This window comes from Oncorhynchus tshawytscha, linkage group LG02 (assembly GCF_018296145.1).
Source record: "Oncorhynchus tshawytscha isolate Ot180627B linkage group LG02, Otsh_v2.0, whole genome shotgun sequence".
In the NCBI taxonomy this organism is placed as follows: domain Eukaryota; kingdom Metazoa; phylum Chordata; class Actinopteri; order Salmoniformes; family Salmonidae; genus Oncorhynchus; species Oncorhynchus tshawytscha.
The window spans coordinates 45385628-45456125 of record NC_056430.1 but is presented as its reverse complement, the minus strand read 5'-3'; the positions used below and the strand labels follow the sequence as shown (position 1 = coordinate 45456125).

At 44.0% G+C, this 70498-nt stretch overlaps 4 protein-coding genes, 1 long non-coding RNA gene and 2 pseudogenes across 12 annotated transcripts in view; 2 read left to right on the top strand and 5 right to left on the bottom strand.

Annotated features, from left to right (window-relative positions):
* The window catches only part of LOC112244879 (transmembrane and coiled-coil domains protein 1), a 20098-nt gene extending 1834 nt beyond the window's left edge, over nucleotides 1-18264 (bottom strand). Inside the window, exons 1-6 of one of the 4 annotated variants that reach the window (XM_024412727.1) lie at nucleotides 18162-18264; nucleotides 15346-15520; nucleotides 10112-10155; nucleotides 7563-8349; nucleotides 3960-4385; nucleotides 2140-2621 (exon numbers count right to left, since the gene is read on the bottom strand). In XM_024412727.1, coding sequence (XP_024268495.1) covers nucleotides 2140-2621; nucleotides 3960-4385; nucleotides 7563-8168 — 1514 coding nt within the window. In that variant the 5' untranslated portion in view covers nucleotides 8169-8349; nucleotides 10112-10155; nucleotides 15346-15520; nucleotides 18162-18264. Of the gene's footprint in view, nucleotides 1-2139; nucleotides 2622-3959; nucleotides 4386-7562; nucleotides 8350-10111; nucleotides 10156-15345; nucleotides 15521-15857; nucleotides 15943-17211; nucleotides 17303-18161 lie in introns of those variants that run through there. The other 3 variants (XM_024412730.2, XM_024412728.2, XM_024412729.2) reach the window with 3 other exon arrangements.
* Nucleotides 18265-29869: 11605 nt separating this feature from the next.
* On the bottom strand, nucleotides 29870-36011 carry LOC112244861 (proline-rich transmembrane protein 3-like). The gene is made up of 4 exons (XM_024412698.2): nucleotides 35528-36011; nucleotides 32389-33411; nucleotides 32168-32269; nucleotides 29870-32041 (listed from the first exon to the last, which is right to left on the bottom strand). Exons 2-4 carry the CDS (start codon nucleotides 33365-33367, stop codon nucleotides 30204-30206), a joined length of 2919 nt encoding a protein of 972 aa, XP_024268466.2. The 5' UTR covers nucleotides 33368-33411; nucleotides 35528-36011; the 3' UTR covers nucleotides 29870-30203.
* Nucleotides 36012-36500: 489 nt separating this feature from the next.
* Nucleotides 36501-37778, bottom strand: LOC121839651 (annotated as a pseudogene).
* A 246-nt stretch (nucleotides 37779-38024) lies between these two features.
* Nucleotides 38025-38945, bottom strand: LOC121839647 (annotated as a pseudogene).
* A 4538-nt stretch (nucleotides 38946-43483) lies between these two features.
* On the top strand, nucleotides 43484-54807 carry LOC112244817 (transcriptional regulator QRICH1). Of its 2 annotated transcripts, none has more exons than XM_024412614.2 (12): nucleotides 43484-43725; nucleotides 45259-45534; nucleotides 45770-45850; nucleotides 46058-46162; nucleotides 46282-47403; nucleotides 47940-48099; nucleotides 48332-48486; nucleotides 50630-50744; nucleotides 50932-51040; nucleotides 52024-52184; nucleotides 52440-52530; nucleotides 52699-54807. In XM_024412614.2, the coding sequence occupies exons 2-12, from the start codon at nucleotides 45289-45291 to the stop codon at nucleotides 52886-52888; spliced, it is 2535 nt and encodes an 844-aa protein (XP_024268382.2). In that variant the 5' UTR covers nucleotides 43484-43725; nucleotides 45259-45288; the 3' UTR covers nucleotides 52889-54807. The 2 variants fall into 2 exon arrangements, with proteins under 2 accessions (XP_024268382.2, XP_024268381.2); XM_024412613.2 differs by lacking the exon at nucleotides 43484-43725 and adding an exon at nucleotides 43829-44161.
* Nucleotides 54808-55447: 640 nt separating this feature from the next.
* On the bottom strand, nucleotides 55448-57936 carry LOC112244868. Of its 2 annotated transcripts, XR_002952652.2 has the most exons (4): nucleotides 57497-57828; nucleotides 57078-57256; nucleotides 56058-56130; nucleotides 55448-55932 (listed from the first exon to the last, which is right to left on the bottom strand). It is a non-coding gene; the product is annotated as an uncharacterized LOC112244868 (long non-coding RNA). The 2 variants fall into 2 exon arrangements; XR_002952651.2 differs by having other exon boundaries at nucleotides 56058-57256; nucleotides 57497-57936.
* Nucleotides 57937-59677: 1741 nt separating this feature from the next.
* On the top strand, nucleotides 59678-67534 carry LOC112244867 (WD repeat-containing protein 82). 3 transcript variants are annotated; one of them, XM_024412707.2, is made up of 9 exons: nucleotides 59678-60011; nucleotides 61132-61232; nucleotides 61622-61688; nucleotides 61775-61874; nucleotides 62002-62118; nucleotides 65888-66043; nucleotides 66356-66425; nucleotides 66689-66831; nucleotides 66953-67534. In XM_024412707.2, the coding sequence occupies exons 1-9, from the start codon at nucleotides 59851-59853 to the stop codon at nucleotides 66980-66982; spliced, it is 945 nt and encodes a 314-aa protein (XP_024268475.1). In that variant the 5' UTR covers nucleotides 59678-59850; the 3' UTR covers nucleotides 66983-67534. The 3 variants fall into 3 exon arrangements, with proteins under 3 accessions (XP_024268475.1, XP_024268476.1, XP_024268477.1); XM_024412708.2 differs by having other exon boundaries at nucleotides 59868-60178; XM_024412709.2 differs by lacking the exon at nucleotides 59678-60011 and adding an exon at nucleotides 60321-60351.
* The last annotated feature ends 2964 nt before the right edge of the window (nucleotides 67535-70498 follow it).

Here is a 70498-nt window from a genome sequence, read left to right as displayed (position 1 = left end):
CTTATTCCACATTTTGTGTTACAGCCTAAATTCAAAATGTATTAAATAGATTGTTCTCATGCATCTATCTATACACAATACCCCATAATGGCAAAGTGAAAACATGTTTAGTTTTTTGCAAATATATTGAAAATTAAATATCTCGATTTACATACGTATTCACACCCCGAAGTCAATACATGTTAGAAGCACCTTTGCCCGCGATTACAGCTGTGAGTCTTTCTGGGTAAGTCTAAGAGCTTTGCACACTTGGATTGTACCATTTTCCCCCATTATTCTTTTCAAAATTCTTCAAGCTCTGTCAAATTGGTTGTTGATCATTGCTAGACAACCATTTTCAGGTTTTGCCATAGATTTTCAAGCAGATTTAAATCCAAACTGTAAAGAACATTCACTGTCTTCTTGGTAAGCAACTCCAGTGTATATATGGCTGATCCAACTTTGATGTAATGTCCTTAAAACAAGTAAAAAATGAGGCTCAGTAGTGTGTGTGGCCTCCACGTGCCTGTATGACCTCCCTACAACGCCTAGGCATGCTCCTGATGAGGTGGCGGATGATCTCCTCCCAGACCTGGACTAAAGCATCCGCCAACTACTGGACAGTCTGTGGTGCAATGTGGTGTTGGTGGATGGAGGGAGACATGATGTCCCAGATGTGCTCAATTGGATTCAGGTCTGGGGAACGGGCGGGCCAGTCCATAGCATCAATGCCTTCCTCTTTCAGGACCTGCTGACACACTCCAGCCACATGAGGTCAAGCATTGTCTTGCATTAGGAGGAACCCAGGGCCAACCGCACCAGCATATGGTCTCACAAGGGGTCTGAGGATCTCATCTCGGTACCTAATGGCAGTCAGGCTACCTCTGGCGAGCACATGGAGGGCTGTGCGGCCCCCCAAAGAAATGCCACCCCACACCATGACTGACCCACCGCCAAACCGGTCATGCTGGAGGATGTTGCAGGCAGCAGAACGTTCTCCAAGGCGTCTCCAGACAGACACGTCTGTCACATGTGCTCAATATGAACCTACTTTCATCTGTGAAGAGCACAGGGTGCCAGTGGAGAATTTGCCAATCTTGGTGTTCTCTGGCAAATGCCAAACGTCCTGCACGGTGTTGGGCTGTAAGCACAACCCCCACATGTGGACGTCGGGCCCTCATACCACCCTCATGGAGTCTGTTTCTGACCGTTTGAGCAGACACATGCACATTTGTGGCCTGCTGGAGGTCATTTTGCAGGGCTCTGGCAGTGCTCCTCCTTGAACAAAGGCGGAAGTAGCGGTCCTGCTGCTGGGTTGTTGCCATCCTACGGCCTCCTCCACGTCTCCTGATGTACTGGCCTGTCTCCTGGTAGCGCCTCCATGCTATGGACACTACGCTGACAGACACAGCAAACCTTCTTGCCACAGCTCGCATTGATGTGCCATCCTGGATGAGCTGCACTACCTGAGCCACTTGTGTGGGTTGTAGACTCCGTCTCATGCTACCACTAGAGTGAAAGCACCGCCAGCATTCAAAAGTGACCAAAACATCAGCCAGGAAGCATAGGAACTGAGAAGTGGTCAGTGGTCACCACCTGCAGAACTACTCCTTTATTGGGGATGTCTTGCTAAATGTCTATAATTTCCACCTGTTGTCTATTCCATTTGAACAACAGCATGTTAAATTTATTGTCAATCAGTGTTGCTTCCTATGTGGACAGTTTGATTTCACAGAAGTGTGATTGACTTGCAGTTACATTGTGTTGTTTAAGTGTTCCCTTTATTTTTTTGAGGAGTATATATATATATATATATATATAAGCACAAGGCTTTATCATTTTTACATTTGAGTCATTTAGCAGACATTCTTTTACAGAGCGACTAACAGCAGCAATTAGGATTAAATGTCTTGCTCAAGGGCACATCAACAGATGTTTCAACAAGTCGGCTCTGGGATGCAAACCCGTGACCTTTCAGTTACTGGCCTTACCCTTTTAACCGCTAGGCTACCTGCCACCCAGGTAGCCTTTTCTACAGAAATGTTTAATCAACTAAAAATGCCTTGAAGGTCGCCCAGTCAATCGACCCGTTGGTAACCACTGGTCTAGTCTATTTAATACCAGTTGCGTTGTCGTTTGTGTGTGGCATGCAGTGGCTACCTGTATCTCTCCTCCTGCAGGGCCTGCATGATCATGGTGTAGTCTCTCTGGTAATGGCTTTTCAGGCTGTCAAACGACTCATCCAGCCGACCTTGGCTGTCCCGGAGCTCCTGGACCTCGTGGAGCAGCGTATCCAAGCCCAAGCTCTGGCCGTGCTCCAGTGTGTTCAAGCCCTTAGAGCTGGGCGGGCCCCCGGGGGCCCCTGTGATGCTGTTGGCCCCAGCCGAGCCGGAGGTGGCACTGGAGCAGTCGTCCTCGCTGCCGTACTTGGGGCTAGAAGCCCCCCCCAGGGTCCTGGACCCCCCAGTCCCCAGAACGTGACCATCTTCCTGGGGCTCGTCCAGGGAGTCCTTCAGGGCAGAGATGTTGTCTGCGCTGCCAAACTTGTTGCGGATGAGGGAGGCGATCTCTCGAGGCTTGGACACCACGGCCCCGGCCGCCGAGTGAGTGGCGTGGGAGAAGCTGGAGAGCCCACCGGTGACCTGTTGGGGGAGATGGGTCAGTTACTAACTAGGGAGGGAGGGGGGACTACGGTGGTAGTGAAAACACGTGGGAGAGAGATACCAGACCTGGGTTCAACTTAGGGATGTGACAAATGGACAATTTTGATTAACGTTTCAACTGCCATTTTCTTTTTACGATTTATCAGAATAAATCTGGTCCTAATGCATGACAGCTGGGCCGGGCAATGAAATTAATACTTCTGCAGTCATATACCCTTAAAGGTGCCTCAGCCACGGCATGTTTGTCTGTAAGGGTACGTTTAAGCTTTTGAAAATGTCGACACAAAAACTCTGGAGATAGTTTCGAAGCACGACTGAACGGGCATTTTACTTGTCTGGAAAGGAATACCACTTAAGTGGTACTAACTACCAGAAGTGTCACTCAAATAATCAAGAACTGACTGCGCGCAACTTTAGGTCTAAAATTTGTTAAATACCTTAACAAAACATTTAGTAGAAAGAAAATTTCTTCGATAGGAATCGACTGGTAAGATTTTTTTTTTTTTAATAAAAGTTTTTAAAAAACAGAGGAGACCGATTAGTTGCCATGCTTCGCAAACGCTTGCATCTTTCTTAGCGAGCGACAGAGAGAGAGGGGAGGGGCAGAGTATAGGCAGGTCGGCCACCAGGCAGAACTGTGCACTAGGCCTATCTGTCGGCAATCAGAAGCTGTACCACGCAATGTACTTCGCAATTTCTTAACTTATAATGTCTCAACTTCAGTAAACCAATGAACAGGCTAGGAATTTCTACATGCAAAGACTGAACACACACACGCATCATTAGTGAAGAGAAAGAGCAGGCGAGCCACCTGCACTTTGATTTTCATATTGTGTGTGGGGGAGGAAATACTTTTTCCATTTGGGATTATTCTTAACGTTAGGGATCCCGATTTAGTTGAAAACATTTCACACCCCTAGTTCAAATACCACTTAATCTTTCAAATACTTTTAGCATTTGATTTAGTCTGCCTGGAGTGACTGATGGGTACGGTTTGCGACTCTTCTATAAGTTATTGCACCAGTCAAGCCCAGCTAAAGTATGAAATTATTTTGAATAATATTTAGGAACCCAGGTCTGAGACATACATATTCTACACACAATCTATTGAATTCTGTTCGAAACTGTGTGCTGCTAATTACTCTGAAAAGGACAGGTGGCTAAAACCAGACAAACTAGATTTTGATGGTGGCGGTGGTAGTACTCACATTAACAGTTGCAGTGGCACACTAGTGGTAGAAATAACACTGGTGAAAAATAAGTGGGATGACCTCATAAGGAAAGTACATGTGATGTTAAAATGTTCATAACGCTAACCTTAGCGCCCACGCCCTTGAGGCCTTGGTGCATGTCTCGGAGCACGTCTTTGGGCTGACGGGGGATACCGTTGTGCTCCACCTCTCTCAGTTTGCGGTGGTAGTGCTCCAGCTTCCTCTGCAGCTGCTGGATGGTCTGGGCCGACTTCTGGTTCTTCTTCTCAAACACCTGTTTGATGCGGGCACTCTGCTGCTTGTCCGCGTTGTTGGCCAGCTTCAGGTACTCGGCCACGTTGTCGTCTCTGGCCGTCTGCTCAATCTTGATCTGCTCTGTGAGCTTGAGGATCTTCTGCTGCAGCTGGGCGATGGCCTGTTTTGTGCGCTGGGGGTCAGGGGTGGTGTCGACCGAGTCCAGCCCGTAACCGTCGGCTCCGCAGGAGAGGGCGTTGGGCGATACGGCCGGGCCGGAACCGTCCAGACAATCCAGCTGACTCAGGTAAGACAGAGTAACGAGGAGGAAGAGAAGATAGGAGAGAAGGATAGATCAGAGACTGTCGTGTAAGATTGAGGAAGAGCATTAAAAGTAGCCAAAATGGAGTGGAAAGTAACTAAGGCAAACATGATCAAATCAACCAACACGATATAATCATAATACAGGGTCTCCAATCAAAAACACATTTTGACCAATGTGTAAAATAATGTTAATTGTGTAGATAATCACCCAAGAAAACCCAGTGATCCAAACCTCATGTCTCTATCATAATCCCTTCAAAAGTTAGTTTTTACCCTTGTAGGATGGTCAGACTTAGGGTGACTAAATGACAACCCATTTTTTATATCACACACACAACCGTTCAAAAGTTTGGGGTCACTTAGAAATGTCCTTGTTTTTGAAAGGAAAAATTAGCTTTTGTCCATCAAAATAACATCAAATTGATCAGAAATACAGTGTAGACATTGTTAATGTTGTGAATGACAATTGTAGCTGGAAACAGCGGATTTTTAATGGAATATCTAAATAGGCGTACAGAAGCCCATTATCTGCAACCATCACTCCTGTGTTCCAATAGCACGTTGTGTTAGCCAATCCAAGTTTATCATTTTAAAAGGCTATTTAATCATTAGAAAACCCTTATTCAATTATGTTAGCACAGCTGAAAACTGTTGTTCTGCTTAAATAAGCAATAAAACTGGCCTTCTTTAGACTAGACTCCCTTCACAAAACAGCAAAAACTGGCTCTAACCAGAATATAACGAGTCGGAGGACCTGGTGCACAACTGAGCAAGAGGACAAGTACATTAGTGTGCCTAGTTCGAGAAACAGCTGCCTCCCAAGTCCTCAACTGGGAGCATCATTAAATAGTACCCGTAAAAACACCAGTCTCAACGTCAACAGTGAAGAGGCGACTCCGGGATGCTGGCCTCCTAGGCAAAATGGTTTTCTAATGATCAATTAGCCTTTTAAAATGATAAACTTGGATTAGCTAACACAACGTGCCATTGGAACACAGGAGTGATGGTTGCTGATAATGGACCTCTGTAGATATTCCATAAAATAAAAATCAGTTTCCAGCTACAATAGTCATTTACAACATTAACAATGTCTACACTGCATTTCTGATCAATTTGATGTTTTTTCAATTTTGTCCATTTTAAAATCACAAGGACATTTCTGCGTGACCCCAAACTTTTAAACCGTAGGGTATATCTCTATCGGTCAGCTAGGCTGGATTCTGTGAAAGGAAGACCGTAGCCTTAATTCTGACAGGCTCACTTTCCCATTGAACTAGTCGTCATTCTCGAATCCGCAGGACATAAAACAAGAGGTCAGATGGATATCGATTGAGACATGAAATATACGCTTTTCATATTAAGTCGAAATTCCTCTTTCGAAGATTTCTCATAAAAACAAGCATTGCTCGGTGAAATGGCAATGGATTACTGAGCATGTTCCAAGCTTTTTATTGTCAAAGCCTTTTACATTTAATGACATTTGTGAAATGCTCCTTTTGTGACCCGCGTGAACAACTGACGACAACGACAAAATTGTAAACCCTCAAAAGTTATGAGATGCCTGCACCGCTATATCAACAGAGCTCTGTGCTTATTATCGGATATATTAAGATACAAAACCTGACCTTTTTGGACATAACGTTAATGACACATTAGAGAAAGAACCCACTGAACGATTCAGAACACGAATAATCAGATGTCTTGGCAAAATGTGTTTTATAACATAAGGAAGCTTTGGGTTTGTGGTAGATTTTGCCTATTATAACATACAGAAGTGACATTTCCCCCCTCTGGGCAGTGGCTGGACACCCTACATAATGTTACCTCAGACTGACTTACCACAAAGGAGCATGTTAATAATTTGTAAAAACAGCCAAGTCGTACCTTCCATAAATAATCTCCAGAGGAATCCATGTCTATATACTGAGCAGTAATCCATCAGACAGGGATGCCATACACAGTGTGTGTGTGTGTGGGTGTGTGTGTGTAACTTCCCTACTCACAGTAAATGTGGTGTCTTAACTGAATAAGCTAAAGCTTTATTCTCAAACAAAAAAAATTAAAAGTTATGTTCTCAAATCTATTTTCTACACAGAGGAGGTGGGATTCTAGAATGTCGGTGCTGGAGATCGGACCATAAATCATTCATTCTGGCCTGTTCTGGGGGGTTGGGCCAGGCGGAGGCCACTAACTACAGTGGAGTTGCACTCCCATCCCACCTTCCATCACTGTCAGTTCAGACAGCTTATGTAACAGACAGCCAGTGGGGGTGGACAGGACTTTTGCTTTCTCAAAGACCGACAGACTGTGTCGCTCAACTACAGACACATCCAGATGCTACTGTAGCTAGCCACGAGCCTGTTAGCTGCTCATGTAACACGAGTTAATTACAGTTCACACAGTAGGTCTGCTGTTGGTGGAACAGACTGCTTGGTGGTGTCATCAAGCATTGTGAGGTGACTGCTAGGGTTATGCACTGTGCATGATGGGTATACCTCAGACACAATGATGGGCTAGTTGTACTAGTTGTCTAGGAGTTCAACACTCCCAACAGTGTGAAGGATTTAGAAATGCACTGTCCTGCTACTAAGTCAGTCAGTATTAATTCATTGGCAAAATATTGTTAAATATTGTTAATACAGTGTACTCAATTTCTATGGATTTGAGCAATTCCAGTGAGGACCAGTCTACATCTAAAATGTTGGAGGACAGTGTCAGAGATGTCAGGGAACCATCCGCTTTTCAGCTTGTTTTGGCCTGCAAGTCAAGCCTTCGCTGGCTGACCTGAAGTACTCTTGGAGACAGCCACAGCTAAATATAGAAAGGCTTAGAGCACATAGTGACCAACACACACACACACACACTGACCTGCCAGTAATGACAGTTCCTTTCACTCCTTCATCCAAGAACATCCAGAGGAAGGCAAGTCAGTTAGCCCAATATGATCAATTTCATTTCACAGTAAATCATCATGAATTTCTGACCTTCCAATACTGCGCTTCCATTTAGATATGCGTTTTCTCTAGCAGCAGCTGCTTGTTTATTACATGTTTTGTTTTAAATATAGGTGAAAAGCTTGCAGTGGCCAGTCTGCACCAGTGGGTAGGTTTTACAGGGGACCAACCCCTGCAGGGCTCTAGTTTCAACTCACCCTGTCAGGCTCCTCAGTGGAGTGGTACCCGGAAGTGAGCAGCATGTCGGCCAGGGCGGGGCTGGTGGGCGTGTCCGTGGTGGAGGAGGAGCGCGGGCGGCCAGCCTGCAGCAGCATAACCTCCTGGGTACTCCTCCGGTGGATCTGGGGGCTGCCTTTCTGGGGGGGGTCCCCGGTCCCCCCCGCCTTAGTGCGGCGGCTCTGCAGACTGGTCCCTCGCTTCATTATGGGGGGCGCGCCACGGATTTGCTGCAGAACGCGGCTCAGAGCTGCAGGGGGAGCGGAGGAAGTAGTGTGGGGGTCAGAGTCCGGACCGGGTGCCGAGTGGGCATCCCCAACCTCTGGCCCCCCACCGTCAGGGGGCTCAAGGGCGGGGCCACCTGAGGAGGAGGCGGCGGCGTCGTGCGGGGAGACGGACGAGCGTCGGCGCTGCGGCTGGAAAAGCTGCTTCAGGCCGTGGCCAAGCGCGCCCATGTTCTCCAGTGCATTGTGGGTGATTTTGGACAGACCGTGCTCCGACTCAGATGCCCTTCGGCCCACCTCCTGCTCCGCCCGACCTCCCGCATCCGGCTCCTCAGGACTCTGCTCACTACTAGCCTGATCCATCAAGGGGCGCCAGGCTGATGCTCAGCCACAGGGTTAACTCTGGGGGTGCGGGGGTCTAGCTACGCCCCAACACCACACCCCCTTTGAGAGGCAGCTTCAAAAGTCGGGAAGTAAGGAGTATGGCGCTCACTCACTCAGGCCCTGTGCGCGTGCATGCGGATTGGCTCAAAGACATGCTTGTCTAACACAAAAAGGAAAATAAAATGGATTATGACATGCAACAGTGAGTGGATGGGACAAAAGAAAGCACCAGAATTAAAACAATGATTACAAAAAGCAGCAGAGTTTGAACTCGTGTCAGCTTTGAGACATTGAGGCTTGAGTTAAGTTGACTCGATATAGATATATATTTGTATGTTCAAATATTCTTTTTTATTACAATATTACACTGAACAAAAATATAAAAACGCAGCATGTAAAGTTTTGGTTCCATGTTTCATGAGCTGAAATATAAGATCCCAGAAATGTTCCATATGCACAAAAAGCTTCTCTCAAATTGTGTGCACAAATTAGTTTACGTCCCTGTTAGTGAGCATTTCTCCTTTGACAAGACAATCCATCCACCTGACAGATTTGGCATATCAAGAAGCTGATTAAACAGGATGATCATTACACCGGTGCACCTTGTGCTGGGACAATAAAAGCCCACTCAAAACCGTGCAGTTGTCACAATACAATGCCACAGATGTCTCAAGTTGAGGCAGCGTGCAATTAGCATGCTGACTGCAGGAATGTCCAGCAGAGCGGTCACCAGAGAAGGCAATGTTAATTTCTCTACCATAAGCCGCCTCCTGCCAAATTCTCTCAAAATTACGTTGTAGGTCCAACCAGCCTCACAACCACACGTGTATGGCCTCGTGTGGGCGAGCAGTTTGCTGATGTCAACGTTGTGAAAAGACTGCCCCATGGTGGCTGTGGGGTTATGGTATGGGCAGGAATAAGCTATGGACAACGAACACAATTACATTTTAAATCAATGCCAATTTGAATGCACAAAGACACCATGACGAGATCCTGAGGTGCCCAGCATCTGTATTCCCAGTCATGTGAAATCCATAGAGTCGGGTCTAATGAATAGATTTAAATTGACTGATTACCTTACACGAACTGTAACTAAAATCTTTGAAATTGTTGCATTTATATTTTTGTTCAGTATGGTAAATCCATATGAGCCAAACCACAACGTCTGTGATGTCCAAACCCACTTATAAAACAACTCTACTAAAGAAAGCAGTCTTCTACAGCAATGACGGGTGTCGTGCTAAACAAAATACTTTCCAAAAACAATTTCTGAAATGCTGGGGTTTTATTGTACAGTTTCCATAGATAGTGGCACTTTAGTGTGTCATATTGCAAACACAATTTTAGAGGAAGAAAGCATGTCACAAGACCTGGGTTAACTAGCCTAATCTGACTGTGGTTTCCTTGTCAGAGGTTAACAAACACTGCCTTAATTTGTTATTTACTTAAGACAGTCGTTTGTAGTCTAATATAAGATACACAGCATTTCAGAAACTATTTCTTTACTAAAATGGGTGCCAAAAAAACATCCTTTGAAGATTTCGAATGAGTTTAAAGTAATAGTATGAAAAAGATGAGTAATAATAAACAAAATATAAATTAATATAATGGAATCTTCTGGTGGTTTCTTATCTGGCTGAGGCACCCAGAGTTGCGCCATGATATCCCTGTAGAGAGCCTGGACCTCAAAGACCAGATCAAGCATGGAGCCGTGAGCGGAGATGGCTAAGGCTAAATCCACATCGTCTGAGAGTTGAGCTCGAGGAAAGGACTTTATATAAAGACTTATTTTACTTAGCACAGCATAGAAAGGGGGAAGAGATATGGAAGAAGAGAGCGCGAGGGAAAAGGAGAGAGCAAGAAGAAACAGGTGGCAAGAAAGAGGAAGGGAAAAAAGAAAGAGCCAGGGAGATAGATCTTACCCTCCGTCCAGCTTCTCCTCTTCCGGCTTACAGCTCAGGGTTGGCTGCGGAGGAAGAAGTCAACATCAGAGGGAAATCACTATCAAAATGGAACCAATGACGAGATACAAATAAATGACGCTGGCAACGGCGGCACACGGACCCGTGCTCAAATCAGCCGTGTACAAACTGCACAGAATCAACCAGACCTGTATAAATCACACTTTGAGGGGCTTCAGGGACTCCTCCTAGAATACATTTTGAGAAGTCCTCATCTTAACAGCAAATATCTCCACTGCCCTGTGCACACTCAAAATATGAGACCATGACGTGAAGGTGTGTGGAACACCTCACAGTGATGACTCCATACAGATTACTCAGGAGTAGAGGTCGACCGATTAATCGGAATGGCCGATTAATTAGGGCCGATTTCAAGCTGTCACAATCGGAAATCTGTATTTTTGGGCACCGATTTGCAATTTTTTCTTAATGTAACTAGGCAAGTCAGTTAAGAACACATTCTTATTTTCAATGACGGCCTAGGAACGGTGGGTTAACTGCCTTGTTCAGGGGCAGAACGACAGATTTTCACCTTGTCGGCCCGGGGGATCCAATCTTGCAACCTTACAGTTAACTAGTCCAACGCAATAACGACCTGCCTCTCTCTCGTTGCACTCCACAAGGAGACTGCCTGTTACGCGAATGCAGTAAGCCAAGGTAAGTTGTTAGCTAGCATTAAACTTATCTTATAAAAAAAACAATCACTAGTTAACTACACATGGTTGATGATATTACTAGATATTATCTAGTGTGTCCTGCGTTGCATATAATCTGACTGTGCATACAAGTATCTAAGTATCTGACTAAGAGGTGGTAGGCAGAAGCAGGCGCGTAAACATTCATTCAAACAGCACTTTCGTGCGTTTTGCCAGCAGCTCTTCGTTGTTCGTCAAGCATTGCGCTGTTTATGACTTCAAGCCTATCAACTCCCGAGATGAGGCTGGTGTAACAGAAGTGAAATGTAACAGAAGTGAAATACAGTGCCTTGCGAAAGTATTCTGTCTCCTTGAACTTTGCGACCTTTTGCCACATTTCAGGCTTCAAACAAAGATATAAAACTGTATTTTTTTGTGAAGAATCAACAACAAGTGGGACACAATCATGAAGTGGAACGACATTTATTGGATATTTCAAACTTTTTTAACAAATCAAAAACTGAAAAATTGGGCGTGCAAAATTATTCAGCCCCTTTACTTTCAGTGCAGCAAACTCTCTCCAGAAGTTCAGTGAGGATCTCTGAATGATCAAATGTTGACCTAAATGACTAATGATGATAAATACAATCCACCTGTGTGTAATCAAGTCTCCGTATAAATGCACCTGCACTGTGATAGTCTCAGAGGTCAGTTAAAAGCGCAGAGAGCATCATGAAGAACAAGGAACACACCAGGCAGGTCCGAGATACTGTTGTGAAGAAGTTTAAAGCCGGATTTGGATACAAAAAGATTTCCCAAGCTTTAAACATCCCAAGGAGCACTGTGCAAGCGATAATATTGAAATGGAAGGAGTATCAGACCACTGCAAATCTACCAAGACCTGGCCGTCCCTCTAAACTTTCAGCTCATACACGGAGAAGACTGATCAGAGATGCAGCCAAGAGGCCCATGATCACTCTGGATGAACTGCAGAGATCTACAGCTGAGGTGGGAGACTCTGTCCATAGGACAACAATCAGTCGTATATTGCACAAATCTGGCCTTTATGGAAGAGTGGCAAGAAGAAAGCCATTTCATAAAGATATCCATAAAAAGTGTTGTTTAAAGTTTGCCACAAGCCACCTGGGAGACACACCAAACATGTGGAAGAATGTGCTCTGGTCAGATGAAACCAAAATTGAACTATTTTGGCAACAATGCAAAACGTTATGTTTGGCGTAAAAGCAACACAGCTCATCACCCTGAACACACCATCCCCACTGTCAAACATGGTGGTGGCAGCATCATGGTTTGGGCCTGCTTTTCTTCAGCAGGGACAGGGAAGATGGTTAAAATTGATGGGAAGATGGATGGAGCCAAATACAGGACCATTCTGGAAGAAAACCTGATGGAGTCTGCAAAAGACCTGAGACTGGGACGGAGATTTGTCTTCCAACAAGAGAAAACATAAAGCAAAATCTACAATGGAATGGTTCAAAAATAAACATATCCAGGTGTTAGAATGGCCAAGTCAAAGTCCAGACCTGAATCCAATCGAGAATCTGTGGAAAGAACTGAAAACTGCTGTTCACAAATGCTCTCCATCTAACCTCACTGAGCTCAAGCTGTTTTGCAAGGAGGAATGGGGAAAAATTTCAGTCTCTCGATGTGCAAAACTGATAGAGACATACCCCAAGCGACTTACAGCTGTAATCGCAGCAAAAGGTGGCACTACAAAGTATTAACTTAAGGGGGCTGAATAATTTTGCAGGCCCAATTTTTCAGTTTTTGATTTGTTAAAAAAGTTTGAAATATCCAATAAATGTCGTTCCACTTCATGATTGTGTCCCACTTGTTGTTGATTCTTCACAAAAAAATACAGTTTTATATCTTTGTTTGAAGCCTGAAATGTGGCAAAAGGTCAAAGTTCAAGGGGGCCGAATACTTTAGCAAGGCACTGTAGCTAGTTAGCGCGCGCTAATAGCATTTCAAACGTCACTCGCTCTGAGCCTTTTAGTAGTTGTTCCCCTTGCTCTGCATGGGTAACGCTGCTTCGATGGTGGCTGTTGTCGTTGTGTCCCTGGTTCGAGCCCAGGGAGGAGTGAGGAGAGGGACCGAAACTATACTGTTACACTGGAAATACTAAAGTGCATATAAGAACATCCAATAGTCAAAGGTTAATTATAGAGGGAAATAGTCCTATAATTCCTATAATAACTACAACCTAAAACTTCTTACCTGGGAATATTGAAGACTCATGTTAAAAGGAACCACCAGCTTTCATATGTTCTCATGTTCTGAGCAAGGAACTGAAACGTTAGCTTTCTTACATAGCACATATTGCACTTTTACTTTCTTCTCCAACACTTTGTTTTTGCATTATTTAAACCAAATTGAACATGTTTCATTATTTACTTGAGGCGAAATTGATTTTATTGATGTATTATATTAAGTTAAAATAAGTGTTCAAAGCTTGAGAGACACTGACCAGCAGAGCTCCTTTTGTGCAGTGAGCAAAGAACCTGCTTTTGAGTCAAAGCCTTCATCCCAAATGGAACCAAATCCCCCTACATAGTACACTACTTTTGATGGGCTCTGGTCAAAAAGTAGTGCACTATATATGGGACAGGGTGCCGCTTCGGACAGAGTGAGTGCCTGTCAGTGGAACCCACCAACCACACCAGTCGCCCAATCCGCCAAAACTAAAGGAAGAGGAAAAGGGAAAGAATTCAGTCACCACCAGTTTACTGGCACCAGCAGGACACGAATCCTCCCACACAACTCCCTACCCACTCGCAAATTATGATACATCACCAGAATTTCCCCTCACATCAGCAGATTGGAAGACGCAGAAAGAAACTGCCTGCAAAGCGCAACGGCCAAATACAGCATAGAAAAACACACTACGAATGACAGAGTGAAAGTATCCCAAATGGATAGGATTGAGAGATTGTTTCGTTTGACTAAGTCCCTTCCTCATAGCTAGAACACTAAGCCTGTAACATTAACCCAACACTGAGGTAACACTGAGGTAACACTATGGCTAATCTCGCCCAGAAGCGCTGCACTTAGCCGTAACTAACACTTGATCTCACCAAATAGGCTAAAGTAGATGTCAACAACAGGCATATCTGCATACTCCTCATCTATCAGTGGAAATCCCCTAACGCTCTTACCCGTTCCCCTCCTCATTTCACCCCATGTTTAACTTATTGCAAGCGAGACTGAAAGGTCCGGCTATATATAGGCCCATTTGCAGGCCTGAATTCACTGAGGGGACGCAGTGGTTAACAAGTGAGCAGGTAGGCTACACACAAACGAAACAAAAGCACACACAGTGACATGCATGTTCCACAGAGTGATTAGGGAGTCTAATGGCATTATGAATGCATTATTAAATAGACAGGAGTGACTCCAAGACTAGGCACAGCTATTGTACGTCACTGTCAACAAGCAGGCACCCCAAACCATCTTATGGATAAAACACCCTCTGCCACAATCAGGCTCATAGGCTAATGGAAGTATGGAACACAAGACCTAATGCTGTAATATCAGACTACCTACTGCCACAGATTTAGTCCAAAATGCACATCCACTGCTGCAGTTTCAAACATCCATTTTATTTATCTAGGAAAGTCAGTTAAGGACAAATTCTTATTTACAATGACAGCCTAGGAACAGTGGTTTAATTGCCTTGTTCACGGGCAGAACGACAGATTTTGACCTTGTCGGCTCGGGGATTCGATCTGGAAACCTTTCGGTTACTGGCCCAACGCTCTAACCACTAGGCTACCTGCCGCCCCGATCTACAAGTACATGGACAAGTGTACTAACAGACATTCACACAGTGAAGCACACCATGACACCCCCAGTCTCTTTTCCTCCTTTAGGGTGCTACATTATCTCTGTCTGAAGTGAGTCAGCAAACACTCTCCTATCACTGGGAAGATCTCAATTGCATCCTCCCTCCTTCTCAAAACCCATTGGATGAGAAAGCCAGAGGGCACTTCCCTCTGACCTTCTCCTCCAATGGGTTTTGAGAATGAGATGAGGAGAGGACGCGAGGAGTATGCAATTGAGATCACCCCCCTCTTTCCCTCTGCCGCCTCATGCACTGCAGCCTTCCAAGGTCACACCAGCATGTGTGTAATATGTGTGTCTCTCTATAGTCTATACTGCATGTGCCTACATGGAGAAGATATTTCATGCAAATGTATCTACCACATTTGCAACCATATCTGTACTTGTGTCCATTCACTGTAACTGTCTACTTTCACATGGCATCTACAGCAGGGCCCTTTGTCCAGGAGGACAATGTCTTAATGAGCTGTGTCTGCCTGCATCCATCTTCTCATCTATTTTTACCACTGTTCATCTACCAAAAGCTATTCTTCATTCTGATGAAAGCCAACATGGCTGTAACATTAATGCCACAACTATTTCAGGCTCCATTTTTTAAAGCTCAAAAGCGGCCTTCTTTTTCACAAAAATTGCTCTCGGAAAGGTGCAATTGGCAATTAGTCTAGGATCCCTTTAGTTTGGCTTTACTGGGAAGCATACCTTGAGTTCCGGTCATCAGCAGGCCTATTGGGATTTCACTGCATAGAAAAAGCCTAGGTATTCCAAGGAAATATCCAAAACCCACTTCCTTTGAACACTCTTTCAAAGTACAAGAGCTGGGATGTTCTTTCCTCTTCGGTCAACAGTTTCCACTGATGTTTCGGGATGTCACATGCTGAAAATGAAAGAGGGCAGAAATATGTCAGGGCAGGTTTTCAAACATCTTTACCATTAACCCAATTGAGTCCCACCATATCGCTGGTGCGTTTTGGACTTCTAAACATTGTGTTTGAGCTTCTGGTTTGTACAATTGAATTGGTCTATTTCTTCTGCATCCGTAGATTCCATTAGTCTGTGTGCTTAGTGGGGGCTGAGCTAGAGCGGTGTTTGTGAGACAAGGGCGTAGAGTCCAAAGAGCTCTTCTACATAGAAGATAATTGGAAATCCCAGGACAGAGTCTATAATAAGCTCACAGTTTCTGTCAAACTCCACACAATTAATTCTGTACTTACAGCATTCATCATGGTTTTTGCTTTGGTGGACCTTATTTTATTGACAATGCACCGGTCTTATGACAAATTGTTGTGTTCTACTTGTAATCCTGGTTGTCCTATAAAGAAAATGGTTGTAAACAAAATTGTATTTGTGAAGCTAATGTAAGGGCTGAACATGCAGACAAAAGAAAGTCAGATATATGCTTTTTGCTGGGATCTCAGGACTGATAGGGTTAAGATCATGGTTCATCCATGGCCTACAAATTTACTTAAATATGATCATAATGCTTTTGAGAAACTCCCTAGAGTTCAATTACACATTTCATAACTGTGGTTAAGTATCAAAAGTAAAAGTATAAATTATATATATTATATTAAAGCAAACCAGATGGCACCATTTTCTTGTATTGTTAATTTACAGAAAGCCATGGGCACACTCCAACATTCAGACATAATTTACAAACGAAGCATGTGTGTTTAGTGAGTCCGCCAGATCAGAGGCAGTAGGGATGACCAGGGATGTTCGGTTGACAAGTGCGTGAATTTGACTGTTTTCCTGTCATGCTAAGCATTCAAAATGTAACGACTACTTATGGGTGTCAAGGAAAATGTATGGAGTGAAAAGGTAAATATTTTCTTAAGGAATGTAGTGAAGTAAAAGTAGTCAAAAATATAAATAGTAAAGTAAAGTGCAGATAACCCCCCAAAAAAAACTTAAGTAGTACTTTCAAGTATTTTTACTTAAGTACTTTACACCACTGGACTTAATAGAGTACATTCTCCAGATCCAATTTGCTATTGCACTGCATATGCTTCTGTCTAGTCCAGTGGGCTGTCATAAACACTAAGACAAAACAGGTGCACAGACACTGGCCTGGGATAGGCAAACCAATGCCAACATCTTCAAGGGATGTGATGGGCCTACCTGTCAACGCAAGGCACTAGAATAGCTAGGCCTAATACAATCCTGGCTAAATCGTGTGAGATTAGTTCAACTGCCACAATCAGTCGGCTACCTAGATAGCTAACTTTGCCTCCACTGAGTAGCTTATTTCTGTGAGCTTGCTATTTCTTAGCTAACTGACTGAGATCGATTTTCCAATCAATGAAATAATAGTTGTGTGGGGGTTGTTTTTACAATAGGAGACATTAGCTAGTTGACTACCGAGCTAAACGCAGAGCTGTTAGCGCAATTAATCCGATAAACGTAATCAAACAGATAGCCGTTGATAAATGTGTTTGCTGCAAGATATGTGGAGGTGTTCACGCCCAAAACCGGCCTGTGCGTAATTAGCTAGAGATAAAACACCTAGCTAATTACAATCACACTTCAATCTAACGGCAAGGTATTGCTAAGCAAATGACTACATACCTTAACTACCGAGATTATAAAGTGGAAAAGAACAATTATCCCATCCCATTTCAGAATAGAAAATGACAGCCGCGCAAACGTCACCGTCAGTGGCCAAACACTACCGCCAGCATCATCAATATGAGCATGCTATGAGCATTTAGCTAGCTATTAGCATAGGTGTGGATTGTTTTTTTATCGAGGCTAGCTAATGTTACATCCACTATCGTGGACAGGCCTAATTAAAATGCTAACCCGGCAATAGACAAAACATGAAAAAGATGGTTTGCTTTCAGACACACTTTTGTTGTTGCGTATGGCTAATGATCTCACAGACAGCCTGAAAACATCCACCCACCCGGTGTTTTGTAGGATGTAATGACATAGCTAGCTAACGTTAGCTAGCAGGTTTGTGACCGTGGATTTCCACCGCAGCACGTTACATAGGCTGAGTGGCGTCCATGCTACTCCCTCCCTGACACACACCACACTGAATAACAAGTTACACCTATTTACTAACTTAGCCAATATTAATAGCAAACGTTAGCTAGTTTAATTCAATGACAATGTAGCTAGCGCGCATATGTTTATTGGAAATGTGTGATAGGGCATGGTTGATCATATATGAATGCTGACACACCCCAACACAAACCGTAGTCAGCTCATGCCCAAACAGTAACGACACATTAAAGTAAATCACTTGCACCCACAACTAGCTAACGCTTATCTAGTAAGATAGCTAACGTTACTCCCAACCAACCTGTTCTAACGGTGGCTAGATAGGTTTAGCGATAGCCAGCTAAATCGAGCTAGCCAGCCTGCTACTACACAGCTAGCTTAGCTAACACAAGTTGATAAACAATACACCTCTTTCGAGAATATACAACTACAAAATGAGCAATTCTATACTCGACATTGATATTACAGTTCTCCAATCAAACTATATTGTGTATTTATATATTACAACTTACATGGGCGCTGAGAGGATTGTGTTGATGAACGTTCATTTCTCCCGATGGAACACTCCCACGATGACGTCATAGAGCGTTTTCAACGTAGGTGGTGATAGGGCCACTCATCTGACATTTATTTTGATACGGAGAAGACAAACCGTCTGGTAAAATACTTCAATATTATAATGTAAAAGGTTAAAATCTATATATATATGTATGGGCTCTGGAGCGGCACAGCGGTCTAAGGCAATGTACTACAGTCCCTGGTTCGAATCCAGGCTGTGTCACATCCGGCCTTGATTGGGAGTCTCATAGGACAGCTCATAATTGGCCCAGCGTCGTCCGGGTTTGTCCAGGGTAGGCAGTCTGAAGGCCGCCTTCATTGCAAATAAGAATTTGTTCTTAACTGCCTTGCCTAGTTAAATAAACGTTAAATAAATCAAATGTAAAAAACATGTAGGAAGGGATAAGGAGAAAGTGACTGGTAGTAGGATTAATAATAATATTAATATATAGCAGTGTAAACAGGGCTGAAAAGTGACTGGTAACAGGAATATATAAATACTATGGTAATATACTAATGGTATTTTTTATTTTTTTCCACCTTTATTTAACCAGGTAGGCTAGTTGAGAACAAGCTTTCATTTGCAATTGCGACCTGGCCAAGATAAAGCATAGCAGTGTGAACAGACAACAACACAGAGTTACACATGGAGTAAACAATAAACAATAAACAAGTCAATAAGATAGTAGAAAGAAAATCATCTATATACACTGTGTGCAAAAGGCATGAGGAGGTAGGCAATAAATAGGCATGAGGAGTGAATAATTACAATTTAGCAGATTAACACTGGAGTGATAAATGATCAGATACCGATGGACTATGTACAGCTGCAGCGATCGGTTAGCTGCTCAGATAGCAGATGTTTAAAGTTGGTGAGGGAGATAAAAGTCTCAAACTTCAGAGATTTTTGCAATTCGTTCCAGTCGCAGGCAGCAGAGAACTGGAAGGAAAGGCGGCCAAATGAGGTTTTGGCTTTAGGGATGATCAGTGAGATACACCTGCTGGAGCGCGTGCTATGGGTGGGTGTTGCCATCGTGACCAGTGAACTGAGATAAGGCGATGCTTTACCTAGCATAGACTTGTAGATGACCTGGAGCCAGTGGGTCAGGTGACGAACATGTAATATATAATATATACACTGCATTCAGAAAGCATTCAGACCCCTTGACTTTTTCCAAAAATGTTTGTTACAGCCTTATTCTAAAATCGTATTTTTCCCGTTGATCAATCTAAACACAATACCCCATAATGAAGAAGCAAGAACAGGTTTGTAGACATTTTTGCAAATTTATATGAAATATGACGTTTACATAAATATTCAGACCTGCGTTGTTTTGACTGTGTGCTTAGGGTCATTGTCCTGTTGGAAGGTGAACCTTCGCCCCACTCTTAAAGTCCTGAGTGCTCCAGAGCAGATTTTCATCAAGGATCACTCTGTACTTTGCTCCATTTATCTTTCCCTGTCGCTGAAAAACATCCCCACAGCATGATGCTGCCACCACCATGCTCCACTGTAGGGATGGTGCCAGGTTTCCTCCAGAAGTGACGCTTGTCAGTCCAAAGAGTTCAATCTTGGTTTCATCATCATTTATCATGTTTCTCATTGTCTGGGAGTTATTTAGGTGCCTTTTGGCAAACTCCAAGTGGGCTGTCATGTGCCTTTTACTGAGGAGTGACTTCCGTCTGTCCACTCTACTATAAAGGCCTCAATGGTGGAGTGCTGCAGAGATGATTGTCCTTCTGGAAGGTTCTCCCATCTCCAGAGGAACTCTGGACCTCTGTCAGAGTGACCATCGGGTTCTTGGTCACCTCCCTGACCAAGGCCCTTCTCCCCCGAATGCTCAGTTTGGCCGGGAAGCCAGCACTAGGAAGAATCTTGGTGGTTCCAAACTGCTTCCATTTAAGAATGATGGAGGTCACTGGGTTCTTGGGGACCTTCAATGCTGCAGGAATTTTGTGGTACCCTTCCCCAGATCTGTGCCTTGACACAATCCTGTCTTGGAGCTCTACAAACAATTCCTTTGACCTCATGGCTTGGTTTTACGTCTGACATGCACTGTCAACTGTGGGAGCTTATATAGACAATTGTCGTTGAAATTACCACCAGGGACACCTGAAGTCAATCTTAAATTAATCATTCTTTATTATCAGCAAGCTGGAGAGGTTCCAACAAACTTAATGCACCAAGTAGTACACATCTGTCAGGATCTCCGCCGGGGCAGTCCCATTAGTTCTCTTATATACTGCTTCAACAGACAAGTTATATTTGCATGATTTAGCTTATTCATTATTCATAATTTGGTTTATGTATGTGACCGACCAATACCTCATGAGGCTTCTTCTCTCCAAGCTGAGACCTTTGAAACTGAGACACCATTTTCAGTTCTCAAAACAATGCTCTGGGCGTACTGCCAAATTGCTTATACTGATAGTGAGGATTCCTCCCAAGCACGATCAACCAGTCACATGCATGAACTCAGTCTAATTGGTTATTAGAAAAGCACAAACATAAAATGTTCCTTCACACAGGTGTGTGCCTTTCCAAATCATGCCCAATCATTTGAATTTACCACAGGTGGACTCCAATCAAGTTGTAAAAACATCTCAAGGATGATAAATGGAAACAGGATGCACCTGAGCTCAATTTTGAGTCTCATAGCAAAGGGTCTGAAAACTTGTAAAAAATGCATTTCTGTTTTTCATTTTTAATAAATGTGCAAACATTTCTACTAACCTGTTTTCACTTTGTCATTATGGGGTATTGTGTGTCGATTATTTAATCAATTTTAGAATACGGCTGCAATGTAACAAAATGTGGAAACAGTCAGGGGATCTGAGTACTTTCCGAATGCACTGCACATGTAAACATGAGTAATAGTGACCAGCAGCAGGATAAATCAATATATACTAATTAGCAGAAGCATAGATATGTGCATGTGTGTGGTGTCACTAATGAGTGTGTGAGTGAGGGTGTATGTGATTGTGTGTGTGTGTGTGTGTATGTGGTGTGTGTGTGTGTGTGTGTGTGTGTGTGTGTGTGTGTGTGTGTGTGTGTGTGTGTGTGTGTGTGTGTGTGTGTGTGTGAGTAAGAGTGACAATGAAAGTGTGTGTCTGAGTGGGTAGAGACTTGTGGTTCAGCATAGTCAGTGTGGATAGTCTGTGGGAGAGGGAGAGCATTAGTTGTTAGCCATTTAACAGTCTTATGGCCAGGGGATAGAAGCTGCTTAGGAGTCTGTTGGTCTGAGCCTTGATGTACTGGTACTGCCTGCTGAATGGGGAGCATGGAGAATAGTCCATTTCTTTGGTGGCTGGAGTCTTGGGCAATTTCTCAGGCCTTTCTCAGACACCGCCTGACGTGAATGAGTGTGTTTAGGAGTGGTACTTGTGGTTGGAACTGCAGTTGAAATAGTGGTTGGGGTTGTTGTTGGGACAGAGGGTTGTTGAAGGGGACACTGAGGGAAATGGTATGTCAGGATGTCAGGATGTCAGGAGTCAGGAGCCCTGTCAGCAGGAGAGGATGGAGAGGGAGGGAGTGTAGTAGCTGCAGTGGTGGTTGGTGCAGCGATGGTTTGAGGGTGGCCTGCAGGGCATGAGACTGTGAGCTCCCCATCAACTGAAGGCATAGACCAGCAAACACTCATCATCTTGAGGGGGAAAAAACAGTGGTGTAAAGTAACAAAGTAAAAATAGTTTGAAGTACTACTTAAAAATGTTAAATCGTTTTTGGTGGGTATCTGTACTTTCCTTTACTATTTGTATTTATTTATTTATTTAACTTTTATTTAGTCAGGGGAAACCCATTGAGACCAGGGTCTCATTTTCAAAGGTGCCCTGAGCACAGCAGTACAACAGTACAACAACTTTCAACATTACACCCACACCAATCTCTTCATCGCTGGCATACCGGACACCCCGACGAGCTCTGGGGGCCCATGCATCGGTCATTGCTTTTTTTTGTTTATGTCATAAATAATTTTGACAGTAACGCTCAAAAGTAATTCATTCATAAACCTTTTTAATTTCCATATCTACTAGGAAGCTAAGTGTTTGTTTCTTCGGCTTCAGGAATGTGACTGAAAAAGCGCCCCAGGTCTTTAAAAAAAAAGTTAACTCATTCAAATTATAAAGGGGATATTGGCTTACAAATGCCGTGGTCAAGGCTGAAACGACTCCAATGCAATGAGTGGAGCTTACTTGGGTGTTCAAAAAGCTCTCATCAGACGGAGAGCCTTATGCTTCTTATGTAGTTCTTTATGAGTTTTAGTTTAGAAAACGATCTCTTCGCAGAAACGAAAGTTACAGCTTGATTGTCGATGCAACATCAGGGAATCTGTGCAGAAGGGAGGAGTGCTTCAAATACAGCAGTTCTGCAACATCTTTAATTGAGCCTCTCGTTCTCCTTAATTGCCAGGCTCAACACGTTACAGAAATAGTTTAACTGTATAGGAAGCTCTGGGGACAGGTTGTCTAGATACTGGACAGCCAATAAATTGGCAGATGCAAAACAGATTATAATATTTAGTGGACAATAGTTATTGAGTGCTTGAACAAAAAAAGCGGTTTGCGATTTTCATTCATGCTGGTAAACCGGCGTTTGAGTTGTGTGGTTACAATATCAACAGTCCATTATCTCTGGTATATCTTGGCATGCATCATTCAAGCCTAAGTTTAAAGACAATGTCTCAGGCAAGATTGTCTGGGTTGGCAATACTCAGTATAGAAAACAGTCGGGCATGCAACCTGGACCTACAGACCCGTGGTGAAAACATTTGCACACAAAAAAAGAGGACTTCAGGCGACCAGGAGAGTCTCTCAAGTTGGATTTAATTTGATTCAGGCCTAATTTAATTTACCTTGAATATTGCAGCCCATTTGTGTAGGCTATTAGATAGACAAAACCAGCTGAGTTCAACAATTAATAGAGGTTGAATTTATCCTCAAGCCGACTAGGCTACTTGTTTCCTCATTGTTAGGCTATTTGATATGTACTTTTTATTAAATGTTTATAAATAGCACCTAAATCACAGCTAAAGACGGTATTTAGCTATAGATAGTACGCGGTACAATGAAACAATCCCTAGTGAGCTAGTGTTTTGAGGGTGGGCGGACTGTATTATTTGGCATTAATAGACTGGTTTTAAGCACAATAACTTTCTATCCAAGCTGGGAGGGAGTGCGAGGACGGCTCATGTCATGCAGGTTCAGGTAGCCTATACAGGACAGCTGTATATTGTAAAATATCAGTTAGTAGCTGGTTATTATTCTGGTTAATATTTGACAATGTGCAATGTTTGCATTTTCAACTTTAACTACTGAAAAAAAGTAATTGTGTTAATGCCACCAGTCAGCAGGCTAAAAGTGCAGCATTGCGACACCGTGTATAGCTTCGTAAAATGTTAGGCTTAACATGAGAAAATGACTACCAAATAGCCCTACCAATAAACATTTCTCCATTAGATAAAGCAAATCTATGCCCCGGCACCATAAAAAGCATATCATCGATTCGATAGGCAAACAGCCGCATTGACATTGAATGTCAGCACCATGGACAGCGACCAGTAGTTTACTTTTTGAGTGGCTGTCTGGCTGACACATTCGACTATTATAATACAGTTTTTTCAAACTGCTTACACACGTTTTCAAAACTGTCTCCTTTTTTCAAAACTCTACACACAATTTCCCAAACTGCACACACAAAATGCAAAATGCCTCACATCTCCTTCAAAATGTAACACTGCATTCAAAATGCCATAAACACATGTCAGAATTAAGCATTTGCATCAAATGGCAAACACTGCTTTCATAATAGTACATTTTTGGATATACCATGTAAACACTGTTGTTCTAAATCTAAAGCTCATTGGTCTTTCATAAGCTTATATCTACATTTCAATACAATGTTCTACAGTGAAAGTAATCTGCTGAGAGAGGTAACAAGTACACTGTAAACACCAATGCAATGTAGAAACAGAAAATATTTATTAGGCCAAACATTACTGTTGTATACAGTAGCATACAACAAAACCATAAACATATGTAAACCAAAATTATATTCTTTAGAATACAGTAAAGAACACAATTGTGTGTGTGGGGTCCGGGGGCAGTCCAGGAATTGGTGGGGGGGGGGCAGTCACCAGTGCTAAGCTACGCTTCATCTCTTCTCCGGCCTGGGTCTTGCCACGATACTTCGTCCACATCACAAGATATGTTTTCTCTTGTAAAACAACCTTGGACAGAGGCAACCTCTATGTCCCCACATGCGTCCTCCATTGCCTGGAGAAGCGGCATGCGGGCATAGGGTTGGAGATCATACACTTTCCAGCGCCAGGCTGAGAAGAATTCCTCTATGGGATTTAGAAAGGTGAATATGGGGGTAGGTACAAAACTACAAATTGTGGATGCGTGGCAAACCAGTTTTGGACCAGAACAGCCCAGTGAAAACTAACATTGTCCCATAAAACCACAAATCTAGCAGGCTCCTGATCTGGATCAGGGACAAGCATTGCGTAAATTGCATCCAGAAAAGTGAGCATATGGCCGGTGTTGTACGGACCCAGTGTGGCATTGTGATGGAGGACCCCGTTTTGAGTGATGGCAGCTCACATAGTTATGTTACCCCCACGCTGTCCAGGGACATTGGTAATTGCCCTCTGTCCCTGCCTGGGTTTGGTGAGGTTGAAGCCAACCTCATCCACATAAGTAAATTCATGGCGAATTACATGGGCATCCAGCTCCAATACTCTCTGTAACAGACAAAAGGATATACAGATGAGTAAATATGGTATGTCTGAAGTACTGGAAGTAGTGTTGCATACATACCTCTACAAAGTCATGTTGCATATTCTTGACTCAGTCAGAGTTTCTCTCAAATGGCACCTTGTAAAGTTGTTTCATTGTCACTCGGTGCCGTTGGAGGATGCATTGTATGGTCGACAGGCTTACAGCATTGTCTTTGCCTTTCCACTCTGTACAGAATTCAAACACAGACATACTGTTCAGCATAGTGACTGTAAACAATGTACAAAAAATGTAGTACAGCATGATAACCAACATCATTTATTCAATGCAGTGCAGTAAATGGATGGCTTAGAGTTACAAATGTTTTTGCAATACTATGCAGTCATACGGATTTTACAGTACATTACTGTAATGCTAAAATAGTCATTAGATAGTTGCATACCTGTTCTCATTTCTGAAGGTTTGAATTATGGACGCCACTGTAAATCGACTCAAGTTGGGCTGGACTCTCAGTCCAGCCTCTCTCATGGTCAAACCGTGGTTGATCACATGATCAACAAGTGTTGCCCTAATCTCATCAGAGATGGCTCTCCTTCCTTCTCTTCTTTGCCCTCGTCCTCTTCTTCCTCTCCCTCCTACTCCTCTTGCTCTCTGTCCATTGTAGGCATCCATTGTTCAAAACAGGTCATCTGACCTTTGATCTATGTGTAGGCCTATACTACAGTAAAGCAGTGATTGGTTAGTGATCAGTTAAGCTATTAGTGTTTGCACATGTGAGGAGTGTGTGTGTGACCTGGTGAATAAGTGTAGCATTTTGATTGGTTGTGTTTGGAAAAAGTCACTTCCTGTTAGATTTTTGTGTTTTAGGTAGAGAATTGTGTGTAGTGTTTTGAAAAAAGTGTTTTATGCAATTGACAACGGAGTCAAAGGCTGAGAAATAGCTTATGGTTTTGGATTTTTGGTGTGTAGTTTTGCACTTTGAGTGAGAGGTTTCAAAAATCGTGTGACATGAAAATATTTTGTGTGTAAGCAGTTGGAAAAAACTGTAATCGCCGACCTTGACGGCAACAGGTAATCAAGTTGCAAGGAGTTCTGCAGACTATTCCAAGAATGGCTTGCATCAACACTGAAAGCCGATCTACCTAGATCGGTAGGCTACGGACCAGTGGAACCTGGAGAGTTAACCATCCCTGTGAACGGGTTTGGTGTCTCATATTTGTACATTTTAAAAGTGAAGTGAGGGAGCTTTGTTTGGAGATATGTAAACAAAAGGGAAATAAGGAAGTGATCTACGGTACTTTAGTAGCCGACATTCTGATACAGGATGCAGGGATGAGTATTAAACCTATTCATATTAATATTTTTATTCCACAACATTCCTAAAGAAAATGTGCACTCGTTACATTTCGAATGCTTAGGAAAAAATAGTCAAATTCACCAAGAGAATGCGCTGTGGCGGGCGCTTTATTTAACTAGGCAAGTCAGTTAAGAACAAATTCTTATTTACAATGACGGCCTACCCTGGCCAAACCCGGACGACGCTGGGACAATTGCGCAGCCTGTATCACAACCGGCTATCCAGAAATAAAACAAATAAAATAAAAAAAGACAAAAACGGCCAGTTGTGATACAGGCTGGAATTGAACCAAGGTCTGTAGTGACACCTTTAGCACTGAAATGCAGTGCCTTAGACCACTGCGCCATTCGGGAGCCCCTAAAGACAAAAGATTCATTTGTAAATTATTTCTGAGTGTTAATGTCCCCAGCTATCCAGAAATAAAACAAATAAAATAAAATAAAATACAATCTCGCTGTCTGGCTTTCTTAATATAAGGAACTTTAAATTATATATAGCATTTACTTATGTATATTTTATCAAATACAATTACCTTTGATATATTTACAACCAAATACGTTTAGATTTTTACTCAAGTAGTATTTTACTGGGTGACTTAAATTTTTAATTGAGTCATTTTCGATTAAGGTATCTTTAACCTTACTCAAGTATGCCAATTGGGTACTTTTTCCACCACTGTAAACTGGTGATCATCACTTACTCTTACTCCGGAGAATGGGAGCGTAAAAGCGGATCCCTTTTGTCAAGTCGGTGACCAACATCTTTCGGAGTTTGTTGGACTATGGAGATAAAAATTGTCTGACTTGCGCCTATGTGAACTTTACAACAATCATGGGATCAAAAGGTCATGATGTTTTGACCTGCAGTCGCTCCTCACCAGCTGCAACAAGTGGCCATCGTCTGCATTGTGGGAGGCATTATTTGGCACAACTAATCACTCTAATGTTTTCGTTTGACCCAAGCGAACGGGACCAAAGACATGACTAATCAGGAAGCAACTTTGCCGCGAATAATATGTATACGGTGGCTACAGAAGCAGTGGCAGGACATAGAATAAAGCATTTGAGTGGCATTATGCCAGTCCTGTGAATGTGGTATAATGGCCAATGTGAATAGAGGCTCATTTTTTAAATAAGTAAAAGTTAGTGAGCTTCTGTTGGAGGAAATTATAGTTGAAATGATTAATTCTGTATACATTTAAATTAGAACCATTAATTTTGATACTATTATGTTGTGGTATGAAATGTATGGGTTTTTGGTTAAACTAGGACTGAAAATGTAGGTAAAACGAATTAATTGTCTGTACCTTGTGGATTTAAGCGAGAAGGAGGGTATATCTCTTTAGACAGATAAGAATGTTCTTTGATGTTCCATTAGTGGAGAAGAGTATATCTTTTAGACAGATTGGAATGTTTGCTTTATGAGGGGAGAAGGAGACAATCTCCAGACCTGAAGACACTGCGCTATTGTGTGGATCGGAGAAAGTGTGAGAACTGATGACGTCATTTTGATCTTCTCTTAGCCAAAACCAAATTCACACTATCTATTTCATAATAAGTTGTAAGATTTATCATTTGCATGAAATAGCGAGAGACCAGTCTTAAAAACAAGTTCAGCATTTATTCTTGATGAGTACTGACCCAAAATACAAAGAACATTACATTTTACAAAACATATAGGAATTTAGAATTCCTCTAACAGCTTCCATGGAGGAAACGTCACCTGTTGTGTGACATGGCAGCCTTGGTATGGTACAACAAACATCACATCTCTGCGTGACCTATTCACAGAGAAGCCACAGTGAGTTGGCATCCGGAACAGGGGAAGAACAGGAGACCCATCACCTGCACAAGACAGAAATACCTCAGACTCACCCCCAACTCATTTGGGACTCAGAATTTACCTGCATCAGCTAGATCAGTGTTTAATATAAATATATATATATATATATATATACTCCCCCTTTGACCTTAAAGGTAATTTCTTCGCTGCTGTTACTGATGGCCCCATGCCCTGGAGTTTAGCATCCAACTGGTGCCATTCTGGGAAAGAAAACGAATAAACAGGATCTGTCAAGGCTCAAACGTTTTCCTTCTTTAAAGAGGCAATCTGTGATTCAAACAACAAAGTGTGGCACCTTGCCACTTTCTTGGTAAACAGCTGAGGTATGGCAACGGACCAGTGCTGGATTACCAAACAGGCACATAGGGCACGTGCCGTGGGGCCTCCTGGGCCTGGGTTCCCGACGTCTGAGAGATCCCCAGATAGCATATGAATACATCCGTTGGGGGCCCCCTGGATGTTGGGTCTTAAGCCCTGGCAACAAAATGTGTAGAATTGGAGGAAATTTGCTTTAAACTGCACAATTTTCTCTCTGCTTCATAGCAAAATGTGTATAATACCATGAGATTAGCTATAAAACCACCCATGACAAAATACTGTATGTAGAATTGCAGGAAGTTAATTCCTACCAAGTAAAAAAAAAAATTTAACCAGTTGTGGGTGACACTTCGAAAATACATTTTTCTAATGTTATTTATTTGAAATTTAGCAGGAGAAACTCGAGATGCATCATCTCTTTTTCAAGTGTCCCACATTTAAAACATCTAAATAAAAAATACTTAGTGACAAGAATAATATGGCTGACCATCCATCTAATGACTGACCATCCATGAGATCAAAATGATAGTTCTAACCAGGTGTTGAAGCTTTACAGCATTTTAGTATTAGGCTACATGATTTACAAACAAATCGAGTAAAACAAGCATATATTTTTGGTTCTGATGGGGTCTAAGCTCATGTATCAATTCCAGATTGCCCCTTCATTTGGAACACAATTATTTTTGTGAAAAAAAATGAGGCCTTGTGACTTACCTTGAGATGCAGGTTGGTCGGCCTGATAACCAGCCTCAAATGCAAATGTCAGCGATCCGTTTTGAGTCTTAATGCTGTTAGATTCGTCCGATTCATCGTTGGTGCTACCAAGGCCTACACTTCTCAGTTGGACTTTATTACCAACTGTAAGCCTCCCGGAATGGACATTCAATTTTGGCATCTTTTGGCACGGGAATGCTTGCGTCTTGTGGGTCCGGCTTAGAACAGAGCTCAGTGTCTCTGTCACCATAGAGTACAATAAAGGTTGTCTCCACGACATCCTACTTGTTATCGTTTTTCACATGCTGGCGCACACAAAATTCGGTGTAATTAAGCTAGTTTGTACGAACAGACTGAGGGCTCTGCTAGAAGTTGCCCCACCTTTAAACCGCTTTCCTAATTTATGTTGTTGTGCCCTTGAGCAAGGCACTTAACCCCCCACAAAAACAGCTCCCCGGGAGCCCAGTGTGGCAGACCCCGAACCTCTCCAAAACCTGTATAGTATGTGTTTCCTTCGTAGGGGTTGGGTTAAAAGCAGAAATCAAATTTCGGGTTGGCCTTTGTGTGCAATTGACCAATACAGTGATCTTAATCGTACTCTTTTACTGAAATTCATAATGAGATGGTAAAAACATCACAATGAACATTATAACTTTATAATACAAAAAAAGAGTAATAAGCAGACTTCTTTAACTGAAATATTTATTAAGAGAACATTGAGTTAAAGTACAGTAAGTGAATTTAACATAGAGAGCTGATAAACAACACTGAATATGTTTATATCTTATATATGACTTTATTAAACTTCTGATGAGTGGTGCTGTTCCCTGGCCAAGTGTTCACTGTGGAACCACTCAAGTCCCTTTGTACTGATATGAAGTGACATGGGCATTTGGATGAGGTGATGATGACGTCACGGTCAGCTCATAGATCTGTAACATCATCACTGCAGCCCACACTGGACTAGTCATCCTCCTGAGGGACCCCTGGCTTCTTCACCTTGTTTGGAACAATAGACATGTATATATCATTGTCTGGAACATCCTCCTGGTGTTTCAGGGTTTGGAGATGGCTGAAGGATCTGGTTATCAGAAGCCTCCAGTGGCTGTGGCTGGGGGTCCGGCTGTAGCTGTGGCTGGGGGTCCGGCTGTAGCTGTGGCTGGGGGTCCGGCTGTAGCTGTGGCTGGGGGTCCGGCAGTAGCTGCGGCTGGGGGTCCAGCTGTAGCTGCGGCTGGGGGTCCGGCTGTAGCTGCGGCTGTGGGTCCGGCTGTAGCTGCGGCTGTGGGTCCGGCTGTAGCTGTGGCTCTAACTTAGGCTCTGCCTCAGGCAGTGCCTGCCCGTTGGCTCTGAAATGATCAGAAGTTGCAGGCCTGGAGCCAGCCTCCACCTCCCACCTACAGCCAACATTAGAGGTGGGAGAGGTGGGAGAGGTGGGAGAGGTGAGAGAGGGTGGCTTGATCTCACTGTCCGCCAGTGAGGTGTCAGTGTCAGCACCAGCTTGGTGGGTCCAGGTGGAAGAAGGTGGGGCTGTGAAGAGGCTGCCTACCCCTAGCAAGTGTCCATTGTCATGGTGGAGCGCATTGTCGATGCTGCGGCTGAGGTTGATCGGCGACTGGGGGAGCATGTCAAACTCTATGAGGGAGAGGATGCACTCGCGCTCACCCACCCGCTGCCACAGTAAGTGGGTATCACCGCTGCTGCTGGTAGTGGGTTCTCCACCCTTGTGATGAGATGGTGACATGGTGTCCCTCAAGCTGTGTGTGGTGGGGGGATTGTCATAGACACGTATGGAGTCACTGTCTGCTCCCGAGTGATGCTGCCCCGCCCAGTTTTTCGGTATGAGCTCTGCCCAGTTTTTCTCAAAACTTCTAAAAGGCCCTATCCGCAGGATTTTCCAAAACGATGATCTCTCTGGCATCCCTTGGCCATGGTCGCTCCTGGCACGGCTCCTCCGAGGGGTCCAGAACACCCAAGAGCCCAGCACCAGCATAGAGAAGCCCCAGAACAGCTCCAGCACCCGTGCCCAGAACTGCCCCAGCCACCAACCCCAGCCAAAGCGCCTCCAGTCTCCCAGCAGCCCATAGAGCCAGAGCAGACTGTAGATCTGCAGGCCGGAGCACAGCACCCCCAGGAGGGCACACACTGCCGTCACGCGTCTTGCCCGCTCCTCAATCCTCTGAGGGGCCCCCCACTGGTGTATGGGAGTCTTGGAGAAGGGCTGCAGGTGGGAGAGTGACTGAGTGAGAATGCCCAGGCAGAGAGTCAGGCCCCAGCAGAGAGAGAGGCTCTGTAGAACCAAAGGAAAGGCATGGGACAGTGTTGGGGAGAGCAGGTCGGCTGCCAGCAGCAGGGTACAGTGTAAGATTGCCAGACTTCCCACCACACGAGGGCGCTGCATCGTTGGGGACAGCAGAATCATCGCCAGGGCAACCTGTGCCCACAGCAGCAGCAGCAGAGGCAGATTATAGAGGGCAGTGAGGACCGGCCGAGACAGGATCCGGCGTGTGCCATACGGGTCAGTGAGGAGGAGGACAGCACGCAGAGCCCCGGTCAGCAGCAACAGCCTATTGGCCAGGGTTAGTACATCACAGAGGGGGTGAAGCATATTAGACCGTCCAACCATTCCCAACACAGCCACACAGGACAGCAGCAGGAAGAGTCCAGCAGAGCCATAGACGTGGAGCTCCCAGGCGAAGGCCAGTGTGCGGCTCAGGTCCTCCCAAAGAAGGAGGGTGCCGTTGGTGCCAGTAGGGAACACGCAGCTGCCAAGACCCAGCACACAGGGGCCTCCATTCAGGTTCTGATGTGTTACGGGACCAAACACACCATAGCGGACAGAGGGCACAGGCCAGAGTTGACCCTTAGCTGAGAAAGTGAGGAAGGTGTGTGTGAAAAATAGAATAGTTTATAATCTCATCAAGTAATATAGAAAGCATATTAAGAGAAAGATAAATTGCCTGACTTAGAACAACAACAAAAAGGGCCATTTACTGTTTTCTTCGTGTTGATGGATTATGTGTTTCACGTCAGGTGATGATTGTGCCGGCAACTCAGTTGATTGTATGTCAGGAAAGGATTGAGTTTGTTCCTTTTCTGAAAATAAAAATAATCATACCCATAGAACTTCTAGCAGAGGAAAACCTTGGATATTTTGTGAGTAATTAGAAATATAAACAGAATTAGAAAATAGTCAACTCTTGTGCCACTCTTACCTCTTTGAAACTGTCCTGTCACAATGGGTGCTTGTTTGGGATTGGCTGATGACAGGGTGGAGGAGTGGGACAGTTTTCCCCGAGTGTCTCTGCTTATGGGAACCGCTGAGTCAATCACAAAAATGTATTTTAACACAACCACATCTTCTTCCTCATTCTCCTCCAGTGCTCCAAGCCCTTCTTCTTCTTCTTCGAGAGTGGCCTCTGTAATTGTGTCTTTAGGGGATTGGTGGGAGCTGTGATGAGTTAATGGGTTTGGAGAATTGTTTATTTCTGATGTCGAGTTGACAGTTGGCTCCGATTGTTTTGAGATCTCTACAATAGAATACGCAGGTTCCAGATTGAGTCCACTGTCATCGTCCCCTATGGGTGGCAAAGATAATTTAGACGTAGCTCTAAGTGTAAGATTGGTCAGTGGGCTCTTGGCCGGTGAACGCACATCCTCTGACGTTTGTAAGCCAGCTGGTCCTGCTGTGCTGACGCTGTCTTGGGTCTGTTTTGGGGGTCTGGGAGGGGGGTAGAGAGAAGTAAGGATGGAGGAATGCACTTCAAGTTCCTTCGCTTTCTTCTCCTCATTTCCAGGCGCAGAATTGATAACAAGTGTGCTGGCAGTTGTCTCTTGTTGACTTTCTATTATATCTGTGTCCCCAAGTCCACTATCATCCATAGACTCATCACTGCCATATGATGTGCCAACCAATGTCCCATCTAAGTCCTCCATACTGGTCATCCTGTTTCCTGGCACCTGCATACCGCTGGTGGGCAGAAGGATGTCTGTCCCTGTCTGTTGTGTTGTGGTAAGCTTGGGGGTTGTTGTACCCATGTTGGAGGTGGTGCTGAGGGAGTTAGAGAATAAAGGGAGTGGGACATGGTCAGAGTTGATGGATGAGGGTGAGGTGGAGGTGGCCCTGATAATGTTTCCAGGTGAACAGTGAAACAGTGTGGCCAGCACCAAGGAGAGAGATAAGAGCCACACCATTGCTCAATGTAACCTTGAAGCAGCAATCATACCTTATAGAAGACCTGCAGAACAACAGAAAGGAAAACGTAAGTGAGGTGGTTAGAAGCTATTAGGACATAGCAGCAGGCAGACAGGCATAGCACTCCATTTGGACAAAGTAACTATAATGGATAACATTCACTATCTGTGACACACTGACTATGAGTCTGGGAGTTGTTGTTCATGCTTAGGTAATGCGGTTTTCCAGGGAAATTTGCAGGTAAAGGGGTTAGTAGCATGACGTTTGTCAGGATGAGCAGCAGGGCTGTTAAGTAGCAGCTTGTAAAGGTAAGCTAAGGGTAAAGTGTAAAACAGCTTCCCTCCTGATTATTAATCTGCACTTCCAATCCATTAAGAACCAATAAATCCCCTCTGTAATCCTGTGTGTGTGTGTGTGTGTGTGTGTAACCGATGTGAAATGGCTAGCTAGTTAGCGGTGGTGCGCGCTAATAGCGTTTCAATCGGTGGCATCACTGGCTCTGAGACCTTGAAGTAGTTATTCCCCTTGCTCTACAAGGGCCGCTGCTTTTGCGGCGTCGATGAATAATGATGCTTCGTGGGACGCAGTTGTTGATGTGTGCAGATGGTCCCTGGTTCGAGCCCAGGTAGAGGTGAGGAGGGGGACGGAAGCTATACTGTTACATGTGCCTACAGCTGCAAGTAGTCTGATCTGCTGAAGGTTTGCAGGTGTGTCCTTTTTGTCACATCCTTATTTGTTTTTTGCTTAACCTGTGTGTTTGGTGCACAATATTAGTGTTTCCTTGGTGCAATCTGACACCATCATAAAAATATGATGCCTAATTTCACTGGGATATATATGAGGCATATGCAGACTGTGCATCTCTCAACAGACACACACAACGTCTTACATATCGTCACATAATTTACTATTAGTTCAGCGGTCATCAAATTAAAGTTGAAAAACGTGCCCTTTGAGTTGACAAAATGTAGCTAATCTTACACAGTTGGGTCATTTCACAAATGTTTTGAGAAGTGTAACTTGCTATAAAAAAAAACTTGATTTCATCTAATTCTAACGTTCTGTCATAAAGAGCGCATGTTCAACCTCATTAAAAAAATGTTTTCCCGTTTCAAAAGGTTAAATAAAATAAAGTAGTATAGTAAGTGCCTATTAAGTGCCAAATGAAGTAACAGGGTTGACCGTAACAGGGTAGACCGTAACGAGGTAGACCATAATAGGGTTGACCATAACAGGGTACACCGTAATAGGGTTGACAAATTCTTAAATAAGCCATAAATCCCCTCGTGACAGGGGGAATGGAAGCTTGTTGTGTGCAACAGGGAGGGGTAATTGAATGCAAGCTTCACAAAAATACAAATAAAAGTTACAACATTTCTAGCCTATCTATGGGTAGCAGGGTTGATGTCTTATGCTGCTCCCACTCAGTGTTACACACCACAAAACACCAGAAAATGGCCAGAGAGACTAGAACCACCTGACCTGCTTTTACATTATGACTTGACTACTAGATGTACAACGTTAATTTTGAAAAAAATTAAAAGGAATAGTTTCACCGTATTAAAATGAGAGGTCATGTCACGTAACAGGGTTGACCTTGAAATGAGGGACAGGCGTAAGTGAATCACTAATCACATGAAATAAATAATTATCTTAAGAAATAACTTTGTGAAAGTAACAAAATAACTAGGGCTTTACAATGATGGTGAAAACTTCGATACATTTTCAGGTTAAGTATGTTCAAATCTTCCTAGAAGTCAGAGGGCATGGAGGGCCATGACAAAATGCTGAATTTTGGCACTTTAGCACGTCTTTAGTCATATTTAAGATGTATTGAATTGTCCATGTGGTCTATACTAAAGGGAAGTTCATTGAATTAAAATGCAATGGTGCACAATTTCTACTTAAAATATCAAAGGGACGCACAAATGGCGCACATTTCGTGGATCAACACAGTTGTAACGATTAATGGTACTTCACACACTCTTTTCTTCTCTACACTTGCAGCATCTCTACCTCAATGCATGGTATGCCTGTTCTGTTCTCTGAGAACGTCTAGGCCTCTTTCAGTAACTTTGAGGCACAGTAACAGATGCTTTAATGTGCCAATTGAATTTCCCTCAAAAGCAATAAAAAAAGACAATCCTTTTAAAGCCTACCTGTGATTCTTTAGACCTCTGCTTCACATTTGTTGTGTTGTTGGGCAGCATACTGGCTTGCCCTTTTCTCCTGTTGGTCTCATGGGTCAAGTGTAGCCATTTGTAGTTGTCCTGTTTAGATTTGTTAGAGTGATGCTCAGAGTCTCTTGCTCCTATACAATATCACAGCTGTGTTCTGTAATCTCATTAGTCAAGGATTACATTAAGATCATTAGATTGACACAAAGCTACCAGCAGTGCACGAGGACAGTAGAGAACAAAACACACACAGACACAGGTGCATAAATGTATAGAGAAATAAGGTTAGTTAGATTTGTGTATTATTTACTCTATTTCAGTGTAGTGGGAGGGTTTGGGATAATGTAAGCAGAAGACGGATGTATACACAGTTTACTTCACAGTATATGTAAATATGAGAAAATATAAGAGTGTAGAGTTTATAAGAGTGTAGAGTTTTCCACTAATGTCTAGGTGTGTTTGAGAATGTTTGTATGTACAGTACCAGACAAAAGTTTGGACATGCCTACTCATTCCAGGGTTTTTCTTTATTTTTACTATTTTCGACATTGTAGAATAATAGTGAAGACATCAAAACTATGAAATAACACATATGGAATCATGTAGTAACTAAAAAAGTGTTAAATCAAAATATATTTTATATTTGAGATTGTTCAAAGTAGCCACCCTTTGCTTTGATGACAGCTTTGCACACTCTTGGCATTCTCTCAACCAGCATTATGAGGTAGTCACCTGGAATGCATTTCAATTAACAGATGTGCCTTGTTGAAAGTTAAGTTGTGGAATTTATTTTCTTCTTAATGCTTTTGAGCCAATCAGTTGTGTTGTGACAAGGAATGGGTGGTATACAAAAGATAGCCCTATTTGGTAAAAGACCAAGTCCATAAATAAGTAAAGAAAAACGACAGTCCATCATTACTTTAAGACATGAAGGTCAGTCAATCTGGAAAATTTCAAGAACTTTTCAAGTTTCTTTAAGTGCAGTCGCAAAAACTATCAAGCGCTATGATGAAACTGGCTCTCATGAGAACAGGCACAGGAAAGAAAGACTGAAGGTTACGTATGTAACCATGGTTATGTGAGCTATTTGGATCACTTTGATATATTGGTTTCACTAGGCGACGAACCCCCTTCAAAACCTGGAGACCAAGGGATGGCACCCCACTGGCCTATATCTGCCGCCCCACATGGCAGGCAGATATAGTGGCCAAATACTCTCTCAGTGTAGAGGCTGTCAAGTCCTCTTCCAAGCAAGACTGCAGGTATTAGAGGACATATTGCACCCCACATGACTCGGGCACAACCAAATACCAGTGAACCAAGAGCAGAACAACCGCCAGCGCAACTGTTATACCACGGTTGTAGCCGGCGCCCTTGCGCTCTGCATGGTGTTCATTACACCCTCCTGTAGTCCTAACATGGACCATTGGTGCCGTTCAGTGGCCAAGCCCACAGACTGAGGCGGTGCGGCCTCGGATGCCACAGAGTTCCCCCGGCCTGAGACAGCAGGTCCCGTCTCAGGGGAAGTTGCCAAGGTGTCCCAGACAACAGCGACAGGAGAAGGCTGAACCAGAGTTGTCTGGGCCAGTATGGGGCCACCAGAAGCAGACGATGCTCTGCCAACCTGGTCCTGTCCAGCATAGCCTGGATCAGGGGAAAAGGAGGGAATGCGTAAAGATCCAGCCCTGGCCAATCGTGAGCCAGAGCATCCAAGCCCAGAGGCCCTGGTGGCTCCGACATGGAGTACCACAGGGGGCAGTGCACATTGTCCAGGGAGGCAAACAGGTCCACCTGCGCCCTCCCAAACTTGTCCCACAGGTGCTGCACCACCTGGGGATGTAGGCTCTAGTCCGAAGGTGGCGGGCCCTCCTTTGATAGCATATCCGCTGCCACATTCAGGATGCCAGGTATGTGTGCTACACGTAGAGACAGTAGACATCCCTGAGCCCAGAGAAGGAGCTCCAATAACATAACATGGAGGTGGTGCGACCGCAGTCCACCCTGATGGTTGATGTAAGCCACCACTGTGGTGTTGTCCGTTCTCACCAGGACATGTCTTCCCTTCAGATGTGGAAGGAAAGACTGCAGGGCCAGCAGTATAGCTCAGAGCTCTAATGTATTGATGTACCCGCTCCAAGGGGGTAGCCAACAGCCGCTGGCCGACCTGCCCTTGGTCACCCCCCCCCCAGCCGAACTGGGAGGCGTCTGTGCTGACCAGCTCCCGGTGGCACATCCTCAGCGTCTCCACCCCACCTGAGAGAAAGGAGTGTCAGCGTCACCTCAACAATGCCAGGAGGCACTGTGCAGTCACCCGCAGCTGGCGGAGACGGTGGTGCTTCGGGTGCAGTGTGTGGAAGTTGAACCACCGTTGAAGAGGCCAGAGATGGAGCAGGCCCTGGGAATCAACAGGTGTTGGCAGATTGAGGCAAGATAAGATCGCCTGAACCCTTCTGGTGGGCAGTCGTGCTCTCATGAGAACTTAGTCCAGTTCCATGCCAATGAAGGCCACCCTCTGGGTTGGCGTCAGACGACTCTTCTTGTCGTTTACAGTAATGCCAGCCCGCTGACGTGGGTCAGGAGCATGTCTCTGTCTGACAGGACCTGGGTCCTGGTTGGGGCACTAATCAGCCAATCGTCCAGGTAATTGAGGATCAACAACCCTCGGGACGTGAGAGGTGCCACTTTGTGAAAGTGCGGGATGCCAAGGAGAGGCCGAAGGAAGAATCATGAATTCGTAAGCCCTCTCTTCGAAAGCGAATCGCAGGTACTGCCAATGAGATGGGTGAACAGGAACATGGAAATACGCATTCCTCAGCATCACAAACCACTGGTCCCTGGACATGGCCTGCAACACGCGGGCTGGGGACAGCATGTGGAACCTCAGTACCTTTAAGTACCCATTGAGGTTGCGGAGGTCCAGAATCGGTCAAAACCCTCCATCTCTTTTTGGCACCACAAAATAAGTGGAGGAGAACTCACCTAGATGTTCTGAACTCTCGATCCTGTGGATGGTACCCTTGTCCATGAGTGAGGAGATCTCCAGCCGGAGGGCTTTCTTCAGGGGGGGTCGACCACCGTGGTGACACGAAGAACCCTGAAGGACCGGGTCCGGCACCGGAATTGGAGTTGGTACCCCTCGAGCATTGTGGACAACACCCATGGGGACTCTACACACTCCTCCCACTTTGCACATTTGTGACCAGGAGAAGAGGCCGGGGAAGGGTATGTCAGGGGTCCTGCTGGGGCTCGCCTTTCCTCTGGCGCCCAGAGTCCCCCCTGGGTCCCCCAGGCACGTCCCTTTGGCAGTGATGGTTGACAGGTTGTTGTTCCACCGCACACTGTTCCATCGCTGTCGTTCCTCAGCATGAGGCATGGGGCAGGAGAGGGACCCCACCGTCATTCGGGTGCTGGTGGGTGGACTGTCTCAGGGTCTCCCGGTCCCTGCGAACCTTATCGGTCTGCTCCAGAATGTCATTAACCCCTATGCCAAAGGTCAGCCCTGGGGTGATGGCGAGAGTGGCAGACGGGATTGGGCCAGCCAGAGATTGCGTCGGGAGGTAACCACCTGCGCCATGTCCCGTCCTTTGGAGTGGGCCACATCCCTCTGGAGGAGGGAAAGCAGGCGTGACACCTCCATTGCTTCCTGGAGGAGCTCCTCTGTGCCCCCCTGGATCTGGGGCAACAGAGTCTGCAGGTAGGTAAGGCGACCAAGAGAGCAGAGGGACCCACATGTGGCTTTCAAGTCCGCATCAAAGACTCTGGGGGGGTCCCGGCTTCAGTTGCGGGTACCGGCCTATAATCGCCCGGTCCGGGAGGACCATGGCAGCTATCATGGTATCCACGGTCGGGTACTCCCGGAAGATGAGTGACTCTGCACCCGCCACAAAACTCCATGGTCCAGTCCCTGCTGTGAGTCAGAAGCGCCTCCTGGCAGAGGCCCAGCTCTCCTGCAAGGCCTCGCGGAACTCAGCAGAGATGGGGACAGATGGAGAGTCATCACTGTTCACCAGTTTGATGTCCAGTGCAGTGGCTACCCGAGTGAGTAGGCCCCGCATAGCCCCTCATAGCCCCTCAAGCTGCTGGGGGCGATGAAGCCCCACCGCCGGCTTCTGATGGCCTGTCTGCCTGGTAGCCCTGCTCACGGTGGTGAACAGTGCCAGTATTGTCCCCCAGAAACAGCCTATCACTGGCCAACAGGGAACAGCTGTCATCACCATCGAACCTATCAACCTCCTGACGCAGGGCATGCGCCCTCCGTTCAAGGTGGTCCCAGCGGTCCGACTTCTGCCCCCGTCCAGGACTGGCAGCAGATGGGCTCTGCTCCGGCACGCTTCCTGGGAGGGGTAGTGGGCCCAGTAGAGTGACTAACAGCTCGCAGGCACACCACTCCTGAGGGAGGGAGTTCGTCCCCAGCTTGAGCCCGAGCCTGGCCGACCCACTCGCGCATGGACCCCAATCGCACCAGTGGCAGGCTTTCTGAGAACACCACACAAAACTGGCATCCAGTAGGGCGCTCCACTGCCCTCCCCGCATGGCTCAAACCCAGGCAGTGCATACACGAGGTATGCGGATCTCCAGGGGGGACGCCACCATCACACCTGTCACAAAGGGAAGCCATAAACTCAGCCAAGCCAGCAAGGCCACGGAGCAAGGGTCCGACGCCCTGGGAGAGCTTGTCATGACCCGCTTGGAGGAATCGGAACCCGGTGAGGGATCAATTACCCAGTTCCTCTGCAAATACAGGGAAGACCCGTGTGGGAAAAACAGGCAGACAAACAGCAACCAGGTAATGGATTCGATTGTGTTTTTTTGTGTTGTTTTTTTACACCAACTGCAATATTACCTAGCTGGTTTAATATCCAAGCAGTAAATACCGCACCATATGATGGAGTAACAGTAAAGATACAGATCAACCGTGAGCAGCGAGTGGAGCACCCAAGAGGAGGGGCTGGACAAGTGGCCAGCTGCTCCACTGCAAACAGCCAGTGAGTATACTTCCACGCAAGATATTACACTTACCAGTGACTTACCAAGCAAACTTCAGAAAGTTTGTAACTCAAACCGTACGGACGGTCTATATATAGGGGCCGGACCCCAGCCGTGACACAGGTGTACATGGGAGTAAATCAGTAAATCCTCACCTCGGATGTATCCCTCCGCCGCGGAGTGATACCAATATATTGGAGTGATCCAATATAGTGAAACATAACCAGAGTTTTCTCTGCTGCAAAGGATAATTTCATTAAAGTTAACTGCACTGCACCTCAGATTGCAGCCCAAATAAATGCTTCACAGAGTTCAAGTAACAGACACATCTCAACATCAACTGTTCAGAGGAGACTGTGTGAATCAGGCCTTCATGGTCGAATTGCTGGAAGAAAAAAAACAATACTAAAGGACACCACTAAGAAGAAGAGACTTGCTTGGACCAAAATATGTGGCAGTGAATTGCCCAGGTTTGAGTTTCAGCATTGTCAAAAAGAAGAGTTTGGCGTTCGACTAGCCACGTGCAACATGCACACGCAGTTACAAACCTGCCAGAGTAAGCGGCATGCTGACAAGCAATATCCACCGTTGTAGTATGGATGAAGCCTGAGCTGGAATGGGAAGCTAACTGAAGATGACTATCTTTAGACACCCCTGTAGATCCAGCTTCACTCGAAGTATACCGCTCTGGTGACACTGTCAGCCAACAAACACAGACTAGCTTACAGAAAATAAGACATACTCTTTTACACTCCCACGCGCAATAAACTGTACACACTAAAATTATTATATACTACAAACTAAGCAGCAATATTCCATGAGAAGGCCTCTCATTCCACAATCGTAACATAGTGCCCTTTGTTCTGTATGCTGTGAACAGTTCAAAACAGGTTGACCTCATGTAATTGTGTACAACTTGTGATAAAAGAAACATCCCACCTCTCATCATACACACCTCGTGAATTAACTTGAGTATGAGTGGTGCGATGTGTGTGTCACAGGAGGTTGGTGGCACCTTAATTGGGGAGGACACGTCGGCTTGTGGTAATAGCTGGAGCGGAATAGGTGGAATGGTATCAAATACATCAAACACATAGTTTCCATGTGTTTGATGCCATTCCATTCGCTCTGTTCTGGCCATTATTATGAGCCGCCCTCCCCTCAGCAGCCTCCTGTGGTATGTGTACCATATTATTAGGTGTGATGAGGTCTATTACAAGTGTTCTGGGGAATGGAGCCATGAACATATCCACTTGACAGCCCTCCATGGGATCATAGAGAGGCTAGAGGAGAGACCGTGGGAATTAACTCTTTCCTGTCCACTGTCCCAGCAAGGTACTATACACATGCAGCACATCTCTTCTGGTCCACCTTAAGAGAGCGGAGAGGCAGCCTGTTGTGGGTAGAGCAGGGGTAGGCCCTCACTGGCACATGCCTGGCTCTTTAAGGCAGACTGGGGCAGTTGTATTCCTGTTTAAAGGCACATACACACAAAAAGTTATACGTCCAAATGAACCTTGAATATTAACCTCTAATCTAAATTAACCTTTATGCAGAAAACAGTGTGTAAGCATCCAAATTAAGTTATTTACCTTAACAGTAAGTTTAACACTCATTTCGACATTAAAACATAGGCTTTTTAAACATATGGATTTTTTCCCCCTCCGCAATTGAGGAATTATTACAAAACAGCCTATGTATTTTCATGAGGATTTCTTTCTGAATGACAAGCACGGTATTACATGTGCAACTAATTTAGCTATTGCAATGTACATTTGTTGTGCCAAATTTTTTAAAATTAGTCCACTGTTCATACAGCACCAACATATTTTGCATGTCAGCAGTAAAGTTTTCAAGATATTGCATTTTGCATCATCATGTGGCCAGTGACAATTTGCTTCTTGGAAGTCCAATATCTTGAAAATGTGACTGCTGACATGGAAAACGTTTGGGGACTGTATCAACAGTGGACTGATTTTTAAAAAATACTCAAATATATTTTGGGGGAATGGATTTCTACTTTAAGAACCAGGGTTGTAAGAAAACCTTCAGAGTTCATTATTCACTGAAAAAATAAGTATGGAGGGGATTCAATATGAGGACAGCATATTCTGCCTCTATGTTTCTACTCATTGATCCTCTACAACTTCTTGATTCGTTGAATATAATAGGCCTTACATATCCTCATACTGAGCATCAAAACTGCAGCACATCTTATCTGCTTGCATCCATGCCCTACTCGTGACCCTTTCCTAGCGAGTAGTCGTGAGAATATGTGCATACCCATTCAATATGAATGTAAAATGGTGCCTACCTTCCAACAAATGTGTAGGAAATTGATAAATGAAATGTTAAAAGAAAAGTGCAAATTATTAGTTAAATAAAAAAAGGCTGGGCCTGGGAGGATTTACAAGTCACATCCTAATTTAAAGGAGATGTTTGGTTGGCCATTGTAACAGGTAAACCCACGACAATAAGGAGGATATTTGTTTGGGTTCTGTACTATAACATTGCGAGAGCTGTTCGCGTACATACGCGCGATCTATATGTCGCGGGGGCGAGCAGGACTCCAATACAGGTGCTGATGTGTTCAAACGTACAGAAGTGCAGATAAATAAATTCGCTTGAATAGTTACAAGTAATGTCAAACTTTATTTAAAGTGTATTGTCACAAGGTCTCAACACAACTCATTGACTGTACAGAAGGAATAAATAATAGAGATAAGAGACTTTAGAGCAAAATGATAGAAAGAACAGAAGGGAGAGGACAAGGACAATTAATGGGATGTATTCAATGTTGCCTAATAAATCAGACTGTGATACCAATTATTGCTATACATTTTGAAGCAAATTACATTTGAACTTACTTTGCTGGTTGTCTTTGTGTTTGGTTCTTCAGTGGGTCGACATTTTTGTTTTATTTATCCTACTTTTCAGAGACCCGAGTTTTAAAGTTGGTTTAGTAATACTTGGCTGTGGATATTTTACCAACCCCACAAATAATCAGCGGAGTAGACCGAGTTCAAATATAATTGTATTTAATATTCGTGATAGACGTGTAGGTTTTTTTCCTATGTAATTGTACTTGGCTATTGCTTGGCTAACATTACACAGCATAGGTACAGCGGCACTACTACAGTCAATTATGTATCATTGGATGCATTACCACACACACACACAGTTTCCTCTCATATGTAAGTGTATGTTGACATGATCTTATTTATCTAATTTTACACCCTATTCATAATTACTATCAAATATGTATGTCGTGCAATAAGAAAATAGTTGCCTGCTGTGTCACCAATGTACTGTCTCGGGGGCCCGCGATGCTCGTTCCCGTAAATATGAAATGTGTCGTTACCTAGCCTTAGCAAGTGGAGAATTTGCGGTGTAGCCGAATGAGCGTCGCGACCTACTCGCTCTGTCTGATGCGGCGGTTGAGTGTCACAGAAGTCCGGGGATTCACGTTGTTCCATCGGGCCTACTTCCATAATTCTCTCTATTGATGAAATACTTTCCTCTGAATAGTTAGACAAATATTATCGCCAAACGCTCAGAATTCTGCTGGAGAAACTGTGAGCGAGACAAATTTGTGTGGATTACCCCCATATTGTTCTCATCGAAAGCAGGGTAAATATCGCTTAAATACTCACACGACGTAGCAAGCTAGCAAGCTAACGTTATGATATTGTTTAGTTGGCTAGCTAGCTGTTTAAATTCATAATTCTTGAAATTTATTCCATCGCTATAAAATGAAGACTTTACAAATGTCATTTGGAACGCAATTTACTTGGAGTTTATCGCGTTTTATTTTTGAACGCTGTGTCTTGGCGGAACGGAGGGGTTTTGGTTTTATTTAAGGTAGCATGGGAAGATGCACTGGTAGCTAGTTAGCCAGCTAACGTTAGCAACTTGCTAGCTAGCTATTATAGAATACATACCACAAGTTGCACGTATATCTATCACTCAAAGACAATTTATTCGTTGTTGAAATGTTAACTTTATTCAGATTGTGGGATTATTGTAGCTAGCTGAACTTTGCAGCTAGAAATAGACAAAAAACATAAGCAAAAGTAATCATGTGATATATGGCAAATGATAGAGGCTGATGGCTCCTTACACTGCCCCAGTAGTGCATGTAACTAGCTAGCTAATCATTACATCATAGTAATAATAACGATCATATTTGTTTCATAGACAGATACTGTATACCACAACCAATGATGTACACGTCATTGACCACAACAGCATATTGCTTTTTTGGGACAGTGTTCAGAACATAGTGCCAGGTGATCAGATCGCGTAATAATTGGTTCAAAGTTCGTCAAGGAAAGGGGTTTGCTTGTGCGCTTTGGCCCCATCTCGCATCACCTTCCCCTCTAATGCAAACAGTTAGGTAGCTTGGCCATTAAATGTATACTAGACTTTGAGATGTTAGGCTGTACTGATGACAGGGGCTGTAGTCTTAATTGATACCAGAGTTAAATGACATGCAGTCCTGAGCTGTGATGCTGTATAGGTGTGTGAACAATTGCTGCATTCAAAACAACTGGGCACTCAGAGAAAAACAAGCTCCAACTGGGAAAATCTTTTGAAGGGTCATCCAACTTGGAATTCCAAGTCGGGAACTCTTTCCAACCTGAAGATCACAGACCTCATGATTTTACCTAGTTTTTTTCTTAGTTCCCAGTTGTCTTGAATGCATCGTATGTCCCCTCCTTCCTCAGAAGGTGCCGTGGAGGGCATAGTGACTTGTCATGAACGAGCCCGTAGAGAGCGGTGTAGTCTCGTTTGACGAGTATGTGCGTCAGAAGGCCCGCAGTGTGCCCCAGCACCGTATGAAGGAGTTCCTGGAGTCTCTGGCCAACAAGGGCCCCGAGGCACTGCAGGAGTTCAGCCAGCAGGACGGTGACACCACCACCATGGTGTACCAGCAGGGGGGCAACTGTGTCTACACAGACAGCACTGAGGTGGCTGGCTCGCTGCTGGAGCTGGCCTGTCCGGTAAGAGGAGAGACCTTATGTGGTTCCTCCAGTAGTTCAGTTCTTTTGAATACACCTCAGGCTGCGTTTGTGCCCATTACCCTCATCTAGTCTATATACTTTGAAGAACAGATCACTTTACTAAATTGAGAGTAAAGCCCAACTCATACTTCAACATTGGTACTACCTATCTTATTGCTGCTATCATTTTCACTTTTGCTCTGTGATTGATTGATTTTCTCTTGTGGATGAACAGGTGCAGGTGAACTCTGCACAGATCTCACCCCAGATGGCTGCTGGTGTGCACCAGGGGTCTGAGCAGCAGATACAAGTACAGGTGAGGCCTGTACTTGTATTCCCACTAAATTATTTTCCAGACTGGACTGAATGGCCTTCTTATCGACATCCAGGGCCTATAACCAAAAGGATCAGTTGAAAATGCAGTTGTCGGAAACACACCCTCAGCCATGTGGCATGTAACGCATGGTGGATGTGACAGAAGTGTATGATGCACTGTGTTTATTCTCCTTACATCTGTGGTCAGGTGCAGATCCAGGGACAGCAGGGTCAGACGGTGGACCTCCAGGGCATCCCCACAGCAGCACAGCTGGTCCAGCAAGGAGAGCTCACAGAGGAGCAGCACCAGCAGGTACACGCGTAGCACTCTGCATTATTGAGTACACACACTCACCCCATGTCCTTTACTAACCAGGTAAATATGTTGGTTTTGTATACACCAGGCTCAGGTATTTGTTCTGTGGCTTTCAGATCCAGGCCCAGTTGGTGGCAGCAGTGTCAGGAGGTCAACAGATTAGACTACAAAGCGGTCAACAAATCCAGCATATTCAACTACAAGGGGGTCAGCAAATTCAGCTCCAAGGAGGCCAACACATCCAGCTTCAAGGGGACTTACAGGGTGGCCAACAGATCCAACTTCAAGGGGGTCAGCAGATCCAACTTCAAGGGGGTCAGCAGATCCAACTTCAAGGGGGTCAGCAGATCCAACTTCAAGGGGGTCAGCAGATCCAACTTCAAGGGGGTCAGCAGATCCAACTTCAAGGGGGTCAGCACATCCAACTTCAAGGGGGTCAGCACATCCAACTTCAAGGGGGTCAACACATCCAACTTCAAGGGGGGCAACAAATTCAGCTACAAGGCGGGCAACAAATCCAGCACATTCAGCTACCGGGTGGTCAACATATTCAACTACAGGGTGGGCAGCAGATCCAGTTCCAGACAGTAGAGGCCATGTCTCCCCAGCAACAGCAGGGCTCTCCCCGGGAGGCAGAGAGGAGGGCGGGTAACAGCGTCCTCCAACCTGCCAAGAAGCGCAAGGTGGACGTCCCCATCCAGGTGTCGTACTCCCTCCCTCAGGGCCAGCAGGGCCAGCAAGTGGTCCTGGCCCTCCCCCAGGGGCAGGGGCAGCAACAGCAGTTCCTGTCCCTCCGGCCCGACCTGCTTACTGTGGACAGCACCCACCTGTACAGCACCACAGGTACCATCACAGGCCCTGCTGGGGAGACCTGGACCATCCCTGTGTACTCCGGGGGGCAGCAGGGGGGCGTGCATCACATCGCCATCCCCCAGGAGGCTTACAACACAATGCAGGTGTCCTCCTCTGGTCACCACGACAACAAGGACAATAGGGTGGCCCACTCCTCGTCGTCGGGGACTGGGTCCGTCCAGTCGGGCACCACGGTGTCAGTCTCCGAGACGACGACAAACGACGAAGTGGTGCAGACGCTTTTCCCGGCGCAGTTCATGAACGGGAACATCCACGGCCCTGTGGTGGTGCAGACGGTGGGAGGGGCTTACAACGCCACGCAGCAGCTCCACATCTGGGACCCCCAGCAGCAGCAGGAACACCAAGAGCAACAGCTCCACCTACAGGTCAGAACAGGACCTACATTACCTGGGTTAGACCTTGACTTTGTCTTTGACTCCGATTCCAAGGTTTTCCACAACAATGACATAAATTTAGGCTGTAGTCTCACCCAGTTAAGAAGGGGATGATTGGCTTGACTAGTGTAACACTTTAGCCTATTGTGGTGTTTTGGAAGCAAATTTCCATGTCACTAGTTAAATGTCCCGAGTGACGCAGCGGTCTAAGGCACTGCATCTCAGTGCAAGAGGCGTCACTGCAGTCACTGGTTCAAATCCAGTCTGCGTCACATCCGGCCGTGATTGGGAGTCCCATAGTGCGGCGCACAATTGGGCCGGGTTAGGCCGTCATTGTAAATAATAATTTGTTCTTAACTGACTTGCCTAGTTTACATTTTTTTAACGTGTTTGTGTAGAAATATCCAGTAATTTTGTGTGTGGAATTTATTTTCTACAATGAAGTCAACTCACAGGGTAAACCACAAATTGAAGACGCATGGTGGTGTGCGTGTTAACATTTTAACTTCCTGTGTGTCCCCCTGCAGAGTCATGTGGAGTCAGAGTCACAGGTGGAGGCCCCCCAGGAGCTGCTGCTGCCTGTCTCCCTGAAGCCTGAGGAGGGCATGGATGTGTGGCGCCTCTGGGTCCAGCGCAAGAACACAGAGCTGGACAAGGAAGAGCAGAACAAGCTGGCACCCATCGGACGTGAGTCAACACAACACAGACTCCCACTCACTCATTAAACCGCCCTCTCCAAGTATGTTTACTTATCTCTGTTATCCTCTCCTTCCTGTCTGTCTTGTTGGTTTGATTCCCGAATACTGAATAAATTCCACTCTGAACATTGACAGTTCTCTTAGTTGGAGTTTGGATAAAAACGTCATCTAAATGACCATATTCATCTGACCTTTTTCTCTCCCCGTGTCTCTCTGTGCAGGTCGTCAGGCACTGCGCTTCCAGGAGGACCTGGTGTCGAGTGCGGTGGCTGAGCTCAACGTGGCTCTGGCCCTTATGACCCAAGAGGCCCGGGGGTTGGAAGGAGAACAGTTTGAGCCTGATGCCCTCTACTACATCTTCCTGTGTATACAGAAGGTACACGTACCGCTACTACACACACTCTCTCAATGGAATTCACATATCCGTACAGAAAGGATGCATTTTCACTGACATCCTCAATACACACACACACACACACACACAGACAGTTGTGGGCAAAAGTACCCAATTGTCATATTTGAGTAAAGTAAATATACCTTAATGGAAAATTAGTATTTGGTTTTAAATGTACTTAAGTATCAAAAGTACGTATAATCTTCTTATGGCTTAGATCCCGCTAACGGGATCGATATGACAACAGCCAGTGAAAGTGCAGGGCGCCAAATTTAAAACAACAGAAATCTCATAATTAAAATTCCTCAAACATACAAGTATTTTACACCATTTTAAAGATAAACTTGTTGTTAATCCCACCACCGTCTCCGATTTCAAAAAGGCTTTACGAGGAAAGTACACCATACGATTATGTTAGGTCAGTACCTAGTCACAGAAAAACAGCCATTTTTCCAGCCAAAGAGAGGAGTCACAAAAAGCAGAAATAGAGAAAATTAATCACTAACCTTTGATCTTCATCAGATGACACTCATAGGACTTCATGTTACACAATACATGTATGTTTTGTTCGATAAAGTTCATATTTATATCCAAAAATCTCAGTTTAAATTGGTGCGTTACGTTCAGTAATGTTTTGCTTCTAAAACATCCAGTGATTTTGCAGAGCCACATCAATTTACAGAAATACTCATCAAAAATGTTGAAAATACAAGTGTTATGCATGGAACTTCATATTATGCATAAACTTCTCCTTAATGCAACCGCTGTGTCAGATTTCAATTTTTTTTTAAAGAAAAAGCACACCATGCAATAATCTGAGTACAGCGCTCAGACACAAAAACAAGCCATACAGATATCCGCCATGTTGTGGAGTCAACAGAAGTCAGAAATAGCATTATAAATATTCACTTACCTTTGATGATCTTCATCAGAATGCACTCCCAGGAATCCCAGTTCCACAATAAATGTTTGATAAAGTCCATAATTTATGTCCAAATACCTCCTTTTTGTTCGTGCCTTGAGTTCACAAATCCAGGCCAGACGAAAAGTCAAAAAATTCCATTACAGTTTGTAGAACATGTCAAATGATGTATAGAATCAATCTTTAGGATGTTTTTAACATAAATCTTCAATCATGTTTCAACCGGAGAATTCCTTTGTCTTTAGAATTGCAATGGAACGCAGGTCGCTCTCACGGGAGCGCGCCTGAATGAGCTCATGGCACTCTGCCAGACCCCTGACTCAATCAGCTCTCATTCCCCCCTCCTTCACAGTAGAAGCCTCAAACAAGGTTCTAAAGACTGTTGACATCTAGTTGAAGTATAAAGAAGTGCAATATGACCCCATAGACACTGTATATTCGATAGGCAATGACTTGAAAAACTACAAACCTCAGATTTCCCACTTCCTGGTTGGATTTTTTTCTCAGGTTATTGCCTGCCATATGAGTTCTGTTATACTCACAGACATCATTCAAACCATTTTAGAAACTTCAGAGTGTTTTCTATCCAAATCTACTAATAATATGCATATATTAGCAACTGGGCCTGAGTAGCAGGCAGTTTACTCTGGGCACCTTATTCATCCAAGCTACTCAATACTGCCCCCAGCCATGAGAAGATAAATCATTTCACATTCCTTATATTAAGCAAACAAGATGGCCCCTTTAAAATAAAAAAGTGTTTTTATTTTTTAATAAATATTTACTGATAGCCAGGGGCACACTCCAACACTCAGACATCATTCACAAACAAAGCATTTGTGTTGAGTGAATCCACATGATCAGAGGCAGTAGGGATGACCAGGGTTGTTCTCTTGAAGTGAGTGAATTGGACCATTTTTCTGTCCTGCTTAGCATTCAAAATGTAACGAGTACTTTTGGGTGTCGGGAGAATGTATGGAGTAAAAAGTATCATTATTTTCTTCAGTAATGTAGTAAAGTAAAAGTTGTCAAAAATATAAATAGTAAAGTACAGATACACCAAAAAACAACTTATGTAGTACCTTAAGGTATTTTTACTCAAGTACTTTACACCACTGCGCGCATACACAATACAAGATACTGACTTAAGTGTATTACAGTTGACTGAGGTTGTTAATGCCGTTCTCTATTTTCTGCTGGCAGTACCTCTTTGAAAACGGACGGGTGGATGATATCTTCTCTGACCAGTACTACACACGCTTCTCCCAGTGGTTACACAAAGCCCTGGACGAGTGGAGGCCTGTCATCCATCCACTTGGTAAGATACAATCGGTTTCTGTTTCCGGGTGTAAATTCAAGAGAGAGTATGGGGAAGAAACCGCTAAAGACCTAAGGGTCAAAACGTTGTGACTTCCATACCTGAGTACATTTCTGTGTTTTGGGCTGCTTGCTGTCTCTTGAGAGGAGAATGTATGGTGATTGGCCACTCTGCTCTCTCCTCCCAGGGTACATCATTCCCAGTCACGTGACAGAGGAGATGCTGTGGGAGTGTAAACAGCTGGGTGCCCACTCACCAGCCACGCTGCTCACAACACTCATGTTCTTCAACACTAAGTGAGTCATACTGGACACATGATTCTTATTTCATACTCATTGTACTAATGTCTCCTGTTCACCCAATAGACTTGTGGGTCATTCCATTGGATTTCAATCGCTTTTTGACCGCACCCCTTTTGATTTGAACGAAACCTTCCATGCATATTTGTCCCAAGTGGTCAGAAAGTGACTTTTTGGACCTGAATGCCAAATCATTAATGCTCGACGTTGACCCATTTTGCATACCCCACCTTGTCACGAGACATCCATGTCTTCATCACTGGAAAAGATAAACGCTTAACTTTGATATAATTTAAAAGCTTACAGACACACGGTTGTCAAAATATTTTCTTGTTTCTGAAATTTAAATAAAATGTATATGCATATGTTGTAATTTTAGATTCTGTTTTACATCATCTGAAGTGTTTGTTGTGCCCGCCTACTGTTGAAACATGGCATGCTCTTGAATACAGGGTGGTTGTCATGATTTGTGTATGTCTGTTAATTGCAGATGCATTGTTTTTTTAAATAATATATATTTTTTAACTTTAATATTCATTTTCAAAATATTTATTCAACATTTTATGCAAGAAATTATAAAATAGTAAATTGTTTGTCAACTTTAAAATTATATTAAACTCAACCGTTTATCTTTTCCAGTGACGAAGACATGGATGTGTCATGGTGTGGTATGCAAAATGGCTCGACTTTGAGTTCCTCCATCTCCGAAATGTTTTGAAAAAAAGTTACTTTCTGACCACTTCTACCATGGGCAAATACACATAGAACGTTTCGTTCAAATCCAAGGTGGTGCGATTGAAATGAAATGGAACGACCCTTGTACTTGCTAAGTCACAATATAATTGTAATCCTTTGTAGCATTCATGTCATCAGGCCTATTGGCTGCTGTTTTGATGGATGCAGGGTAGCTGATGTGTGTGAATGCCGGGTTTTGTCTGTTGCGTGTGTGTGTTTGTGTTAAACGATTCTCTCTCCTGTAGGTATTTCCGTCTAACAACGGTAGAGCAGCACATGAAGGTGGCCTTCTCCAAAGTGCTGAGGCACACGAAGAAGAACCCGTCCAACCCAAAGGATAAGAGCACCAGTATCCGCTATCTGAAGGGCCATGGGCCCTTAGGAACACACCATGCAGGGCAGAAAGGTGAAGTCATCTTTAGAGTTCATAATAAATACAAATTAAGCTTTATATATTTTAGTTAGACTGGATTTCCATTTTCCCAGTCACCGACTAACTGGTATTGGTCAGCTATGTGTTCCATACATTCAAAACTTTCCCTTTGGGGCAAATTCTTTGCGCCTCTCTGACCGACCCAAGTTTGTCAACATTGAGGTCCATAATCCCCATCACTACTTGCTGATGATCACCTCTGACCTCTGTGATGTTTGAACTTTGCAGTGACCGATGACATGTATGAGGAGCAGGCTGAGGATCCTGAGAACCCTCTGCGATGCCCAATTAAGCTGTATGATTTTTACCTCTTCAAATGGTGAGTAATGACCCCCCCCCCCGACATATCTAGTCGCTAAGAGGATGCCTTTGCACAGGGTGACGTTTTCCATGGTGTTAAATACACACCAGAACATCAACTTCTACAGGAGCTCTTTGATGCATTTCTAATGACCCAATCAACGTCTAACCCTCCCGTCTCGCTCAGTCCCCAGAGTGCTAAGGGGCGTAACGACGCGTACTACCTGACGCCAGAGCCCGTCGTGGCGCCCAACAGTCCCATATGGTACTCCACTCAGCCAATCACGAGTGAGCAGGTGGAGCACATGCTCACGCGCATCATCATGGTGCGGGAGATCCAGGAGGCCATCGCCATGTCGTCGGCCAGCATGCACTGAGCAGGGGAGGGGAGGAGGAACTGAAATGGACACACTAACCCCCGAAATCAGCCTTCCTCTCTCTCAAGCGTTCCTCTTTGTGGTACCTCCTTCACTCAGTAACTAACTCTAAGGACCTCCAGTGGCCTCAGTCTCAACCCATCACACCTGCCAACCATAGGAGTGGGGGAGCGATCGATAGTGTTTACAGAGTGGACTTATGGGCCTTTTTTTAAGGAATAGACTCCTGCGTTTATTCATCTAATGGCAGTTCAATGGCAGTTATGTCACCCTCAATGCTGTTATCTTTTTGGGGATGGTCACACGTGTACGTAAGCCACCACTTCACCTAACCCCCCACCTCACTTCACCATAGAATTGTTTCCTGGACTGACGAGACGAGTGAGATGGATTTTGACAAAGTCACTAAATCAGAGCTCATCATGTACTCCTGTAGGCTGTTGCAGCCCCCAATAAAGATGAAATGGTCAGAAATGGATGGTGAAATATCGGATATATATTCAGTCATATAAATATATTATACACATAGTGACTTCAGAAAGTATTCGTACCCCTTGACTTAGTCCACATTTTGTTACAGCCTGAATTAAAACGTTTATTTTTTATTTTTAATCTCACCCTTCTACACACAATACCCCATAATGACAAAGTGGAAACATGTTTTTAGAAATGTTTTCACATTTATTGAAAATGAAATACAGAAATCTCTCATTTACATAAGTATTCACACCCGAGTCAATACTTTTTTCTAGGCACCTTTGGCTGTGATTACAGCCGAGGGTCTTTCTGGGTAAAAGGCGCTGCGTGGTCAAGCCATACAGCATTTACTGCGATGCGGCCTCCGCAGAAGTCAGAGCAAACATACTTTTTGCGCTTCGCTGAGCTGTTGTCAAGGAAGTGAGTTTGTGTTTATACAGGACGTGTCGCCCCCACCTACCTTCAAATCAGTCATGTCAATGCGAAGCCGTCCGCATTGTTAAAACATTTTGAGAGGCGCATAGCGATGCGGTACGGAGCTTGATTTGGCCTCTGCACGCTTCAGGAGACTCCGCCTTAGAATCACACCCTCCATACAAACCCTCTGACCACATTTTCGGATCAAGCGTAATTTGGCTTTAAGTCTTTAAGAGCTTTCCACACCTGGATTGTGCAACATTCGTCCATTGTACTTTTCAAAATTATTCCAGCTCTATCAAATTGCTGGACAGCCATTTTCAGGTCTTGCCGTAGATTTAAGTCCAAACTGTAACTCGGACATTCGGGAACATTCACTGTCTTCTTGGTAAGCCATAACAAATGGGTTGAATACTTATTGACTCATGATATTTCTGCTTTTTAAATTTGTAAAAGTTTATGAAAACATAATTACACTTTGATATTGTGTGTGTAGGCCAGTGAGACATCTCAATGTAATAATTTTAAATTCCGATTGTTACAATGTGGAAGAAGTCAAGGGGTGTGAATACTTTCTGAAGGCACTGTACACTCCCCTAAGTATTTAGTTGGATAATGATGCTAAAAACCAAAAATGATTCATTTGGCTCTGTATTCCAGCATTTTGGATTTGAGATTAAATGTTTCATTTGAGTGTATTTTCATGCATGTTTTACTGTTTAGAAATGAAAGCACTATGTATCTAGTCCCCCCATTTTGAAGGTGTCATACGTATTTTGACAAATTCACTTGTAGTATTAAAGTAATCAAAATTGTAGTATTTGGTCGCATTCCTAGCATGCAATGACTACAAGTGACGACAAACTTCTTGGATGCTTTTGCGGTTTGTTTTGGTTGTGTTTTCAGATTGTTGTGCCCAATAGAAATGAATGGTAAATGAATGGTAAATGTATTGTGATATTTTGGAGTCACTTTTATTGTAAATAAGCTTATAAGTTTCCGAACACTTCTACATGAATGTGGCTGCTACTATAATTATGGATAATCATGAATGAATTGTGGATAATGAGTGAGAAGGTTTAGGCAACAAAGATCATACCCCCAAGACATTTGAACCTCTCAACATGACCAATAAGAGGTTAGCATTTTTGTTGTTGTTGTTGAGGAGCATTGTTCACTCATTATTCAGGATTAATTAATGATTGTCCATAATCATGGTAGCATCCACAATAATGTAGTGTTAACAAACATATTTTATTCTTACTTACAATAAAAGGTGACTCCAAAATGACACAATACATTATTCACCATTCCTATTGGGCAAAATATAATCCGAAACACAACCAAACTGCAAATGCATCCACAAGTTTGTAATCACGTATGAAAATACCTTCAAATAAAAGGTGGCATTCTGTACTGTCGCCTCATAACATTTGATGTCATCCAAGATGATAGAGTATAGGGCCAAATGTACATATTTTAGCTTCACTGTCCAAATAAATACGTAGGGGGGTGTATATGGAAATGTACCACATTTAACATGTTAGCCCTCACAGGGACCCTCCTGTGCCTCTTGTCCTCCAAGCTCTCAGGTTCCAGACAGGACAGGAGCCAAGAGCAGAGTGGATTACACACCAACAGACATTTAATGGGAACTCTGCTCACTTTTTTTTTTTTTTTTTTACATGTATTTTTATTGGCATTTATGATCTCCTGTATGTATTGATATTCTAGTGGTGTTGGAGGCTAAATAAGAAAGTCTGTTTTTTCCCCCCCAAACGTGCCTTTGTACTGTGAATGAGTGTGTGTGGCTTTTTAAGAATTTCAGTTAGGCCTTAGCTCTTGGAACTTGGGACAACCATTAGGACAAAGGTCACTAGAAGTGATGCCGCTCCGTATTTCTGATTTTAAGAGAGTCTTCTGTATCCTGTCTGCTCTGCAGAGGAGCCGCTGATGCACCATTCATCCTCTTATCTGGAATGGGGATCTGCAGTCGTCGCAGGGTGCTGGTGGTGAAGTACTTCAGCAGGGGGTAGGACACAGTGATATCACTGGCAGTGTCAGCTGATGTGCGTGCAGGGTTAGGGAAGAAGGCGACGTGCCTTGCTTTGTTTCAATCCCAGGCTCGGTAACAAACCATCCAGCAATTTCTGAAGTAAAAAGAAACAAAGTCCATCATTGCATGCCAGTACAGTTAACTTGACTGGTACCAAAGAAGTCTAAAGCTTAGGCAACACTTTGTTGTAATGCATCTGTATTGTGAAGTGGTGTTTACCTAAGGTGGAAGTTTTTGTGGTCCCCAAGGATATGACACCCCAGAGCGTATGCTGGGGTGTGGATCCTCACCCCTATGAGCAGGAGATGGATGGATGAGGCAAGAGACACAGTGAACAGGTTGCTATGCTGGTTCACAAGGTTGTTCAAAAATGGTGCTACTGTTCAAAGGAGCATCGTTTCTTCTATGACCTAGGTTAATGTGAGCTATTAGTGTGTAGCAGACCCCTCAACAACACGAAGACTAAAGAACGATCTGTTCTTTTTGAAGGACTTTTTACTGACTCGATAGTTATGATACAATTATTCTGATTTGACTCGTTCGTTTTAAGTCGTTTGAACTGCTGGCCGCAATTAATTCTACAGCAGGATTAATACGCACTCCTCCGTTAACGTGCTCCGGACAGCATATATCATATATTCTCGCAAGTTCTACACAGCTTTGTAGAACCAAAACATACACAGCCTCTGCTCAACAAACTCGAACAAACTTGAGAATGAATCATTTGGAATGCTGCAGTTCGCAAATAATATTATGCTTATTACCCTCAAGACAGTCGAGAAATGCGTTCCCCCAAGACACGCTCGCAATCTAGTCGAGTTGCGGCCACAACTCGTTTCAAATGTACAGAGACATAATCGCATTTGCATGTCTAGCAATCAACAAATGTACATTGAGACTTGTAAAAGGGTGCTTTAAACAATCACAAATGAAAGCTCCAATAAGCCCCTTATGGTGAACGAGAGGGCTTGTAGAATCATTACTATTTTGAATTTTTAGTTCATCATTCGCCGGTAAGCGTCCTGTGTTCTCTGAGCATTACTGACTCAAATGAACAAAATGAGTCGAAAGATTTGTTCTTTTGACTGAATGAGTCGAAAATATTAGTCTGTAAAAACACCCGAATTTCCCCCCACTAAATGAAGACAGGTTCCGTGTCATCTTTTTTGCAATCATGTTATATAGCAATCAGTTAGAATGTGCAGGGTGACTGCAGAAACAGATGACTTGGAACCACACCAGATTCAATTCTTCAGAAGTGTCGCTACTTGTGATGGGCTGGAGCTCCACAAGGCTGCAGCCATTGCTGCTGTCCAGGGCGCGTACTGGGTCACTGCCCCCTGGGCCTGCCGATTGGCCTGCACGTTAGTCACTCCCTCGCCGCCGACACTCACCCTGTACACAGGACTCAGGCCTATCTGAGAGGGATTATGGGCCGTTAGGTGTATACAATTACACAATACATTACGTACAAATATAGAATCTATAACAGATGCTAACTTCAAAACCCGAAGGACATTGCAGTATCTGCTGAAAGCCACCGATATAAACATAACAGGAGTTGTGCACTCTACTGTCAATTTGTCACTAGAAGACTACAGCCATTGCCAGCATTTGGTAAGAAGCTTATGATTTATTGTTTGAAAGCAGTTCATTACCTTGAAGTGAGCCTGAGCCCAGGGGAATTCTCTCTCTGAGTGTTGTCAAATCATCCCCTCAGAGGGAACAGGCCACAGCAGCAATGCTGCATGGGGGAATAGGGGAAAAGGAAGATGACTGAAAGTGTAAGGAAACCAGGAAGTAGCATGAGGTTCAGAGGCTACGTCACTGCTTGTTACATACTACTGCACTGTCGGAGCTCGGAACACGAGCATTTCACTACACCCACAATAACGTCTGCTATGTGTATGCAACCAAAAAAATAGATTTGAGGTGTGAATTGAGCCCAAAAACCCTTGGGTCCAGAGCCAGACAGACACATCACCGCTGCTCCAAGAAAACTAGGGAGCTAGATGTCAACGGCAGGGTCATTACAAAAACTCTATGCCATATGATGTGCTGCCTGGATCCTTATCTTAAACTAAATCTCTAAACACAGACATCCACACACCAATATTTCCTCTCCACTTGGTGTTTTTTGTGGAGGTTTTGTACATAGTCCGGTGCTTCATCAGTCCTTGCCAGCAAGAGTGTCTCTCTTGTCTCCTTGTCCAATCCAAGGCGGACTTCCAGCTGGGAGTGGGGCACAGCCCTCATGCCAGCCATCACCTTGGCAAGGACAGGAAAACGTCCATGATATTCCTTTGACCCATTTAGGGGGAAGATTATTGGATTTAAATCACAGTGATTTTTGAAAACACTTCAGGGTATTAGGGTGTTTTTTTTTTTTTACAAGTGACATTCAAATGAACAATCTCTTTCATGATATAATCCTTGACTGTGTGTTTGACCATATAAGCCTTATGTACCATAATGTAATAGGTGTGTAAATACATTGCCTCAACACCCAATACCTTGAGCAGAAGCTCCATATGGCTTATTAATGACAGCGAGCTCTGGGTGTGGGAGAATCAGACCTCTTTGAAGGTGCTTGGCCAGAACGTTGGGGTGAATATTACTCAGCTGCTGAGTGAACTGTCGCAGCTCGATGAACCTCTTTTGGCAGTGGGGACACTTGCCGCAATCACATACCAGGCTCCCGAGTGGCGCAGCGGTCTTGCATCGTGCAAGAGGCGTCACTACAGTACCTAGACCGAATCCAGGCTGTATCACATCCGGCCGTGATTGGGAGTCCCCATAGGGCGGCGCACAATGGTCCCAGGTTCTCAGATTCGGTCTCTTGTCAGTCAGACCCAGGTGCTGGTGCTCCCCTCGATATGTTACAAATATTGCTCGTTCTCCCTGAGCGAATTACCGTTTGACATGTGCTTATAACATCATTATTACAAGTCAGCGTTCCCGTCCTGTAGTTGTTTATGACAACTAGCCTACATGTCGGCTTGTGTCTGAAGCTGAAAACACTGGATGGCGCCATAGTGGTGGTTGATTTCTTCACACCGGAAATTCTGTATATTGACTTCCCTTTTTTCAGATTCGCACAAAGACGTGAATGAATCTACAACGTTAAAAATTCTGCAGCTGAATGGATATCCAGTTTGAGCTATGCAATGTGCGAATAGGATACGCAAATACTTTCATAATGCATAGTTATTTTGGAGTTGAGGCTAATCGTTTTGGGAACAAATTCAGTCAGTGGGCACACGTGTGTCATGAACCACATTATCGTGAACAAAAATAGTGGAATCGGTGGTTTGCTTTAAAATTAAAAGTCCCTCATTGCAAACATGTAAACTGATACAAATAGTGGAATCATGACACAGACTAGATCATGCTTAACAAGGTTGGCAATGGCATGTTATATGTACAGTATATATATATTCAACAAAATACAATAATTTGTTCATTTGAAAAAAGAACAAATCAGTTGAAATTGCACTGTGGATGTATCAGACATCAGAATTGCATTGGGGCATATTTATACATTTATATACTGAGTTTTCATCAATATTGGCGCCATACCTATGAGTCTTGGCACCCACAGAACACAACTGTGAAGAGTTTACACAAACATTAGCAGTGTAGCGCTTATTGAAGGACTTTAAATGTGGGAAATTAACTCATTATTGATGTTTGTTGAATTTAAATAACATTCCAATTTGGTTTAATATTCTAGTTCAAGTGTGGCATGATTCAATTATTTTTGAGTATGCAGCAGATGTAATGGGGGACTTTTATTTTGAAGTCAACCCGCCGATTCCACTATTGATGCACAAGCTAATATTGTTCACGACACACCACACATGGCCCGACATTCAATGGGCCAGCCTGCAAATTCCGATTTGTCAATACATCTTGCTGAGATGTCAGTCCACCATTCTGTCCTCGCCTAAAGATTGATTAAAAAGAAAAGAAAAATAACATTGATTGATGTCCAAATTCTGCGGCTGCCGAGATGAAGATTACGGACAGCGTGTTGCGAAGTTTTAGGGTTGCTAGGACATTCCGGGAGAATTCGCAGAAAGTCAACTGTGTGGACTACAGCTCGAACGGCGAGAGTGCAATATCTAGTAGCGACGACGACTCCATTGTTTTATATGACTGTCAGGAGGGAAAGTGAGCACAATTAATCTTGTTTCATCGGCTGCAGTTTGCATACCGTAACCTATACGTGCACAAAACTGGCTAGAAGGCACATTTTCTATGTGTGGGGCCTGTTGTTTGGGAACTTCCCCGAGTTCAAGTCCCACATGGAGGTCGATTGTTCAAGTGGGCAAAAAAAGGTGTCCGAAAATATAATAATTCACGTTGTATTACAATTATTTTTATTTATTTATTTATTTTACCTTTATTTAACCAGGTAGGCAAGTTGAGAACAAGTTCTCATTTACAATTGCGACCTGGCCAAGATAAAGCAAAGCAGTTCGACAGATACAACGACACAGTTACACATGGGGTAAAACAAACATACAGTCAATAATACAGTATAAACAAGTCTATATACAATGTGAGCAAATGAGGTGAGAAGGGAGGTAAAGGCAAAAAAGGCCATGGTGGCAAAGTAAATACAATATAGCAAGTAAAACACTGGAATGGTAGTTTTGCAATGGAAGAATGTGCAAAGTAGAAATAAAAATAATGGAGTGCAAAGGAGCAAAATAAATAAATTTATTAAAATTAAATACAGTTGAGAAAGAGGTAGTTGTTTGGGCTAAATTATAGGTGGGCTATGTACAGGTGCAGTAATCTGTGAGCTGCTCTGACAGTTGGTGCTTAAAGCTAGTGAGGGAGATAAGTGTTTCCAGTTTCAGAGATTTTTGTAGTTCGTTCCAGTCATTGGCAGCAGAGAACTGGAAGGAGAGGCGGCCAAAGAAAGAATTGGTTTTGGGGGTGACTAGAGAGATATACCTGCTGGAGCGTGTGCTACAGGTGGGAGATGCTATGGTGACCAGCGAGCTGAGATAAGGGGGGACTTATAATCCAAGGCTGGAAAATTATACACCCATCAAGGCATGGTTAATAATACTGTACAGTTTAAATACAAATAGTTGGCATAGAATGAAGATTATTTTATTAGAAGAAAACAAACGGAAACACATTGCATTACATAACCACAACATATATAACTTTGACATAAGTTACTGTGATTGAGAGAGAATCAAACGAAGCTTTAATGTAACGTGTTGTCAAATTGTCTTGTGTCATCATGTCCCCTTCTGCCCTCACCCCACTTCAGACCAATACGGACCCTGTACAGTAAGAAGTACGGAGTAGACCTTATCCGGTATACACATGGGGATGCCAACACAGTGGTCTACAGCTCCAACAAACTAGATGGTAGGAATTTCTGGAAGTTGAACAGCTCCAATGCTGCGTTTACACAGGCAGCCCAATTATGATATTTTTTCCACCAGTTGGTCTTTTGACCAATCACATAAGATATTTTTACAGTAGATCATTTTCAGGGCTGATCGGATTGGACAGAATACCAACGAGTGAAAACAATATTAGAATTGGCCTGCCTGTGTAAACACAGCCTAATAAACAAAGCGGTCAAGCCAACATGGTATGTTAGTGTGTGCAGTGTTTTCCCTGTATTTTATGAAGTGGGGCGCAAAGATGCTAAAAACAAGATGGGCTGCTTCCATTAAATTAAATCAAACACTTGTCTGTGTCAGTTTTACAAAAGTATGACCTCACTCATGTCTTCTCTGTGACTCATCCAGATACCATCCGATACCTGTCTCTCACTGACAACAAGTACATCCGCTACTTCCCTGGGCACACTGATAGGTGAGACAACACTTTTGAGGGATTCATATACAGTTAATGGTTGTTTGGGCACTAACATTGATTACACACTGTGTGGATGTTGTCAGGGTTGTTGCTCTCTCCATGTCACCGGTGGATGACACATTTATCTCTAGTTCCTTGGATATGACCATACGACTCTGGGACCTGCGCTCTCCAAACTGTCAGGTGAATAAGAGCAGCCTTTAGAAGCCACAATTATTTCACTGTGCTCTTTAGATGAGCTTGGGAAAAGACATATCAATGTATTTTATATCATGTAACAGGCCTTGAAATGTGTCTTTCTTTGTCTTAGGGTCTTACTAATCCTTTGGGGAAGCCTGTTTGCTCCTATGACCCCGAGGGCCTGATATTCGCTGCTGGGGTCGATTCTGAGGCGATTAAACTGTACGACCTCCGCTCCTTTGACAAGGTAACATTGAAAATGTGTGTGAAATGTATTAGTGTTTGTAATGTACTATTTGTTTATTATGTATGTACAGTGCCAGTGAAACGTTTGGACACCTACTCATTCATGTTCTACAGTGTAGAATAATAGTGAAGACATCAAAACTATGAAATAACACATGGAATCATGTAGTAACTGAAAAACTATTAAACAAATCAAAATATATTTTAGATTCTTCAAAGTAGCCACCCTTTGCCTTGATGACAGCTTTGCACACTCTTGGCATTCTCTCAATCAGCTTCACCTGGAATGCTTTTCCAACAGTCTTGAAGAAGTACCCACATATGCAGAGCACTTGTTGGCTGCTTTTCCTTCACTCTGCAGTCCAACTCATCCCAAACCATCTCAATTGGGTTGAGGTTGGGTGATTGTGAAGGCCAGGTCATCTGATGCAGCACTCCATCACTCTCCTTCTTGGTCAAATAGCCTTCACACAGGCTGGAAGTGTGTTTTGGGTCATTGTCCAGTTGCAAAACATATGATAGTCCCACTAAGCACAAACCAGAGGGTATGGCTTATCGCTGCAGAATACTGTGGTAGCCATGCTGGTTTAGTGTACCTTGAATTCTAAATAAATCACTGACAGTGTCACCAGCAAAGCACCATCACACCTCCTCCTCCATGCTTCATGGTGGGAACCACACATGCGGAGATCATCCGTACACCTACTCTGCGTCTCACAAAGACACGGTGGTTGGAACCAAAAATTTGAAATTAGGACTCATCAGACCAAAGGACAGATTTCCACCGGTCTAATGTCCATTGCTCGTGTTTCTTGGCCTAAGCAAGTCTCTTCTTATTGGTGTCCTTTAGTAGTGGTTTCTTTGCAGCATTTCAACCATGAATGCCTGATTCACGCAGTCTTCTCTGAACAGTTGATATTGAGATGTGTCTGTTACTTGAACTCTGTGAAGCATTTATTTGGGCAATTTCTGAGGCTGGTAACTCGAATGAACTTATCCTCTGCAGCAGTGGTAACTCTGGGTCTTCCTTTCCTGTGGCAGTCCTCATGAGAGGCAGTTTCATCATAGCGCTTGATGGTTTTTGCGACTGCACTTGAAGAAACTTTCAAAGTTCTTGAAATTTTCCGAATTCACTGACCTTCATGTCTTAAAGTAATGATGGACTGTCGTTTCTTTTGCTTATTTGAGCTGTTCTTGCCATAATACGGACCTTAATACGGACCTAATACGGACGAGAGTGTGCAAAGATGAGATGGATGCCGGAGTGGATGGCTGCTGTTTTATGGGCTCTTAACCAACCGTGCAATTATTTTTTATTTTTTTCGCATTGTTTGTAACTTATTTTGTACATAATGTTGCTGCTACTGTCTCTTATGACCGAAAAGAGCTTCTGGACATCAGAACAGCGATTACTCACCTTGAACTGGACAAATAATCTTTCTTTAATGAGTCGGATGAGAGGAATTTACTCTAGACACCCGACAAGGTCCTCATCCGTATCATTCCACGGAGAAAGAGACGGAGATATCGCAGAAGGAGATCGGGGTGCCTTGTGAGGATCCAGCGACGAGTGGCTAATCTGCCTTTACCATCGGTGCTATTGGCCAATGTACAATCTTTGGATAATAAAGTGGACGAACTACAAGCACGTATATCCTACCAACAGGACATTAAAAACGGTAATATCTTATGTTTCACAGAGTCGTGGCTGAACAACGACATGAATAACATACAGCTGGCGGGTTATACACTATCGGCAGGATAGAACAGCAGCCTCTGGTAAGACAAGGGGTGGCGTTCTATGTGTATTCGTAAACAACAGCTGGTGCACGATATCAAAGGAAGTCTCAAGGTTTTGCTCGCCTGGGCTAGAGTAGATAATGATAAGCTGTAGACCACACTATCTACCAAGAGTTTTAATCTATATTCTTCATAGCTGTCTATTTACCACCACAAACCGATGCTGGCACAAAGACTGCACTGAGCTGTATATGACCATAAGAAAACAGTAAACCGCTCATCCAGAGGTGGCGCTCCTCGTGGCCTGGGACTTTAATGCAGGGGAACTAAAATCCGCTTGACCTCATTTCTACCAGCATGTTAAATGTGCAATCAGAGGGGAAAAAACTCTAGACCACCTTTACTCTGCACACAGAGACATGTACAAAGCCCTCCCTCGCCCTCCATTTGGCAAATTTGACCATAATTCTATCCTCCTGATTCCTACTTACAAGCAAAAACTTAAGCAGGAAGCCCAAGTGACTCGGTCAATAAAAAAGTGGTCACATGAAGCAGATGCAAAACTACAGGACTGTTTTGCTAGCACAGACTGGAATATTTTCTGGGATTCTTCAGATGGCATTGAGGAGTACACTACATCAGTCACTGGCTTCATCAATAAGTGCATCGATGACATCGTCCCCACAGTGACTGTACGTACATACCCCAACCAGAAGCTATGGATTATAGGCAACATCCTCAGTGAGCTAAAGGGTAGAGCTTCCGATTTCAAGGAGCGGGACTCTAACCCGGAAGCTTGTAAGAAATCCCGCTATGCCCTCCGATCAACCATCAAACAGGCAAAGCGTCAATACAGGACTAAGATCGATTCTTACTACATCGGCTCCAACGCTCGTCTTATGTGGCAGGGCTTGCAAACTATTACATGCTACAAAGGGAAGCACAGCCGCAAGCTGCCCAGTGATACGAGCCTATCAGACAAGCTAAATTACTTCTATACTCGCTTCGAGGCAAGTAACACTGAAACATGCATGAGAGCATCAGCTGTTCCGGACAACAGTCTGTGTTTAAAATACCATAAAGGCATATCGTTTTACCCTAATTCTGATGGACAACACATTTATTGATTATGATTTCATACATTCTAATCAATTCCATACAATTATATGTTTCAGGGCGGAATATTCTAATCATTCAATCAACAGACAATCCTCACCTATCAAGGACCCTGGGACTAAACACCTCCCTCTGCAACTGGATCCTGGACTTCCTGACGGGCCACCCCCAGGTGGTAAGGGTAGGTAACAGCACATCTGCCACGCTGATCCTCAACATGGGGGCCCCTCGGGGGTGCGTGCTCAGTCCCCTCCTGTACTCCCTGTTCATCCACGACTGCATGGCCAGGCACGACTCCAACACCATCATTAAGTTTTCAGACGACACAACAGTGGTAGGCCTGATCACCGACAACGACGAGACAGCCTATAGGGAGGAGGTCAGAGACCTGGCCAGGTGGTGCCAGAATAACAACCTCTCCCTCAACGTGATCAAGACAAAGGAGATGATTGTGGACTACAGGAAAAGGAGGACCGAGCACGCCCCCATTCTCATCAATGGGGCTGCAGTGGAGCAGGTTGAGAGCTTCAAGTTCCTTGGTGTCCACATCACCAACAAACTAACATGGTCCAAGCACACCAAGACAGTCGTGAAGAGGGCACGACAAAACCTATTCCCCCTTAGGAGACTGAAAAGATTTGGCATGGATCCTCAGATCCTTAAAAAGTTCTTCAGCTGCACCATCGAGAGCATCCTGACTGGTTTTGGTTATTACACGATTCCATATGTGTTATTTCATAGTTTTGATGTAGAAAATAGTAAAATAAAGTAAAACCCTAGAATGAGTAGGAATGTCCAAACTTTTGACTGGTAGTGTGTGTGTGTGTGGTTTTACCGTTGCAAAATGTGTATGATGATCGCCCTCAGTTGTGAGTTGCTGTGGTGATGTCAATTGGTTGTTTACTTGTGTTCAGGGCCCATTCGCCTCCTTTGAGACTCTGTTTAGCCGTGTTTGTGAGTGGACTGGACTGAAGTTCAGCAGGGACGGGAAGCAGATTCTCATCTCTACCAACGGGGGTGCTATTCGGATCCTAGATGCCTTCAATGGATCCGTGCTGCACACTTTCTCAGTGAGAGAACCGTTACCACACTGCACTGATAGACCGGAAGTGCATATTCTTCACACACACATCTACAAGTATGCACGTCACAGGAGGTTGTTAGCACCTTAATTGGGGAGAACTGGCTCGTGGTAATGTCTGGAGCGGAATTAGTGGAATGGTATCAAATACATCAAACACCTGGTTTCCATGTGTTCCCGCCATCATTATTAGCCGTTCTCCGCTCAGCAGCATCCTGTGATGCACATAGCTGTGTCTAGTAAATACATAGTTGTTTTTGGACTGGCTGAATCAAACGTGTCTCCCCTGTGTGTTCTGTAGGGCTACAACAACAGTAAAGGCATTTCATTGGAGGCCTGCTTCACCCCAGACTCAGACTTTGTCATGATTGGTAAGCCCGACACCTCCAATTCCCAACATTAGGACTTAGCAAACTAGGCTGTCTTACCCAGCCCTCCCTGATCCACCAAAGTCTGTCAGAACAACTCAACACAATTTCAAGTCTGAAGCACTCAAGCCAATTCCAGAGTCACCAATTACCCATTTGACTCTATGAACTGATATTATTACTCTGCCTATCAGTCCATATGTTTGTCAAAATGTTCTCCCCCAATCCATAACCACCTAACCCTCATGTTGTCCTTTATGCCCCAGGTTCAGAGGATGGGAGGGTCCATGTGTGGAGTACAGAGAGTGGGATGAAAATAGCTGTTCTGGACGGGAAGCATTCAGGACCAATCAACACACTGCAGTTTAACCCTAAATACATGACGTTTGCCAGCGCCTGCTCCAATATGGTGAGATACACACTTTCATCAGCCTAAACACACCCACACAACCATGCTTAGATACGCATTCATTGTCTCTAATTTTACCCTGCCATAATCTACCACACGCTCTCTCTCTCTTTCTCTGCAGGCGTTCTGGCTTCCCTGTGTAGGAGACTGATAAAGGTGTGGGACCACAGAGACAAACTGTCCTCAACATTACCCAGGATGCCTTCCTCTTTTCATGTTGCTGAGTATACAGAGACCGAACACTACTCTTAACGGCTCCATATGAAATTGTAGGCACATTAAGGCATTGGTGAAAGGGATTCCACTGACGATTAACCACGAGGAGAACTGTCACTCTGTAAACTGATTTATTTGCCAAATGGGGAAGGTTACATGAGGGAATCACTAGAGCTGTGGGAGACAGTAGTTATTGTCCACTGTGATAGGTGCTTATTGAAAAGTTTTTATGAGTAGAGAATACCTGTGGTGTACTACTGACAAACACTTGTTTTTATATATTTAGTTTTTTTCAACTGTGATTCTGAGCACGGTGCTACAATGTATTAATTAGCAGACAATTATGACCTTTTAACTTTTTAAGACAGTGACAACTCCAATCAAGTATGCATTTTAACTGCGGAGACACGTTTTATTGGGAATTCAATATTTGTTTTATTTTGTACTGTTTATTCAGAAAGTATTAAAGTGTTTTACGTCTAATGTACTTAAACTGGTGTTTTTCATTGGTGAAAACGATATGTGTGCGTGCACATACTGTACAGTGTACCTGTGGTAGAATAGGGGGGCTCTGTTGAATAATGTATAGAACCTTGGGCTGTGTACTCCTGTTTCCTGTGTCCACAGGAAGACCTGTGTTTCCAGGGGTACCTGTGTCACGTGTCCTGCTGCTCCACCCCTGCACCTCTTACAGTAGCGGAGCTGCAGCGAATAAAAATCAGAGGTAAAGCAAAGAGGAGTGTGTGTGCTAAATATCCACCAGTATATTATGTATTACCCATATATGATGTAGGCCAGAACTGTAAAATATTTGTTATACCTTTTGTATGATGTGTAGTACATGTAGTCAGCCATATGGGGTTGCCTCTGTAATATGCCATCCAGGACAAGGTTGTATGGGTAAGCTATGGTTCTTCTCTGTCTTTTCACATGTGTGTATTTTGTGTCTTTGCGTGCGTCTGTGTGGGTATGCATGCCAACTGTTTCAGGTGTATGTGTGTGTGTCTATGTGTGCAAGTATGTTTGCAATGTGTGGATGTGTGTGAGAGAGAAGGGGGAGGTACGAGAGCGAGATATGCCCACAGGATGAGCATAGAAGGCTAAGCGACACTCCCAGCGGACGAGCAAAGGTTTGTCCCTCCCTCTCATCTATAATTCGGTACTGAAGACTTTTGAAGAGAGGCTTGCTCCCCAATGTTCCCTCTAAACTGCGTGCGGGCGCACAGTAGCCCCAGGACTTCCTCGCAGCTCCTGGGGACTGGCGTGCAGAAGAAATACTGGATCAGCCCATTGATAGAAGCACGAGATTGAATTTCACTCAACTTTCTAGAGTTTTCCCTGTTAGTTAACACAATCAAATTTCCCTTTACTGGGGGAATTGTGATCGATTCAACGCAATATTAGACACTTTCAATGCAACATCCTGAAAAAAATGAACTATGCAAGAGATTTTGTTTATAGGCAGAAGGCATCGGAGTGGGATTCTATTGCATTGACATTCAAGACTCAACCCATTCTCTACACAGACCGGTGCGACATAACCAATCAGAGCTGCATTAGGCCTATATGCAAATAGACCCTTGCCATATATGGATCTGTACTGTTTACTTTGAACTGGACTGTGTTTACAGCTGTGGTCATGAGTAGATATGCTTGTTTTGAGATCAAAGCAAGAGCTGCATGTTGCCACGTGTGCACATTTTGTTCATATCCTTTGCTAGTTAGTGACTTATTAGCCCAGTTATAGAGGAGGGAGGGATTGCTTCCTACAAGAGCACAAAACGCATACATTTCTAGACATCTTTGAAAAGCTAGTTAGGTAAATACATTTTTTATGTCTTAAAGGGGCAGTGTTGTATTTTGAGACAGATTTGAATAAGCTAAGTAGCCAAGAGGCAGAGGGTAGCATAATTTGTCTTATTCTCTGTAATAATCGTGTGGGAATAATAATGCATTTTATTTTGTAAAGTGGTTTCTTGCTTCAAACAACACAACACCATTTTCAGTCACCTCCTTGTCTGAAGGACAAGTGAATTAACAGGTTAATGTTTATTCCTGCATGTTTTTCTTTTTTCAAAAGTCTCATGGAATGTAGGCCTACATTGTACACCACACGTTGGCTGCTACTTTAGGCTGAATGACAGAACAGCTATTTCCATGTTAATATGTTATGGGATGCAGTTTCTCTATTGTTTTTGATGGTAGGCCTCCCCAGTATGCCTACATTATGATCAAATAGCCACATTAGGCCACTTGGCCACTGTTAAAACTGTACAGCCTCAGTGTTCACACAACGTTCCAAGTTTGCGCTCAGCAGACCTGAAATCTGCTCAGTGCTGTAAAACTTTGACAGAACATTACTTGCTCCTCATCTTTAAGCCACAAGACACATTTTATACAAAGGTTTTCACCTGCATCTCTCTTTTTTTCTTATGGGCCTGGCATTCCCTTTACAGGAGGAGGTCAAGCTCTCTCTGCAGCAACTCAAGCAGAAACATATCAACTCCATACAGCTGGTGAGCTGGCCTCACATAACAAACTTACAAAACAAATCTTTTCCCTTCGCTTGTGGACTTCAGTGAACAACAAAACAGCTTTCTGTGACCAGCCGCTAAAACTTCTCCAAGTGAAACCTTCATACCATAACCACTAACCGCTACACAACCTACATCGTGGTCACCATATTAACGTTACAGTCAACAAGCTAGAACTCCCTAGAACACACGCGTTAGTACAAAACAACCAAACCAAAAACAAGGACATTTCTAAGTGACCCCAAATTTTTGAACGGTAGTGTATATTTTGTACACAATAAAGAAGGTCAATTACGAGTCAACATTTAATATTGCTCCCAGGGGTGATCAAAGCTCAGAACGCTTATATTCTTGATCTGACAGTTCTAATTGCGCATGCCTATTTGCGAACAAGTGGAATCATGAACAGTGGTTCATTATGTTCGCTTGTGTCCCCCGGATTTGCCTCCTGAATTTGCCTTTTTAGAGACGCGAAACAAACTACCCCAGCTTGGAGTCAGCTCAAGTAGGCAACTACAGAGGCTGCTGACAGTGTGTTTGTGAGAGGCCGGACCAAACGCAATTTTAAAACCATCAGCCAGGTGGCTAGCTGCCAGCAGAGACTTCTATTGCAGTAACGTGGCCTCCAACTGCTCTTAAATGCAAGTAAAACTAAATGCATGCTCTTCAACCGATCGCTGACGGCACCTGCCCGCCCGTCTAGCATCACTACTCTGGACGGTTCTGACTTAGAACATGTGTACAAATACCTAGGTGTCTGGTTAGACTGTAAACTCTCCTTCCAGACCCACACGCATCTCCAATCCAAAATTAAATCTAGAATCGTCTTCCTATTTCGCAACAAAGCATCCTTAACTCATGCTGCCAAACATACCCTCGTAAAACTGACCATCCTACCGATCCTCGATTTCGGCGAT

Coding starts and splice junctions, on each gene's coding strand:
- LOC112244861 (XM_024412698.2), bottom strand. CDS start 33,367: ATGGTGTGGCTCTTATCTCTCTCCTTGGTGCTGGCCACACTGTTTCAC. Junction 32,270..32,388: donor GACAGGACAGTTTCAAAGAG/GTAAGAGTGGCA, acceptor TTTTATTTTCAG/AAAAGGAACAAACTCAATCC. Junction 32,042..32,167: donor CCATCAACACGAAGAAAACA/GTAAATGGCCCT, acceptor TCACTTTCTCAG/CTAAGGGTCAACTCTGGCCT.
- LOC112244817 (XM_024412614.2), top strand. CDS start 45,289: ATGAACGAGCCCGTAGAGAGCGGTGTAGTCTCGTTTGACGAGTATGTG. Junction 45,535..45,769: donor TGCTGGAGCTGGCCTGTCCG/GTAAGAGGAGAG, acceptor GTGGATGAACAG/GTGCAGGTGAACTCTGCACA. Junction 51,041..52,023: donor CTCATGTTCTTCAACACTAA/GTGAGTCATACT, acceptor TCTCTCCTGTAG/GTATTTCCGTCTAACAACGG.
- LOC112244867 (XM_024412707.2), top strand. CDS start 59,851: ATGAAGATTACGGACAGCGTGTTGCGAAGTTTTAGGGTTGCTAGGACA. Junction 60,012..61,131: donor TATGACTGTCAGGAGGGAAA/GTGAGCACAATT, acceptor ACCCCACTTCAG/ACCAATACGGACCCTGTACA. Junction 62,119..65,887: donor ACCTCCGCTCCTTTGACAAG/GTAACATTGAAA, acceptor ACTTGTGTTCAG/GGCCCATTCGCCTCCTTTGA.